Source organism: Dromiciops gliroides, chromosome 6, assembly GCF_019393635.1.
Source record: "Dromiciops gliroides isolate mDroGli1 chromosome 6, mDroGli1.pri, whole genome shotgun sequence".
NCBI classification, from domain to species: domain Eukaryota; kingdom Metazoa; phylum Chordata; class Mammalia; order Microbiotheria; family Microbiotheriidae; genus Dromiciops; species Dromiciops gliroides.
Genome location: NC_057866.1, coordinates 4,262,833 through 4,318,598, shown reverse-complemented (window position 1 = coordinate 4,318,598; position 55,766 = coordinate 4,262,833). Strand labels below are relative to the sequence as shown.

General features: G+C 42.0%; 1 pseudogene; it reads right to left on the bottom strand.

Annotated features, from left to right (window-relative positions):
- Nucleotides 1-22,841: 22,841 nt before the first annotated feature.
- Nucleotides 22,842-52,402, bottom strand: LOC122731771 (annotated as a pseudogene).
- Between the last annotated feature and the right edge of the window lie 3,364 nt (nucleotides 52,403-55,766).

Sequence of the window (55,766 nt, the reverse complement as noted above, 5' to 3'; positions counted from 1 at the left end):
ACCTAGTAGTAACTAGGTCTATACCCCAAAAAAGATCAAAGAAAGAGGGAAAGGACTCATAAGTACATAAATTTTTTTTTTTGGTGAGGCAAATGGGGTTAAGTGACTTGCCCAGGGTCACACAGCTAGTAAGTGTCAAGTGGTCAAGTGTCTGAGGCCAGATTTGAACTCAGGTCCTCCTGAATCCAGGGCCGGTGCTTTATCCACTGTGCCACCTAGCTGCCCCAAGTACATAAATATTTAAAGCAGCTCTGTTTGGTGCATGGCGAAGACTTAGAAATTGAAGGGTGCTCATCACTAGAGGGAATGGCTAACCAAGTGTGGCATTTGAAGGTGATAATATACTATTATATTGTAAGAAATGATAAAAGGGGATGGTTCCAGAGAAACTTGGGAAGATTTGTATGAAGTGATGTAGAGGGAAGTGAGTAGAACCTGTAGGACAATTTATATGCTAACAAGGATATTCTGAAGCCAGTCGACTCTGAAATACTTAAGCATTCTGATCAGCACAATTACTAACCACAGTTCCAGAGGACTTGTGATGAAATAGGTTACCCATCTCTTGACAGAAAGATGGTGTACTCAGTAAACATTGAAATCTAAATATAATTATAGGTATTTATTCCCTATGAGAATTTACTTTGATTGACTATACATGTTTATAATAGGTTCTCATTTTTCCTTCTTAACTCAGAGTGTTTGGGAGGGAGAGGAGATGGATATTCACTTAAAAATAAAATTTAATAGAAAAAATCAGAAGTGGGTTTTCAGATAGGGGCAATTCTGAAGTGGCAGGAGAAAAACCATGATTTTCAGATGCCTGGAGAGTGGATGAATGTCCCACAGAGGAGCAAAGAAATGACAAGTGTATATATCGAACAGAAGATGAACACAAGCATCTTTCCGAAGAGGAAGGTGTTGGATGCCCTGTGGAAGAAGCAACTGTGTAATATTCAAAGAATAACAGACTCTAAACTCAGTAGCAAGAAGAAGAGCAGAAGACGAGAAGAGCAAGAGTGTTTCCTGGATCCCTGATCTGGCTTATTGAAGCAGCTCTGTGTGGATTTAGCCACAAAAGTAAGGTGTACTATTTTCTCTGGGGTCTACATCCAAGATGTGACAGAGAACCTTCCAAGACTTACCCTGCTAGATGACAACAGTCCAATTCTGGTAGTCAATATGGTCACAAATGGCAGTGTCAGCAGGAACCTAGAGAAGATAGCCAAAGATGACAAAATCTTGGGCAAGAATTTAAGGCCACGAGAGCTCAAAATGTTTTTCCTCACTGCTGCCCATTGAAGGCAAAGGAAGCAGGGGAGGGAAAAGTGGTTTGGGAAGTGAACAGCAAGCCAAGAAGGCTGTATCTCTCTGTGTGTCTATGTCTGTTTCTTTGTAGCTGCATCTCTTTGTATGTCTCTGTTTTTTTCTGTCACATTTTCTGTTTCTCTCTTTGGCTCACCTTCTCTCCCCCAAAGCAAAGCAGTGAATAACTTCTTAATGTGTCATCATCATAATGTTATCCTTTAAAAGGTGAGGGAACCAACAGGAGGGGCCGGGATGGGGGTTGGTAATTCTATTCTCTTCTAAAGAAAAATTCTGATTTATCTGATCCTTATTAACATGGAGGAACTAGCTGCTGGGGTGGAAATGATGGGAACCAAAAGGGAATGTGACTGTGCCACCCTAGAGATTGTGATTAATGGAAGGAAGGCTTGGTATAGGCTATACCCTAGATCTTAAAGGAATAATTTCAGAGGGTTTAGAGGATTTCTTTTTTTTTTTTGGTGAGGCAATTGGGGTTAAGTGACTTGCTCGGGGTCACACAGCTAGTAAGTGTTAAGTGTCTGAGGCCGGATTTGAACTCAGGTACTCCTGACTCCAGGGCCAGTGCTCTATCCACTGCACCACCTAGCTGCCCCTAGAGGAAATTTTCTAAAGAGGCTTTGGCAATGATCCAGAATGACATTAAAGAAAATAATTCTGATAAGGAAGAAGATGGGAGTATGTTATAAAGATCTCTGTGTGTGTATAGTGAATTCAATAATCAGATTTAAAATTTTAAATGTATGTAGAGAGAAGTTAAAGCAAGGACAGATAACAGACAATGAAGGCAAGAACATAGGAAAATACTAGAAGAATAGTGTCAGACAATATGAAGCTCTGGGTAGAAGAAACTGAGGCTGGTGAAGTCAGCTAAGAAAGTCAAAAGGGGTTCTTTATTGAGTTTTTGGGCTATATTTGGGGAAAAGAGGACTATTACATATATGGGCCCTTTCCTGGTATGGAAGCCATGGCTTCTCAATGATTAATTTACTTTAAGTAGAGAAAGAGTAGCTCAATGAATTGGGTATGCAATTAAAAAAAAACTGGAAAAAACAAATTAAAAATCTTCAATTAAACATTAGATTGGAAATCCTAATAATAAAGGTAAGAGCAAGAAAATTGAGTGGAAAAACACTATTGAATTAATAAGTAAAACCAGGAGTTGATTTCTCTCTCTCTCTCTCTCTCTCTCTCTCTCTCTCTCTCTCTCTCTCTCTCTCTCTCTCTGCCTGGCAATGAGGGTTAGGTGACTTGCCCTGAGTTACACAGCTAGTAAGTGTCAAGTGTCTAAGTTCAGATTTGAACTCAGGTCCTCCTGAATCCAGGGCCAGTACTTTACCCACTGCACCACCTACCTGCCCTCCAGAAGTTGATTTTATGAAATTAAAAAACAACAACACCCAAACAATGAAATATATAAAGCATTGGGTAATTTGATTTTTTTTGGGGGGGGAGTTTGTTTGTTTGTTTGCAGGGCTATGGGGGTTAAGTCACTTGCCCAGGGTCACACAGCTAGTAAGTGTCAAGTGTCTGAGGCCGGATTTAAACTCAGGTCCTCTTAAATACAGGGCTGGTGCTTTATCCACTGCGCCACCTAGCTGCCCCTGGGTAATTTGATTTTAAAAGAGAGAAGAAAACCAATCACTAGTATTAGAAATGAGAAAGGGTAAATATACCACTATGAAGATGAAATCAAACAAATTATAAGGAGTTAGTTTGCCAAATCATATGTTAAATTATAAATTTAACAATTTAAGTGAACTGGAAAAATGTTTACAAAAATATAAATTGCTTAGATTAACAGAAGAGGAAATAAAATATATAAATTGACCTATTTTAGAAAAAGAAATTGAACAGGCCATAAATGAGCTTCCTAAGAAAAAAGCATCAGGACAAGGCAGATTTACAAATGAATTCTTTCAAACATGTAAAGAGAATCCAGTTCTAATATTAAATAAATTATTTGGAATATTAAGCAAAGAGGGGATCCTACCAAACTCCTGTTATGAAACAAATATGATACTGATACCTAAACCAGGAAGAGTAAAAATAGAGAAAAAAATTATAGACCAGATTCATTAATGAATATGGATGCAAAATCCTAAATAAAATACTAGCTAAAAGATTATAGCAACATATTATAAGTATTACACATTATGACCAAGTGAGATTTATCCCAGGAATTCAGGAATCGTTTAACATAAGGAAAACTACTAACATAATGGATTATACCAACAATGAAAGAAAAAAATGATATAATTATTTCAATAGATGTAGAAAAAGCTTTGATAAAGTACAACATTTTTTTCTATTTCAAGAAAAACACTTGTGAGTATAGGCATGAATGGATTTTTCCTTAAGTTGATAAAAAATAATCTAAACTCATCAGCAAGCATAATTTTAATGGAGATGAGCTAGAAGCATTGCCAGTAGGATCAGGTGTGAAACAAGAATGCTCATGTATTATTGGAAAGTCTAGTAATAGCAATAGGAGAAGAAAAAGAAATAGGAGGAATCAGAATAGGGAAAAAGGGAAAAACAACTATCTCTTTGCAGATGATGATGATATACTTGGAAAATCCCAAAGACTCAACTAAAAAATTAGTTGAAACAATAATGTTAGCACAATAGCAAGATATAAAGTAAATTCACATAAATCATTATATATATGTACATGTATATATATATTCCTATATATCACAAACAAAACTCTGCAAGAATAGAGGGTAAGAACCGCTGGAAAAAGTGGAAAACATTATGGCAGAAACTAGGCATAGACCAACATTTCACACCATATACCAAAATAAGGTCAAAATGATTTAGATATAAAGGATGATACCATAGTCAAATTAGGATAGGAAGGAATAGATAACCTGTCAGGTCTATGTCCCAATTGAGAAATGATCAAAGGATATGAGTAGTCAGTTTTCAGATGAAGAAATTAAAGTTATCTATATTCATATGAACAAATGTTCTCAAACACTATTGAATAAAGAAATGCAAATTAAGACAACTCTGAGATACCACATCAAATCTATCAGATTGACTAATATGACCAAAAAAAAAAAAAAAGGAAAATTATAAATGTTGGAGAAGATATGGGAAAATTGGAACACTAATGCATTGTTGGTGGAGTTGTGAACTGATCCAACCATTCTGGAGAGTAATTTAAAACTATGCTCCAAAGACTATAAAACTGTGCATACCCTTTGGCCCAGCAATACTACTAGGTCTGTATCCCAAAGAGATCATAAAAAAAGAGAAAGTTCCCACATGTCCCTGTTTTGTTTTTGTTTTTGGCAGGGGAATGAGGGTTAAGTAATTTGCCCAGGGTCACACAGCTAGTAAGTGTCAAGTGTCTGAGGCCAGATTTGAACTCAGGTCCCTCTGAATTCAGGGCTGGTGCTTTATCCACTGAGCCACCTAGCTCCCCGAAAGGACCCACATATACAAAAATATTTATAGCTGCTCTTTTAATTTTTTTGTGGTGGCAAAGAAATGTAAATTGAAGGGATGCCCATCAATTGGGGATTGGCTGAACAAGTTGTGATATACAAATTCAATATGATACTATTGTGGCATAAGAAATGATGAGTAGGCAGATTTTACAAAGTATAAAACATAATCTTAAAAGCATGAAAATCTCTCTGAAGATAAACCCATACTGTTAATTTCAAAATGTAGATGTGGGGCAGCTAGGTGGCTCAGCAGATAGAGCACCGGCCCTGGAGTCAGGAGGACCTGAGTTCAAATCTGGCCTCAGACACTTAACACTCACTAGCTGTGTGACCCTAGGCAAGTCACTTACCCCAATTGCCTCACCAAAAAAAAAAACAAAACCAAAAACAAACAAACAAAAAAAATGTAGATGTAATAGCATAGAAATCTTTATGTAACCTCTGAACTGACATTATTTCTCTGAGTGAATTTAGAACACTTTTGATTCCGATATCTAAAATCCCCAATACTCATTTAATACCTCGCTGTTTACTTCTACATTTCTGCAAAATATATCTTCTTGAAATACAATGATGATTGTCATTTTTATTCAGCTTAAGTTTGTCTTCTTTAACCCCTCTATTTTCTGTCAGTCCTTTCATAATGTAAATTCTTTATTTTTATTTATTTTGGGGGGGTGGGGCAATGGGGGTTAAGTGACTTGCCCAAGGTCACACAGCTAGTAAGTGTCAAGTGTCTGAAATTGTATTTGAACTCAGGTCCTCCTGAATCCAGGGCTGGTGCTTTATACACTGCACCACCTAGCTGCCTCACAATATAAATGCTTCATAAGGTTACTAATTAAAGACAAGAACAGGTTAACAAAATTATGAACATAACAAGCATATCTGGGATTTAAAGGGTTTTCCAAGGTTGGTTTGGGAGAACCACAGCAGGTCAAGTCAGAATTACAGCCAGGCTGAGGAAGGGCTGAGCCTGACTACTCCAGTAACTAAGTAGAAGCTGCACTATTAACTCTCCATTAACCATTTTTGTTCTTTTAAAAAATTTTTTTTGAGGCAATTGGGGTTAAGTGACTTGCCAAGGGTCACAGAGCTAGTAAGTGTCAAGTGTCTGAGGCCGGATTTGAATTCAGGTCCTCCTGAATCCAGGGCCAGTGCTCTATCCACTGTGCCACCTAGCTGCCCCAACCATTTTTGTTCTAATCCAATGTAAGGTCAATTCTTGGGAAAATAATAAAATTGGTCATTACCAATGTGTAATTTAAGATTCTAAATGTGGATTCTAATGTGTTCCCCCAGTTTGGGGGAAACTGACTAAAAATCACTGATAAAACGAGTTTAGGTTTTTAAGGGTTTATTGGAAAATAGAAAGAAAAAGATTGAGAACAGAATTCTAACAGCCTGGCATTCCTATCTTTCCTCAAATCTCCTGTGAAGTCCTCTGCCACCACCACCATCAAGTCCGGAAGCCAAAAAAAGGCCAGCGCTCCCTGCGCAGGCTCCCTTTCCTCCTTCCTGTCTCCTCCCAGACCATAGGAGGCTCCTCTAGTTGATTGGCTGGTAGACTTGATAGACAGCACCCATGAGCAAACGTCATTTCCTGACACCAAGGAAAAGCCACAATGCCTCTGAGGCATTTTCCTCATGGTGGAGCTCTCCACAGCAAGTCTCCAGTAGGTGGCATCATTCCAATCATTACACCAAGAAGATTAAGATTGAATGGGAAATGTCTAAATAAATTGTAGTAAATGAAGGTAATTGAATATTGCTATGTTGTAAAAAACTATAACTATGATGAATACAGAGAAGCATGGGTAAATTTGTATGAACTGAAATAAAGTATGCAGAACCAGTAAAAATACACAATAACAATGTAAAGAATAACCCAAACCCTTAAATCAGAACTATATGTGATTATAATACTCAAGCTTAACTGTTTTTTTTTTTTTTTTTTTGCAGGGCAATGAAGGTTGTGACTTGCTCAGGGTCACACAGCTAGTAAGTGTCAATTGTCTGAGGCTGGATTTGACCTCAGATCCTCCTGAATCCAGGGCTGGTGCTTTATCCACCATGCCACCTAGCTGCCCAAGCTTGACTTTAGAGAACGGTTGGGAAAATATGCCTCCCCCTCTTTTTTCAGAGGTGAGAGACTATAGGGATAAAATTTTGCATATTCTGTCAAACTTTAGATGCATTGGTTTTACTGAACTACTATAATTCCTATTTTTCTCTTTCTCCCCTTTGTTACAAGGAATGACTGAATAGGAAAGGGGAATAGGAGAGAGTTCTTTAGAATAGAGTTGATATAAACACAAAAGATTACAATACAATTTGTTTTTAATAAAAACACGGTTAGTGAACATCTTGAAAAGGAAAAGGTGATTATCAAGATTAAGCATGGCATCATCAGGAACAGGTCATGCCAGATACCTAGAAAAAACATTTGACAGGGTTACTAAACTAGTGAATTAGAGAATGGTGCATATATAGTTCATCTAGCTTTCAGAAGAGTATTTGTGAAAATATTTACTATCATTCTTGTGGTTAAATGGAGCAATGTAGACATAGAAATCTTGGGGGGTTTTGTTGTTTGTTTTATTTTTGTTTTTATTTATTTATTTATGTGTTTATGTGTTTATTTATTTGTTTGTTTGTTTGTTTGTTTGTTTATTTATTTATTTATTTAGTGAGGCAACTGGGGTTAAGTGACTTTCCCAGCGTCACACAGCTACTAAGTGTTAAGTGTCTGAGGCCGGATTTGAACTCAGGTACTCCTGACTCCAGGGCCAGTGCTCTATCCACTGTGCCACCTAGCTGCCCCATTGTTGTTTGTTTTAATAAATGATCATTTTGAATTAGTTGCCTGGCCAGATTCTAAGAGTAATTTATCATGACTCAATATCAACTTGGCAGGAGGTCTCCAATGGAGTGTTTCAGCTAGGTGGCATGGTGGATAGAGCACAGGGTCCAGGGTCCAGAAAGACCTGAGTTCAAATCCAGTCTCAGACACTTAATAGCCATGTGGCCAAGTTATTTTACCTCTGTTTGTCTCAGTTCCCTTATCTGTAAAATGGGGATAATATTAGCACCTATCTTTCAGGATTGCTATGAAGATCAAATGAGAGAAAAATTGCAAAGTACTTACCACAGTGCCTGGCACATAGTAATCACTATATAAGTGGTTGTTGTTTGTTGTTGTCACCTGCAATTGGCTTAGGGCTCTTTAAACTTTTAAAATTTTACTAAAGCTCCAGATGGCTATGCTTTTACAGTGGCATATGACACCAAGCAAGAAAGAACAGCAAATGAATTGACAGCTTGTAAAATTATCTTTATAGGCTGGAGCATTGGTCTGAACCTAATAAGATATAATCCATTGGGAGATAAGTGTCAAGCCTTTACAAATGGGTTCAAAAAAATCAATTATATAAGTACAAGATGAAGAAGGTACACGATTGGACAACAATTGGACAACAATTAATCTGAGAAATTAACTAGAAGTCTTAGTAGACTTCAAGGTCAGTAGGGAGCAGTAGAGTGATGTAACAATCACAAAAAACAATGTAATCCTGAATAGCATGAAGACAGGCATACTTTTCCAGGAATAAGAAGGTGATGTTCTCACTGGATAGGAGACCAGACCAGGGCATACTAATGCCTTCTTCACCTCATCCAAAGCTTCATATGTGATATTTGTTTTAGGTTTCTATGAGATCCTGCCTCCTTTTCATCATTAGCTGGTTTGTGTGTGAAGGGATTGTTTTCCCTCTAGGGTGTAAGCTCCTGATGGGCAGAGACTTCCTCTTAGACTCCTTTTGTATTGCTTACAGGAATGAGCTACCACTATGCCATTGTGTCACTGGAGCTGCTCAGTAAAGCTTTGCTAAATTGGATTGGCTTCCATTTAATATGAACTGTGCATTAAATTCGAAGGAACCAGAACTTTAAAATATTTTAGTTAGTCTGCAAGGCTTCTTTCCTGGCAGGGTGGACAGCCTTCTGAATGGGAGTCAGGAATTGTTCTCTAGCCCCAGATCTGAGGTTGACCTTCAAATTAAAAATGCTGGGGGACAGCTAGGTGGCACAGTGGATAAAGCACTGGCCTTGGATTCAGGAGGACCTGAGTTCAAATCCAGCCTCGGACACTTGACACTTAAATAGTTGTGTGACCCTGGGCAAGTCACTTAATCCTCATTGCCCTGCAAAAACAAAAAACAAAAAAAGAAACAAAAAAATTAATTAAAAATTACTTCTGGGATCTCTGTTTCATTTCTCTGGAGCTGAGAAAATAACAAGAGCCATGTACTAGAGGCCTAGAGTTTATAGAGCCCTGGGGTAGGTTCCAGGTAGATACAAAGAAGAGATACAAGGTCCCTATCCTAAAAGAAATTCCAGTTTTCTAAGAGGCTAGGACATCAACACAGGTCATTTAATCCACCTGGTGTCACCTGCTGAGTATATAGTTGGGACTGGGGGAGGTGTAACAAGAAAGGGTTAGATGAATTCCAAGGGGAAACATTCTTACCAAATGAAAGAATAGGGAAGGCCTCCTTCAGAAGGCGGCTTTGGATTGACTTTCATGAGTGTGTGAAATTTTGCCACTCCAAAAAGGGGAAGTATTATGAGAAAAGGCTGGCAAGACTGTGGAGGACCTCAATGCCGAAAAAGGAGTTGAACATTTGGTTGGCAAGTTGTGGGGAGTCACTGAATATTTTGGAGCAGAGGAGTAACATGGCCAGATCGATGCATGCATATTGCTTGTGGAAGTGACGGGAAGGATAGAGCAGTGGAAAGAAGCCCTGCAGGCTAGTCCAGTCATCAGGATCAGCCGTCATCCAAGGGGTGGTAGAGGAAATAGGCAGGGGATACAATGAAAGGACTTGATTACTGGTTGGATATGAGAGGTGAGGAAAAGGGAGGCGTCCAAAATAAACAGCTCACGTTTGAAGACTACACTAAAATTTAGAAACATGTTCCTCTCAACAATATGGGATAGTAGGACTACTGAATTGAGAGGAAAATGTGGGACGCAACTTAGTCCCTGCTAGTTGCTATGTATGTGACCTTGGGCAAATCCCTTCAGTTCTATGGGTCGTGGCTTCCATATTTTAAAAGAAGTTGTTGGATCATGTACCTTAAAGATTCAGACATTTCAGGGCATCTCGACCTCTATGTGCTACCCCAGGTTTCCTATTCTCTTTACGCTCTGTCACTTGGTGATCTTATATGTTCCTATGGGTTTACTCATCTACCAAATCTCTATAATCAGCCAAATCTCTCTGATGTGCTCACCAGTTGCCCATTGGACATTAAGAACTGTATGTGCCTCTAGTATATCAAACCTAACATATACAAAGTTGAACTCATTATCTCTCTGTGCCGCCTGCCCTCCCCACCTCTATCACAGACTAACTCCTCTCAAAAGCTGCCTTTTTCTGTCAAGATGCCGCCAGAGGTCTTGTCATCTAGATATGAAACCCCGGGCTGATAGTAGACTTGTCATTCTCTTTCCTTCCATATGCCCAATGTCTCCACAACGCCTTTCACTTTTCCCCTATCCCTTCACTCACGTGGCTGCCACTCTAGTCCAGTGATTCATCAGCTCTCACTTTAACAACACAAGAGATTTTCTTGTCTTCCTTCCTTCAATCTTTCCCTACTTTACTGCACCCTCCACTGGGTCATCCTCACTTCCTCAATCTCCATTACTAACTTCCCCTCCTACTCCACTATAGATTTCTTCCATAACCCTTTCTCTCCACTCACACAGTCACTATATTAGTTTAGATCCTGCTCATCTATTACAGAAACTATTTCGGTAGCCTCCTAATTGATTTCTTTGACTCAAATTTCTGCTCTCTAATCCATCCTCTACACATCTGTCAAAAGAATTTTCCTAAAATCCAACTCTAACCTTATATCCCCTGCACTTACAGAATCTCAGTGGGTTTCCCATTGATTCCAGGATAAAATGCAAACTCCTTTGTTTCACACTGTCATGCTGACCTGGTCCTAGCCTATACATTGGGACTATTTGTCCAGCATGTTACAGTAGGGATTATTTGGGGGTATGAGGTGGACCAGATGCCTATTTAGTAGCATTGCAACTCCAAAATCCATTTAACTTTTCTAGATAAGTATTCTCTTTACTCACCCTCAATCATTCCACAGTCTCTTTATATATTGGCCTCCTTGCAATTCTTCACATATGCTATTCCATGCCTTTGCAGAAGCTGCCCCTCATGACTAAAATATACTCCCTCCTTTCCTCCACTTTGTAGAATCTTCCTTCAAAGTTCGACTCAAGCCCTATCTTTGTTGGAGCCTCTATGATGACATGGACATTCCAAGTTAGAATCAGGTCTCCTCAGGGACCTCATTGTATGCACAAGTATGCCTCTGTTTGGGGAGAATGCTTCTATTCCAGCAATCCTTGCCGTTCCTATTTAGTAAATGCCCTTTATAAAATTGGGGATGTCTGACAATCATTTAAGAAGTACATACCAGGGGAAGCTAGGTGGCGCAGTGGATAGAGCACCGGCCTTGGAGTCAAGAGTACCTGAGTTCAAATCCAGCCTCAGACACTTAACACTAGCTGTGTGACCCTGAGCAAGTCACTTAACCCCAATTGCCTCACTAAAAAAAAAGTACATGCCAGAGGGGATTAAGAAAAACAGTAGTGGAAACCTCAAACCATCAGGGATACCCCTAGCGCCAAGAAGAGAGTGTCATTGTCTTCTGGGAACCTAGCCTATCAGTGAGAATAGGAATTAGGAGAGTGAGGCCATAGGGAGAGTAGTACTTATATCCTGTCAATAAAATACAAGTGTCTTGAGTACAAGGACTGTTTCATTTTTGTCTCTTTGCATCTTGAATAATTAGCCCTGTGCCTGGCACATAGTAGGCATGTTATAAATATTTGACTGAAGGTCATTTCCAGCTCTAAATTGTCTCATACAAAGCACTTTCAAATTCTACCAGGCAGTCACATGATGCTTTCCTCCCCCCACCCCCTGCATAGAAGCCACAGAGTCAAGGAGAAGGGATTTATTTGTACACAAATATTGATAGCAACAGCTCTTTCTGGGGTGGCTAAGAATTGGAAATCAAAGGAATGTCCATCAGTTGGGGAATGGCTAAATAAGTTGTTGTATATGATGGTGATGAAATATTATTCTGCTATAGGAAATGACAAGCAAGATGATTTCAGAAAAAAATCTGGAAAAGTTTACCTGACCTGATGCAAAGTGAAGTGAGTAGAACCAGGAGACTGTTGTACACTGTAGCAGCAATACTATATGATGATTAACGTGGATGATTTAGCTATTCTCAGCAATACAATGATCTGAGACAATACCTAAGGACTCACAATAAGAAATGTGATTTGCCTCCAGAGAAAGAACTAATACTGTCTGAATATAGACTGAAGCATACTATTTTAACTTCTTTCTTAATTTCTTTTTCCTTTCCCTCTTTCTCCCTATCTCCTTTCTGTCTTCCTTTCTTTTTTCCTTTCTTTTTTTGGTCTTATTGTATAAAATGACTAATATGGAAATGTTTTACATGACTGCACATGTATAATCTAAATAAGATTGCTTTCTACTTCAGGGAGTGGGGGAGGGGATGGAGGGATAGAATTGGGAACTCAAAACTTTTAAAACATATTTTTAAAACATTTTAATATGTAATTGGGGGAAATAAAATATTAACTAAAAAAATCTACAGTCCATCTCTTCCATAGCTGCTATGGCATATCATTGCAAAACAGCGATGACTTGAGTCTCTGTTACAATATTTCTTTATCCTATGTGAAGTTAACTTTAAGGTTAACTAGTGAACCATGACCATGTACACAGATCACATAAGGATATATAGATGTGGGACCACTAGGCATTGATTTGTGAACCAATTAACAGCAAGGGTCATCTTTTTCTTTAAAATGCAAGTGTCTGATCTTTTTTACACAATAACCATTTATTCCAACTCTATTTGAAGGAATGTGAGTATTTCTTAAACAATTTATATATTTTTATATATGGAAGGGGAATTTTTATGTTATGTACAAAAGAACCCATTGAGTCAATATAACAAGGGAGTAACTGAACATATTGACATTCTTGCTATTAATGATATGAGAAAGCACAAGGAAGTCACAGCTGAATGGATGGCTAGCTCAAAGATTTGCCTTGGTGAGACTCAAAGTTGTTGGCAGTTGGCTTTGTTTTGTGCCTAAATGCAAAAACGAAATACCATTGTATGGTAAATGTGGTCATCTTGCATTGCAATGTGTAAGGAAAAGACCTTGAATAAGACTCTTCAAATTAAATCAACATATACTTTCATATTCAATGAGTGTAATGTAGAGTCAGGAAAAGAGAAAGATGATGAAAAATATATTGGAAACTATGGGTCAGAATTAAGAAATCAAAGAGGTCAAAAGCCTATAGACACCAAAGAAGCATCCTGCCCCTATATCATGGATGATCTTTTTTTTTTTTTTTTTTTTTGCAGGGCAATGGGGTTAAGTGACTTGCCCAGGGTCACGCAGCTGGTAAGTGTCAAGTGTCTGACGCCAGATTTGAACTCAGGTACTCCTGAATCCAGGACCGGTGCTTTATCCACTGCGCCACCTAGCCGCCCCAGATGCTCTTTTTAATAGAGTCCAAAGGCACAGGTTTCCAATGAAGGAAACATTGGAAACATTCGGAAACATTTCTAAAACATCTGTCATAGGCAGTTAGAGTATTGATTTATCAGAGAAAAAATAAAACTCAACACCAAATTAGAAGATGAATCATGCAATTGCAACAGTTCTTCCCGGGCAGCCTATTTAAACAAATGACCAAATCAAACTATTTTTTTTTTGTTTTTGTTGTTTAATTGGTGCAAACATTTTCTCTGAATAAAGTTTTTAATTTCTTCACTTGCTGAGTCCCTTTCAATCTGTACTTACATACAGTTTGTTCGTCATCAGCTTCAGTCCAACCTTCACTCAGCAGGATAGCTTTAACCCTTCTCCCCACATCCCCCTTCAGAGGGAGTGGGGTGAATAATAACCAATTCTCTGACCTCCCCCAGTCCTTATCCCTCCAAAGAAGCTGAAAGGCCAGAGTAGGCTGCTGGTTCAAATAATCCACCTATCAGAGAATAAGCTTTGTCCTCTCTTCTGTCCAATTTGGAAAATTTCCAACATCTCCCCTAATAGAGAAGACCTTATTTGGTGCTATGGACTGGGGATTTCTACTCCCAGTCAAAACACAGCCTCAAAACGAGCAGTTTCCTTGATGAAGACACGACCCTGCTGGCATGACAACTGGACCAGGAACTGAACCTCACTCATAGTCACAGGGGGACCCAAACAGAGGAAGAGTGTCAACACCCAGTCACAGGCATTCCAAAAATACAGCCATGTTAAAGAGCTCCAGTACGAGATAGCCCAGGAGACACTGCCACACACCAGTCATCACTTTGTACACCAAGGGATTAGAGGGGAAGTGGATCCACAGCCGGCCTCTTCACAAAAGGATTTCGGTTTGAAACAACAACTTTAAGCTGCCAATTGGAGTCTAAAGAAGAAAGGGGAAAAACAAAGGAAAAAACCCTATCAGGCCCAACCCTAATCAATCTCAATTGTAATCAGGTTCTCTCTGAATCTCTGTCTCTGTCTCTGTCTGTCTCTGGTTCTCCCTAGCTCTCTCTATCTCTGTCTCTGTCTCTCTGTCTGTCTCTGTCTCTATCTTTCTGTGTGTCTCTCTCTGTCTGTCTCTGTCTCTGTCTCTCTCTCTCTGTCTCTGGTTCTCCCTAGCTCTCTCTATCTCTGTCTCTGTCTCTGTCTCTCTGTCTGTCTCTGTCTCTGTCTTTCTGTCTCTCTCTGTCTCCATCTCTCTCTGTCTGTCTGTCTGTCTGTCTGTCTCTCCACATATACATCCTCCCAAAGTGTGGCAAAGTGAATAGAGATCTGGTGGCTGAGCCACTAAGACCTAAAATTCAAATCTTGCTTCTGCCGTATCTTGGCTGTGTGACTGAGCAAATCTCTTAACTTCTCAGTACTGCTAAGCAGCTCACTAACAGGATACTTTGAGAGAAGATGCTAATTTGCCTTGGTAGAGTATTTTTCCCCATTTCCCCATATGGGAGTTCTCTGTATCACTGAAAGCATAGGTCGAGTCCAGGTCCATCTCTTTGAATTGTCCTAAATAAGTCCTATATGTAAAAGGAATTCTTTAGTGTCCATTTAACTTTCTTCATTGTTTACTTCAAGTCTCCCCTCCAATGGGGAGCCTCCAATTCATTTTTCTTTCCCATTTGCCTGTTGTATTCCTGTGGTAAATACAAGCTTTTTAGGGGCAGAGAATGTCCATCTTTTGGCTTGTCTTTGCATTCTCAGTGCCTTGCACACAATAGGTATCTAATAATAGGTGGTGTTACAGTAGATAGAGTGAGGGACCTGGATTCAGGAAGACTCATCTTCCTGAGTTCAAATTTGTCCTCAGACACTTCCTAGGTGTGCAACCCTGGGCCAGTCACTTCAGCCTGGTTGCCTCAGTTTCCTCATTTGTTGAATAAGCTGAAGAAGGAAATTTCAAACAACTCCAGGATCTTTGCCCAAAAAAGCCCAAATGGGGTCATTGAAGCGGGGGACATGACTGAAAAACAACTGAACAACAACAACAACAAATATGTGTTGAATGGATGTGAAGTTAGAATTGAGTCAGGCTTTCTAGATGGTTTACCTCTCTTGACCTACAGTGGCTAGTGAGGGTTACAAAAGCCCATCACTTTCACAAGCCCCAGAAGGCTGAGCCCTACCTATAAGGGGGCTTTCCTTCCTTCCCCCCTTTCCTCTTCCCTCACCAAATAGCAGGCATCCCCCAAATGGCCAGGTGGCATAGCCCAGCCACCCTATTTTGGTTGGCCTTAGCACTGGGTGTGGGTTGCTGGATGTACAATTTTGTTGGGGGGGGGGGTGCGGCATGTGTCCTTTTCCAAGCCTTTCCATTTGGCAAACTATGTGGGGAACACTGCTTCCATCATATGCCTATTAGTCCTGGCACCCTCCTGATGAAGGCATTCTTTAAGGTGATGTTTCAGCCCCCAGGAGGCTAAGCAGGAGGGCTGATGGACACACATTCTTAACCCATTTGTTGCCCATCTTTCTCAACTGCCCCACTTCAGCTCCCTAAAAGGGGCACTTAAAAACACCACTACCTGATTTCATCTTCACAACAGTCCTGGGAAGAAGGGTGCTATTAAAACCTTCATTTTACAGATGAGAAAACCAAGACTGACAGTGGTTAAGTGACTTCCCCAGGGTCACACAGCTAAATTACTGAGGCCTCATTCAAACTCATTCAGATCTTCCTGACTACAGGTCCAGAGTTCTGTGCACATTTTTCTTTTCTTTTTTAAATTTTAATGGAGACCGATTGAAAATAATTTCTCTTTCAGAATTCTTGGTTTTCAGCTTCAGTCCAGACCCCACAAGAATGCCAAAAAACTTGAGTTTGAGATCATTATTTGTGAAACTTTAGGTTGCTAAAATGCAGTTGTTTTTTGCTTTACTTTTTGACATCTTGGTCTCAGTTGTCTCCTATGTAAAGGAGGGGACTGGCCAGCCTGGCTTTGGCTGCTCTTTCCATCTCTGAAGCTAAGACCCCATCATTATGAATGTATAGACCCCATCATTATGAATGTGTTTCCGGCCACTCCCTGCTCCAAGTCTGCATAGGAGAAGCTCTTGTGGAATGACAAGAGGTGGGCCCACCTCAATCAACCCCTTCATTGGACAATCCAACAGAAAGAAACCCCTGGGATCTCGGGAGCAGCCTTGCAAGGAGGAAGCCCTCCTTCTACTACTGCTGGGCCTCCCTTCGCTGTGTGAGTCATGGAACCTCCCATCCCTGGCTGCCAGGGCTGTCAAGCTCTCCTGCCAAAAGTAGCCCAAACTGGGAAGATGATTTCAAAGGTTGACCCCGAGTCTCCATTTGAATATCATGTGAGTGACTAGCCGCTGCTGATTCGGGGCTTTAAGGTTTGCAGAGAGTTTACAGTCAGTGTTTCCTTATCATAATCATCCCTGGACTGCTGATGACCAAACACACTTAGAGCTTACCTGAACAGGTCAGGGTCACAGAGCTGTGTCTTAGGCAGGATTTGAACCCAGGTCTTTCGTGCCCCATACATTCATAGAGCTAGATCTGAGGCTATTGAGCCTAAACCCTTCATTTTGTAGGTGAGGAAGAAAAAGGCTGAATAACTCTCCTAAGCAAGTTCCTGAGGCAGAATTTGAACCCAGGTCTTCCTAATTCCAAGTCCAGAACTCTATTCATCATAGCACACTGCCTCTCTGACTTCTTTGATAAGCGGGTGAAGGTGGTTGGCATGGGAACAGGCTTTGGGAGATCTGGGCTACCCAGCTGCCCAGTGATTCTGATCATCAACACAACTAAGTAGTGAAAAAGAGTGATGGCCCTGTGTAGACTTCTCTTCTGCCCTCCTCCTTCCTCTTCTCCTCTTCCCCTCCGCCTCTCTCCTCATCCATCCCCCTCCTCCTTCCTCCTATGGCAACGTGGCCAGCCCCTCAGTTCCACTGGATAATCTGGGGCTCCTCCCTTCCCCTGGATTTCTCTACTGTGCATTTCAACTCAATTCAGGGCTGTGCCCATCTGATCCATTTGGGGGTAAATAGTCTCAGTTAAAATTTAGGCCCCATTGCTAATTCGAGGGCCTCCACTGGGCTCTGCTCTGATCTAATCCATACAAGACTGTTTCCCCTGACTCTGCACAGCCTGCCCCCATCCCTCATCTTGATGCCTCCGGTCTGCTTTCTAGCCCAGAAACACTTGGCCATCAGGGCAAGCAAAAGGCTTTTTTTCTCCTTTGTTTTGCTTTAGTTTTCCATTTGGGTGAAAGCAGCTGTGGCAAATTGCCACGCTTGGAAAGAAATTACATTTCTAATATGCAAATACATTTTGGATGGAGAAATTGTCTGAAGAGCTGCCACATCAGCCCCATAGTTATTAGGACTGTAATCAGCTGTTACTAGGGATTTGCACCCTCTCGAGGTCATGAAGATTAGGCCTGTCCATCAGACACCCGTGATAGCCACTGAATTGCATTTTGACACGCTTGATTAGAGAAGGATGCATTTGAGTTCAGTCTGAAGCTTCCCTCTATCACAGCGTAGCTGGAAACTGCTTCAATAAGCACCCTAGCACTGATGGTCCGGGGTCAATCACCTCCAGAACATTCCAATGTTCATTCTGTGGCCCTCAGCACTTCCCATCTTTCTGTAGGGTGGAGAGGTTAATATGGTGACTGTCAAGCTTTTTCTTTACTTTGTCTCTTGTCTCATACCTTATGAAGTGTTAAAGCTAAAATTCTAGCTAGTCTGTCTAAAATACCTAATGAGTGGTTGCCAATAAATTATAAGCTTTAGCAAGAGTTAGGCTTTTAAGCATTTATTAAGGAGAATAAGAATTTGGTAAAAAGAGAGAGAAAGGCCTGAATTCATCTATCTATTAAAGGGAAAGCGCATTTCTAGCTCCGCTCTCCGCCAGAGTCCCCAGGAAAAAGAGGGAGTCAGAGCGCCTTGCTCCCCCTTCTTCCTCCCACCAGCAAACGTCACTTCCTGATGCCAAAGAAAAGATGCATGGTCTTGCCCTCAAAGACCTTCACCTCATGGTCGGAGCTGTTCTACAGTAAGTCTCCAGCAGGTGGCATCATTCCAATCGTTACAGAAGTCAAGTAGGACATGCTGAGTCCCCATGATCCTGGCTCCTTGGAGCCTCCCCAAGCCATGTTACTTCCCAGTCTGGCATTCTCTCTTCTAAGATCCCTTTTAGCTCAGATGGTCTCGATTCCATGGTCTTTTCCAGTTCCAAATTTCTTTCTATGTGGTGTGTGTTTTAAAGTTTGTTTTATTTTCTCCCTTGACAGTTAAAGTGTCCCTCAAGCCCTACTGATGGTGAAGAGAGTGGGAAAGAGTGAGCTGCAAGCTGAAGAAGCTGATGCTCTCTTCCAGGTTAAGAGCCCTACCTGGTAACCTATAAATGCACAGGACATCCTCAAAGTCTTAGCTCAGTTTAAACTTATTTAAGATGAAACTGCACAAAGACATCCCACTGAAGAACAAGATCCATTGCTTGGTGGGTAAGCAGTCACCAAATACAAATAAACAGTTCTTAGAAGTGCCATCTCCTAATGACTATATAAAAGATTGTTCCAAATAACTAATAAGAAGAGAAACTTCTCTCTCCTTCCTTCCCCTTCCCTCTTCCTCCCTCTCTGCTCCCCCCCTTCTCTGTTTCTCTGTCTCTAGGTCTTTCCCTCCTTTCCCCCTCCCTCCCCTGCCCCTCCCTCCTCCTCCCCTCCCCCCTCTCTCTTCCTCCCTTCCTCTCCCCCCTCTCTTTCTGACTATCTCTCTCCCCCTCTTCCCCCCTCTGTCTCTCTTACTCTCCCTTCCTCCCTCCTCCTCCTTCTTCCTCTTCTTCTTCTTCTTCCTCTTCTTCTTCTTCTTCTTCCTCTTCTTCTTCTTCTTCTTCCTCTTCTTCTTCTTCTTCTTCCTCTTCTTCTTCTTCTTCTTCCTCTTCTTCTTCTTCTTCTTCTTCTTCCTCTTCTTCTTCCTCTTCTTCTTCTTCCTCTTCTTCTTCCTCTTCTTCTTCTTCTTCTTCTTCTTCTTCTTCCTCTTCTTCTTCTTCTTCTTCTTCTTCTTCTTCTTCTTCTTCTTCTTCTTCTTCTTCTTCTTCTCTCTCTCTCTCTCTCTCTCAATATTCTGAGGTTTTACCTCCTATCCAGCAAACTGTCCAATGTGACAAAAGAGTCAATGCTGGAGAGGCTGTGCATAGATAGGTACTTTAAGGCATTGTGGTGGGGGCGAGGGGGAGATATGAATTTGGCTGACCTTTCTGGAAAATTATTTGCAATTATGCTCAGGAATGATTACAATCCATTCTCTTTGCCTCAGAAGTCCCATTCCTATGCAATGAAGATGGAAAGAAAGGTCTCACATGTGCTCAAAGTGTTTATAGCAGAATTTTTGCCAGAGTGAAGAACTGCAACCAAGCAAATCACCCTGCTTCCATCATGCTGAGGTCCCTGGCTCTCATCTGCCCTCCCCCCTCCAGGGGACTTTGGAGTTAGGTGGCCAGTGGTGCAGCCTCATGATTAAAGCCCCAAGCAGAGCCAAGAACAACAGAAAAAGCAATATCTTATTTCTCAAGCATTTCACAAGACAACCACAGCAACCCTGTGATGGGAGGTTTGTATATTAGGGCCCCTTTTACAAAAACGAAGCATTGAGGCCCAAAGAAGCTTCTTCCTAGCTGGCAAATGGCCAAACTGGGCTCTAGACCCTGGCCTTTTGATTCCAGATCTGAACCCCTTCCTACTAGACCACCACTGTCTCCCAGGATGCTGCTAGAGTTTGGGACACTGCAGGGATGAAGGGAAGGCAAAGACAGCTAAATGACTCCATGGGGAATTTTCCTCCCCATCTTCAGCCAGTCCAGGGGTGTCTGTATGGAGCACAACGTAGCTAAAATAGTCACTTTGAGGGCTGCTTAGTTGTGTCCAAAAGTAGCCAGGGTACCAGAGTATGTGGTGAATTAGGCCAGCCTGGCTGCTGTGAGAATAGATACATGGAAAGAGAATTGTCTCCTGGAGAAAGGCAGCCAGGAAACAAATAGAGTACTCAACTTGGAGTCAGAAATATCTGGGTTCAAATTCTTCCTTAGGTACTTACTAGCTATATTATCCTGGGCAAGTCACTTAACCTCTCTCAACCTCAGTTTACTGTTCTGTAAAATGGGGGTGATAATAATAATACCGATCTCACAGGCATGGTATTAGAAGGAATTTGGATACAATATTGAAAGTGCTTTGCTTGAGCGCTATTTACAGTAACACCAACAAGGACAAGAGGAGGAGGGGGGAGGAGGTAGTGGTAGTAGTAATTATTGAGTGAGTTGGTATCTAGGGCCCCTAGGATGTTCAGAGTGGGTAGAACAGCAAGAAGTAAAGAGATAAACCCAACACTTTGATTGGATGTGATGCCTTGGGCTTATGGTACAAGGCAGAGAGTAGAGTGAGCACAGAGCCTGCATAAGGGGAGGTGGGAGAGGGGCATGATCTCCTTACTGAGATGACCCACGTGGACATATACCACTGTGGAGTGAGACATGATGAAACAGTTGCCATCATTTTGAAGATAAAGTTTTAGCGGGTGCTGCTGATCTCAGTCCTAAGTGCTGAGCTCACCTATGGGATGCTATTTCAGTAACAGTTGCTGGATGGAGAGGGACTGAGCTATCAAGGACATGAGGACTGAAAGACTGGAGAGACAGGGAAGAGAAAACTAGGCCTGAGAAAGGAGAGCTTCAAGAAGACAAAGGAACTCCTTTCGTTGGGTCCCAGAGCACAAAACTGTGTGGGGAGATGGGGGAAGGAAGGCATCATTGCAGAGAGTTAGGCTTAGGCTTGACAAAGCAGCAGGAAATTTATAGCACTAACAATTGCCCAATGGAAGCATGGGCTGTCTTAGGGGTTGGGGAGTCTTCATGTATAGGCTGGGTGGACACTTGCCAGGAGTCTTGTTATGAGGGTTCCTGTCCAGGCCAGGGTTTTGAGGAGTTGACCTCTGAGATCATTTTCAAGTTAGTGATTTTGTGGCTCCTGAGGAATGGGGTGACCAAGCCCTCGGGGGACTGGGGCTAAGGTGCAGAGTTGGGGTTGGAGGGGATGGACTGCTTTGCTTGGAGTTCACTGGCCTGGAAATCATGTCAGAGATGTTCACAGAGAGATCACCAGGAGAACTTTTGTGTCCACACAAAATAATGAGTGACCAGCAATTCCTAGGAAGCAGGAAGGAATTCCACACAGTCTTCAGCCAGTTGATTGCTTTGGGTTTTGGGGGTGCCCCCAGGACCAGCACCTTCTGGTCACTGGGAAATTACCTGTGGTCAGTCTTATTTGCACTCTCCATGCCTGGGGCCAGCAGCTGCCCGGATGTCCGTGGGCTGGAAAGCCTGCTCTGTGCCAGCCCCCAGCAACTTCAGACCGGGTGTCTACTGCAGGGGCTGCAGCACAGCAAGCCTTGTCTTCAAGTCAGCTTTGAAAACTTTCCTTCACATGCCAAGATTCTGGTGCTCTGGCTCCTGAGACTGCAGGCAGAGTGAGGCTCCTGGTCCCTTTCCCCAGCCTGCCTTGCCAGACTTGCTAATACACATCTTCACACCCTTTGCTGCATCCTTTCTGGCCCACTTTAAGTCAAGGCAATAATAAGTGCTTTGATTATTTGTTGGATGCACACTGGCCCCTCCATCTCCCATCTCTGCATTGTGGTGCTGGATAACTCCTGGGCCAGGAATGTCCTCCCTCCTTAACCTCCACCTCTCGAAATTGCTCGTTTTCTTGAAAACTCAATTAAAAAACCACTGTGGATGTGAAGTCATTTTTTTTTAAGCTGGGGTAGATAGATTTATTTGTTGGTAGCATACATTAAGTGGCACGGATTGCATGGTAACTCTAAGGTAACTAACATGAAACCACAGAACTGTAGCTTTGCCACAGTTGCATGGGGACTTTCCGTCTCTGGCTGGGTCTCATAATAGCCCAGAGCTATACCCATAAAAGCCTTATACGAGATCCTGATCTGAAGTGACTCCATATTTATTCCCCATAGGGCCCTGTAGCTGACTGAAACAGGACCCGTTAGCTTTAAAAGTAATTAAAGCCCAATTCATACCTTTTTTCTCTTTCTAAAAAGATGCAAGAAGTTAAGAATTCCCTTGAATTAGTGCCAGATGTGATGGTTGGGAGAATGAAGGTTATTAAAAGAAATGTCAGAGGGACCCTGGTGTGCACAGATGTGTTGGACACAGACTGTCATCAAACAATCACAGTTGTCTTCTAAATACTGGTAGCAAGATGATTTCTGATTTATAAACCTCTTAAAGTCAATTATAGATAAATGAATAAGGCCAGTCATCATCTACTAAGATGAATAAACAACACTTCAAAAATGAACCGAGTGAGGGCTTGGGCTTTCCACTGTGTTTACAAGAGGAGACACCCAGATTTTTTTCTTTCTGCGTCTGACTTAGCAAAGCAGCCCTTGTAGCCATTTCAAAGACCTCCCTCACACCGTCTTTGGTGAACACTCCGTATGACCAAATGCACCCATCCGATTCGTCGTATCTCTGCCTTCTGCAGGTTTCACTGGCTCCTGTTTCATCTTGGCCAGCTCCTACCTAGTGAGCTCATTGCCCCCTTCATGTTGGGGGCAGCTAGATGGCGAAGTGGTAAAGCACCAGCCCTGGATTCAGGAGTACCTGAGTTCAAATCCAGCCTCAGACACTTGACACTTACTAGCTGTGTGACCCTGGGCAAGTCACTTAACCCTCATTGCCCTGCAAGAACAAGAACAACAACAACAACAACAACAACAAAAGATCCTTCATGTTCCCAACCAGGACAATGGACACGTTGGGACAGCAATGCTGCACCTCTGGGGGCCATTTCTCTGGGATATTTTCTAAACTATCAGGGTTCTCAATGGAAAAACATATCAGGACATTATCAGTATCTGGGTAGGAAAGAGGTCTAAGGCATGCATCCTAAGAGACTGGACTAAATTAGAACTTACAAATTTGATAAAGAAATGCATGATCTATTATCGTAACACTGTTTGGCCAAAATATCAGTTGAAATCCCAAGAAAATTGGCCTTTACATGGAACTTTTAACTATAATACCATTCTGCAATTGGATAAGTTTAGCAGGCATGAAGGGAAATGGACAGAGATTCCATACATGCTGGCCTTTATGGCTTTAAGCCAGAACTCAAAAGGAAAGGAATGGGCCAGAATGAGCTCAGCAAAACGAATTGAATCTAAGGAGGCTCTTGTAACCCTAAAAGGCCTCCTTCTGATGTAGGAAGCAAAAAAGGAGTTAACAGAAAAACCTAAGGTCCAACCTCTAATTGAGATTTGAGCTCTAAAAGGGATTCAGACCCCAATTAATGGATAAATTGTTGGGTTGGTTTTTTTGTTTTGTTTTGTTTTTTGATGAGGCAATGGGGGTTAAGTGACTTGTCAAGGGTCACACAGCTAGTAAGTGTCAAGTGTCTGAGGCCAGGTTTGAACTCAGGTCCTACTGACTCCAGGGCCGGTACTCTATCCACTGTGCCACCTGGCTGCCCCTAATGAATAACTTACAAGTCAGGATGCTAGGTTCTCTTACCTACATAAAACAGTACTCATAACGGGAACATAGAGAAGTAGGCCATGAAGACCTTAGACTATAACAACGATAAAATGACAGAATATAGAAAATCAAACTAGAAAAAAAATGAAAAATGAAGATATTTTGAAACTAAGCATGGGAACCAGAAAGAGACATGTGTAGAAAGGCCAGATTTGTCTCCAGATTCACCTTATGATGCGTAAACCTCCAAAACACACCTCCACATTGCGCATTGGTTTAGGACCCCAGGAACTCCAAATTAGGATGGGCCCTCCCCCTGTACCTCCCTAAGGTAGAGATTATTATAATGGGGCTGATAATCAATTTATCCATACTATAAATATAACTGGCTTTCTTTCCCTATTTGAGAGATACCTTTCCACTTTTCTGGTTCTCTTCCTGTGGTCACAGTACTGCAATAAAACTTGGGAAACTGAGTCACTGAGTCTTGTAATTCTTTTGGGATGACTCATGATCAATTTGACCCTAATTCCATCCCACATCACTTCCTCACAGGAATTCATTGATTTCTTAGATGACTTCCTCTTACTGGTAGAAAATCACCACAAGTCCCAGAGATTAGCTAACCTTTCTGGCACACCCTCCTTCTCTGGGACCTACCCCATCCCCTGCTGTCATATTACTCTATGACTGGGATTTCTCTTTGCCCACCAGCTGATCTCAGAACCAATATTCTGTGCCCTCCATAGTCGAGCTCCTGCCACACTTGGAGTGGACGTCACCAAACAACTGTCTCCACAATCCATTCAGCTCTACTCCTCACAGCTGTACCCTATCACAATCTGGGGGGGGGGCCTCCAATAAATTACCTATTCCCCTATTTTTTTCCATCAAGCAGCCTCTCCCATCTGCTTTACCTAATTTGCAGTTGCCTACACCCATTCTCCAGTCCCCTTTACTCCTCCGCTACTCACTCCAAAGATTGCTACCCCTCCCCCACCCAATTTACTGACTATCCTGGCTCCTCCACCCAATCCTCTGGCTCCGCCTCTACCTGACCCTCTGGGTGTGACTATACCTATTCCATCAGTCCCCTCATCCCCTCCCCAACCCATTTCACCCAAGTCCCTACCAGTGTCTTCCACTGCTCTCCTGCATCCATTAAGGGAATTTCCCATTGGGAAGAGTACAACCCTAATACGTGTTCCTTTTTCCATGACTGGTTTGTCTCAGAATAAATAGAAATTGGGGTATTACTCAGAGAACCCCACAAAGTTCATAAATGGTTTTAAGTCTGTGACAATTCAGTTTGATCTTGCCTGGACTGACTTGCAATTTATTCTTTTCAGATGTATCCCCAATGAGAAAAAAAAAAAACAGATTTGGGACCTGGCTGTACAAGTGGGTGATGAATACTCACAGGTTGGAAATTGGGCTGGAGTTCCTGTTCCAACTGTAGGCACAAGATGGGACTATCATGATAGAGAGGATAGGGCCCATAGAAACCACATGACTCCTTGCCTTATTGGGAGAATGAAAAGGGGGATTAAGAAACAAGTCAATTGGGGCAGCTAGGTGGCTCAGTGGATAGAGCTCTGGCCCTGGAGTCAGGAGTACCTGCGTTCAAATTCAGCCTCAGACACTTAACACTTACTAGCTGTGTGACCCTGGGCAAGTCACTTAACACCAATTGCCTCACTAAAAAAAAAAAAAAGAAAAAGAAAAAGAAACAAATCAATTATAAGAAAGTGAAGGAGATCACACAGGGGCCTGAGGAAAAACCAGCTCTTTTCATGAGTCGCCTCGTGGACTCTCTGAAAAAAAATATACTAATCTAGATCCAGAAAGGGATGTAGGAATAACAGTCCTCAATATACATTTTATTAGCCAATTTGCTACTGACATTAGGAGAAAACTCCAGAAATTAGACTGGGGTCCTCAAACCCCACCCTCACAACTCCTTGATAGTGTTTTTAAATATTTTTTATAACAGGGACCTTGCAGTAGCCAAAAAGAGAGAAAAGAAGGATTGTGCCCCACGTTGGGCATGAATTATGTTATGGGGAAATAAATGGGGATTTAGGATAGGGGTTCTTAGGAATCCCTCTTTAAAGAATGACACCCTCTTGCACACAAATCCAATAGAATAAGATAATAGTTTATTTAGAGGCTAGAGAAAGGAAACCAAAAGAGAAATCCTTGGAATTCTCATAGGGAGAAGGCATAACACAGAGGCGTAGCTCTGAGATACCTATCTCCTCGAGCAGGAGACAGGCAGATACTTTTATAGAGGACTGATGGAGGTGATCATCTGACTCTGGAAAGTTTCCTTATTGGAGGAGGACCATCCCCCACTGGTGATGGCTGGGGGAAGTTGGGTGAGGGGTGGCTCTGGATCTCCAAAGCCATCTCTGTCCTCCTCATGCCACAAAGGCAGCAGCCACACCTAATATTATGTCCCCAAGGAGTGGGGGAGGCTGGAATGAAGGGTGGTGGTCCTGGAGCTAGCTCAGTCCTGATATGGTGCCACTTATCTCTTTAGGTGTGTCTGCCCTTTGGTTTAGTTTCTCAAGGAGAAGTTTCTTTTGATTTACCCCACAAAACTTCTGGGGTACCTAGGGCCATTCAAATGAGATACCCAGGCCCATAACATCTGGAAAAAGAGGACCTATATGAGAGATGTTACAAAGTTAGAATTGACAGGGCTTGGTGATAGCTTAAATATGGGAGTGTGAAGAGTGGAGGGTAATACCTAATCACTGTAACGATAACGACATGCATTTCTCTGGTGCTTTAAGGTCTGAAAAGCGCTTTACATGTTACCTCATTTGATCATCACAACCACTATTATCAGGTGCTGTTATTTTCCTCATTTTATAAAATGAGTATATCTCCATCTATAAATGGGTACATGTCCATCTTTAGATGGAAAAAAAACTAAGGCAGAGAAAGTTTAAGTGATTTGCCTGGGATCACTCAGATAGGAGGTATACGAGGCAGGATTCAAATGAAAATCTTCTTGGCTCCTAGTCTGTAACCTATTCACTGCCTCTCCTAGTTGGAGAGCTTAGATGACAAGGAAGATGGTGGCACCCTTCATTGTAATGGGGAAGTTTGGAAGCGGGGAGGGCATAGATAATGAATTCAGCTTTGGTCATGGTGAGTTTTGGATGTTTACTGGACATGCAGCTTGAGTTGTCCTATAGACAGCTAGAGATTCCCGACTGGACCTCAGGAGAGAGTTTAAGACACTAGGGATCTGGGTGAAGGTTCAGCACAGGAGACAGAGAAGGTTTGGTCAGACAGGTAGGAAGAGAACCAGGAGAGGGAAGTATTCCAAAAACCCAGAGAGAAGGCAACACCGAGGAGAAGAGGATGACTGACAGTGTCACAGGAGAGGTCAGGAAGATGGCAATGGGAGAAAGGGCAGGACATTTTCATTGTGGTCATAGCCCAGGGTTTGCTCATGGAAAGCATTTAATAGATATGTATTGATTGATTAATCAGATTACTCCTTCTGATAAAAAGGACTCTAGTTCCCAATGCAGGAACAATGAATAAATAAGGTTGAAAATGTGCTACCAAAGCAAAACCCTGACATTAGCATATGACTTTATGACTACCAAATACTTCCATATCTGCATAATAATTACAGATGGCATTGCTAGAATGCTAGAAGGTTTATCCAGGTTCTCCTCACAACAACCCCGTGGGCTAAGTAGTCAATGTATTTTTTTGTATTATTTTTTCTATTTTTTTTTACAGCTGGGGAAACTGAGGCTCAAAGAGGTGAAACAATTTGGCCCAGGATCACACAACTGATCAGTAACAGAATGGAATCTAGAACTCAAACCTAGCTTTGGTCTCATTTGTCTATCTGCCACAGACACCTCAGAGGCAGCCTCTGAAGTATTACCCCACTTGTCTGTCAGAGATAAGCAAGCAATAGGTTTGTATCATGTCTACAGATCAGTTTTCTGATCTGTAGTTTTTATGTTAAGAATTTTATTAAAAAATCAGATGTATATGGATGACTTCACAAGAAGAGCCATTTAGATCTATCTAGTGAGGGAAATTGATATTATACTATTATATTATGTTATGGAGTTCAGACATATCAAGGGATTTGGGACTATTAAATTTTAAACTGACCAGCTAAACTAAAGGATGAACGTAGCTTGAGAAGTAAGGGGGACAAGCCCATTAGGTGTGGCTGCTGCCTGATGGTGCCAAGAGACAGAGATAATTCCAAAAGTCCTAACCACCACCTCTCACTCAAACTTTCCCCACCCCAAAATAGAACTTTCCATTGTCAGGTGGTTACCCAATCCAGTCATCCCCATCTACCATCTATAAAAGCTTTTGCCTTTTTCCTGTTCAAGAAGATAGGTATCTCAGAGAATCATGTCTCTGAAACTATTTCCCCTTGAGAGACGTCTCTTGGTGTCCTTTCTCTAGAGCCTAAATAAAAGATTATTTTTTGCTAATTGGATTTCTGTATGAGAGGGTTTAATTCTTTAAAAAGGAATACCTAAGGACCCCCACCACAACCAATTTCCCTGTGACATATTAGTAACTTTAGTAACTAATTATGAATTTTTGATTCACCCTTTTCTTTCTTTCTTTCTTTCTTTCTTTCTTTCTTTCTTTCTTTCTTTCTTTCTTTCTTTCTTTCTTTCTTTCCTTCTTTCTTTCTCTTTCTTTTCTTTTCTTTTCTTTTTTTTTTGTGGGGCAATGAGGGCTAAGTGACTTGCCCAGGGTCATACAGATAGTAAGTGTAAAGTGTCTGAGGCTGGATTTGAACTCAGGTCCTCCTGAATCCAGGGCCAGTGCTTTATGTACCACCTAGCTGCCCCCTCATCCTTTTCTTTCTAATTCTATTAAAATCTAACTTCTTAAAAGGTCAGTCAATCTCTGAAGGGCATGGCTGAGTGATGTGATTGTTCCTAGCCCCCAAGGCACATGGTCAGATGGGACCCCACCCAACTAAGAAATCTAATTTGTTTAGAATATAAACAGAATCCAGTCACAGTGAGCCTTTGCATGGAAGAGGACCCACCCCCCACCCCCCCCATGGAAATGGTTTCCCCTGCCTAGATGCCTTGAGGCTACTGAATTTCATGATCAAACCATGTTCTCAGCAGAAGGAGCTGAAGATTTTTTAGCCTGCCTCACCATTAAATGTCCACCAATCAGGGCTGAATTTCACTTGTCAGGGGAGTTCCCTTTCAGAAAGGATTTAAGGTGATTCAGAGGATCCCTTTGTATCTTTGGTTACCAAGAGAAACCACTGACCATCAATTTATTGATTACAAGTTAGCCTAATTAATAAATTGATTATTAATTACCCAGAAACTGTCTCTTGGGATTTTCTTTCATCCATCACACTAGGATCGCTTAGAGTTCTGAGCCCTCAAATATGGCAGATGAAGGGCTATTAATTTTTGTCTTTTTACCCTCACAGTGCTTGGCATATACTAGGTGTTTAATAAATGTTTGTCAAGTGAATAAACATGTGAATGAAAGGCTTGACCAAAGCCATTTGGTGATTGAATCCCTAGAAGATGGATCTTACTCATTCCCTTCACCTGCTTAATACCCTCAGTCCAAGATGGCAGGTAATGGGGTATAACTAAAACACATTAGGGATATCTGGGATGCCTGATTATATGAGCACAGACTATCCACCAAGGGTCACTTGTTCTCTTCCTGAAGATTTAGCTTTAAGGGGCAACTGGAGCAGGAGAATTGCTTTTTCACAGGACTTCAGATGAGCACTTTTATCTCCCTGTGGAATTGGAAGAAATAGCTAAGTCATACACTGGTGCAAGGTTATATCCTGGGTTCTTGTAGGCCAAATGTTTTTCGGGAACCCCTGCCAGTCCTTGGATGAGTGCCAAGAAACAAATATTCAGGAAAAAGTGGTCCCTAACTTTTCAGGGTTTCCAAGTTCACAGGTCAACTGCTCAGGCAGGATTCCACCCATGTAACACAGCACTGCCATTTCTGCAGCCTCATAAAACTCTAACTGGGTCTTCATTGGGGATAATTTAAAGAAATGCAGTTTTATTTCAAACAGAGAATACAAAATATCAGGAGAGAGGAAGGAAAGTCAAGTCAAATTTTTCCTTTCCTCTAAGTTCTCTAGTCAAGCTCAATTTAGGGTCCAAACATCTCCATCTTTATTGTAATGCTCTAAACACTGTATTTTGCCAGAGATTTAGCAAAACAAGGTATTAGATTATGTAATTTCACAGGGGGAGGCATCTGCATATATCTGCATACATCTGCATATCATATGCATCTATTACAATGGATCATAAATTGCATAATCCACTTAGAATAATCAGGGTCTTTGTCCTGCTGCATTTCCATTAACTTCCTGCAAATGAGACTAATCACATTCCTCACTAACTCCGTAATGGAATTAAGCTGATTCCTACGCTAAGAGTTTACCCAAGGTTTCCTTAGGGGAGGGAAGACTCCATGGTGGAAATGGAAATTATAACAATACCAGCTCCTATTTCTATAATGCTTTAAGGTTAAAAAAAAAAATCTGTGTTTTCAACAACCCAGTAATCTAATCTAGGCAGTATAACCCATTTTCTAGATGAGACAACTGGTATTCAGAGAAGGGAAGTGATCTTTTAAGATGTTGAACTTTAACTGAGGTCTCCCTTTTCCAAGCTCAATGCCCTTGGCCCTGTGAAAAAGATGAGCACCTTTACCACACATAAATGCCAAAGTCCGGAATGTGGGGGAGGCTGACTGGTGGTACTCTGGCCTTGGTATAAACAATTTCTTGGAGGATTTGGTGTATATTATGGAGTCTCTCTGTGCCCCAGAAGAAACAACTGCAAGACAGGCATGGTAAAAGCATCATAGATAAAATTTGCTTCCCAGCTTTCCTGCTTTTCAGGGACTTTGTGACTATGGCTTGGTTTGGCACCCAGAAGGTAAAGGTCGCATTTGTATTTGGTTGTTAATCACTGGTTTCACCCCAGCACCATGGACAGAGCCAAGATCACAGGCTCACAAGACCATTGATTTAGGGATCAAAGGAATATTTAAGGTCATCTACCTCAATCCTCTCATTTTAAAGCTGGGGAAATTGAGGCCCAGAGAGGTTAGATTACTTTCCCAAGGTCACAATGAGGGCCACACAAGTGTTTTAGATCTAGCACTCTCCCCATTGCACCAAATGATCCCTGGTATTTGTCAAGGACTTTCTAGTTTATAAAGCCCATTCACATTCACTGGCCCATTTTATTCTCATAAGAAACCTGTGAGATAGGCAAGGCAGTGATAATGAGCATGAAAGAAGTGTTAACTGCTGTGTCTATAGAGCTTTAAGATTTTCCAAGCACTTTACCTATGTTGTTTTTACTGATTCTTACAACAACTCCATGGAGCAAGTGCTACAGGCATTGTCATTCAAATTTTACAGAGAAGGAATATGAGGCACAAAGAGTGATTTCCATCTTGCTTTTAAATCTTATTCAAGGACCCTCTATTAGGGACCACTATTCTCTCCATTTTACAGAGGAGAATACTGAGGCTCAGAATTAAATGAATTGTCCAAAGTTACAACCAATTAATGGCTGCAACTATACCCTGCTCCTGCCTCCAGTTCCTGATTTCCTTACTCCAGTTTTCTTTCCTTTACACCATGGCATTTTTTTTCTCACTGCCTTAAAATAATTGTGGACTCAACAGCTTTTACTTTTCTAATAGTTGAATGAATTTAAGGAAGAAACATTGGTTTTGACTTCCCTTTCCCTCCAAGCCAGCCTGGAAGAGTCTGGGTTAGAGGAGAAGAAAGTGGTCAGCTGTGGCTCTCCTCAGCTGCTAAGAAAGCTATTTATCACCTACACCTCCTTCTCAACACTTACTCCATTGAGCTGGCCTAGTGAGAACATTCGCAAATCACGATATCACTTCTCTGACTCCAGCTGGGCTGAAAAGCAAATTATCTTCTGCCAGCCAGACTGTGACCACAGTCCCCAGGAACCCTTTCTGGCCAGCTTCCCTGTGGTCTCATTAAAGCTCAAAGAACTTCCCTGGGATCTGAGTTGCCCGATCTTAACAGCTGCTCATCAGTGTGCTGTGGACGCCTCTAGAACTCTACCTAGGCCTCCCTAACTCCTGATATGTGACACCCTCTTTTCAAAGGCTAGAAATAAAAAGAACTACTGTGGGCTGGGAGGGGAGGATCCAGATAGGACATTGCTCAGGTTGTATCACTGACCTGTGGTATAAATCTACATGGAGAGGTAATTTTCCAATTTATTCGTAGATGCTCCCAAGAGGTGATAGTTCCCTGAGACAGCTATGCTATGTGAAGAGAAAGGACTTTAAACAGCTTTTAGTAAAACTCTCAGGAGTAATAAGAGGCATTTACAGTTTACAAGACACTTTCCCATACATGGTTTCATCTGAGATTCAGGGGAGCAGATTTCATTTCAAGTTAAGGAATGTCTTATTAACAATTGGAGCTATCCATAAATAGAATGACTGCTTTGGAAAGGTTGTGGGATTATAGCATCTTAAATCCGGGAAAAACCTCAGAGGTCAGCTAATTCATCCCTTGCACTCATTTTAGCAAGTGAAACTGAGGGTCTGAGAAATTAAGTGACTTTCCCAAAGTCATGTGGTTAGTGGAAATCAGAGGCAAGATTCTAGCCCAGGTCTCAGACTCCAGAGATAGTATTCTCTTGACTGTATCCTACTCATTCCTCTCTTGCTGATTTGAGAGTCTGCCACTATCATCATGGCATATACAGGAGAGGGTAAGACTTCATTGCAATCAGTTAAAGATTGCTTTATCCTTTACTATGGGTCAGCCATCATGTTAGGTGGTGAGATGACAAAGGCAAAAATGAAGGAAAAAAAGAAAGGAAGAACCCTTTCTTATAAAGAGCTGGCATCCTACCGAAGAGATACAACACAGAAAAATAAGAACTATGGCAGAGAGTGAAGGAGTTCAAGGAGGGGAGAGATCAGACCAAATACTCCAAAGAAAGATTCAAGGTGGGATAATCAGACATGATTCCAGAGGACTGAAAATGACTAATGTTCCTCACCTCATGATAGAGAGCTGATGGATTAGTATGTGGAATTAGATGCACTTTTGGGCATGGGTGATGTGGAAATTTCTCTTGCTTGATGACATGGATTTGCTAAAAGGGTTTTTTTCCCTTGTGGGAGAATGAGAGATAGAAAAGCTGAATGCCTGATCATTGAAAAAAATACATTTAAAATCAAGAGGGAGAAAATGAGGTGGCAAATGAGACACACCTCAAAGGAAGAGAAGGATTCTGAAGGTTGAAGGTAAGCAGGGCTGGTTATATTCCTGCTACAGACAAGTAAACTGAGGCTTAAAGAGGGGAGATAATTTGCCCAAGGTCTTACAGTCAGGGAGCATCTGTAGATTTGGGGCTTGCACCTTCCTCAGATTCCAAGTTAAGTACTCTTTCCATTGGGAGAAAGGCAAGGTGTTAAGGTGGTGAGCTTAGGTGGGTGGACCTGGGGCAAGAATGACCCAGGATCTATTCTAATAACTTCCTATTTATGTGACCTGGGGCAGCAAGTCTCTTGAACTGCTCTAAACCTCAGGTTCCACATCTTTTAAATGAGGATGATCATAAGTTGTGCTGCTTCCCTCCCTTACAACTTTGTGTAAGTGTGAGCCCTCACTCTTCCTGAAAGTTCTCAGATATTCCAATACGGGGCTGGGGTGGGGGAAAGAGACCTTAGAGATTGTCCCAATCCAACCCACTTACTTTGCAGATGCAGAAACTGGGATGTAGAGAAGTGAAGAGACTTGTTCAAGGTTACACAGGTAGTAGGTGTTAGAGCTGAAATTGGAACCCAGGTCTGAGATCCAAGGGTCTCTCTGGGAATCCAACCCACTACCCATCTACTGTTGCTCACAGACACTGTTCATGGGAATCAGGCAGAAGCCCAGTTGGGGCAGATGCTTTTTGAAGAAGGAATGGGGACAGTTTTTCCCCCTCATTGTACCACAAGAACATGGGTGACTCTCAAAGGAGCAGATTGCAGAGAATGGGACTACTTGTCTTTTAAGTTGCTAATAGAGATGACAACTTTTCCCCACCCCGCTGAGCTCCATTCCTGGTCTGATGGCATCATCCATTCAGATCATCCTCTTAAGCCTCACTGACAGCCTCACTCCCTAGTGCATTAGACCCCAGATAATGTCACCTTTTCAAACACTCCTGCTGACCGGTGACCTAGTTGTGAAAACTGTCCTCAGAATCCAGACAAAAGTAAGTGTCATGAATCCTAATGAGGGATGTCTTGGGGGCCCAGGAGATGTCTGAGGGCTACCTGGTTCGGTGATCCCCATCAGTCACCGGAAGACAGCCATGGAGACATGTTGTCATCCAGCAGGCCGGGGTGGGGGTGGGGGTTCACTGCTATGTGGTGAGTGGTGGGCTGGAAAGCATCACTTGATGAATCATTAATTACTTACCTTTTCTGCTGAAGAACAGGAACAGGACTAATGAGTTCATGAAGGCATTTGGCTGCAGACTAAGCTTCTTACTGATTACAAGTAATACTTCACAATTTTTTCCCCCTGGGAATAAAGAAAATGGCATGAGTGTGTCCTAGTGGAAAGAACACAACAACTAAAGGTCTAATGACCAGAGTGTGAGTCCTGGCCCTGACCTGGGGAAGACAGCTTTGCCCCTGGACCTCAGTGCCCTGTCTGTAAAATGGATTTACTAACCTCTTCCCTGTTGTGATAAGACTCAGATGATAGGATGAGTGGTAGGTGCTGTGAAAATTGAAAAGTGCTGGGTAAAGGAGGGTGGAGAGCAGGGCAGGAGAGTGGGCAGGACCCTGAACCTGGACTTGGGTCCACCCAAGTAGAATCCCACTGCAGGTGTTTATTAGCTGAGTGACCCTGAGCAAGTCATTAGCCTCCCTGTGGCTCAATTCCCTCATCTATACAATTAGGCAGTCAGACTCAGGGGCTGCTAGGGTCCCTTCCAGCTCTAAAAGTATGATCCTCTGGCCTTTTGAATGGGTAAAACTGGAGAAGTAACAGTAATCAGAGAACAGAGTTCTACTCAGAGCCTGGTCAGCTGCTCGGAACCATAGGCCAGCTCCTTTGGGCCTAATCCATGCCTGCTTCCAATCTCTGGGAGCAAGGCCTTAGTTCATCCATCTATGGGGGAGCCAGATAAAACAGCTGGGTTGGCTTGTCCTCTTGGGCTCCCAGCTGTCGTCCATCTAGGACGGAGGCTCCAGCAGTCTTCCTTTGAGTCTGCCCTTGAATCAAGGAGCAAAGAGAGGGGCCCAGAGGGCAAGTGGGCTAGAGGCAGTAGTGTCCCTGTCAGGGGGAGGCCATGAGAAAGCCAGGAGATATTGAGAAGAGGTCATTCTCTCTGATGGCCTCTTTTTTTTTTTTAAGTGAGGCAATTGGGATTAGGTGACTTGCCCAGGGTCACACAGCTAGTAAGTGTTAAGTGTCTGAGGCTAGATTTGAACTCAGGTACTCCTGACTCCAGGGTCGGTGCTCTATCCACTGCGCCACCTAGCCGCCCCCTGATGGCCTCTTAAGACAGAGGAAGAACAGGAGGAGCAGGGAGAGGGTGGGCCTTGTCCACCCAAAGTCCCACAGCCAAGAAGGAAGTGGCAGAGATGGAGTTCACCCCAAGTCTGCTGGATTCACAGTTCTAAGAACACAGTAGGGGCTTACTGATCGATGCTGGGGTTGACTTCAGCCTCTCAGTGGCTCTCTTCCCACTCCCCCATACTGTCATGGTCTCCCCAAACAACGTGGAATCAGAGAATGGAAAGAGTGCGTGAATGGTTGCAGGAGGCCCCAGACAAACCGCCCCCCTCACCCCCCACCCCCCACCCCCTAGCCCTTCAGCTAGGGCAGGGGCAGGGGACCCCAAACTTCCGCTTTCCAGACATAAAACCCTACTTGCTTTTCATCGCTTCCTTCCTGTCAAGACATTAAGATAAAAAAAGATGCTTCTAGAATAATTCATCAGGCCCGTTTCAGTTACTGCACACAAGGCTCAGCTGCCTGGAGCTCCTTTGAGAAATAATCTCTTCTATCTACAAGTCTCCCCTTGACTTCACCTTTGATCCTTATACATTCTGTGGGGATTCTCCTGCCAGATGGAGACAGTATTCAGAGTTGCCCAATGCCACCCCTTTGTGCTTCAGAGCTTATGCAGACATGGTGGGGGGCAGGGCTGCTCTCTGGCCAAACTGGCTTGCCAGCTCCACCCATCTCCCAACTGTGTGCCTTGACCCAAGGGACCCCAAAGTTGCAGGAGATTCCCTCTTCATCTCCACTTCATGGGACCCCTCGTTTCCTTCAAAGTGCAGTTCCGGGGCTCTCTCCTGCAGAAGCCTTTCCCCCCCCTCCCCCCCAGCTCTTGTTCCTGATCTTTTCCTCTTGGACTTCCTGTGTATATCATTTGTATTTATTTATATGTGTCCCTACCTCTGACCCATTCCCACCTCAAGTAGAGAGGTAGTTCTTTAAGAGCAGGGACAATTTCCCTGTCGTCCTTAAGTGTAGTAAAAGCTTAATGCTATTTGCTGACTCATCAGTTAATGAACTGCCATTTAATGAATGAATTAATGATGCCACTATTGTTTCAACAGCAACAGAAAGATTTTCACAGAACCATTTGTATAGATTATGGCAGTAACCATTAGAAATCATATATATATAGCAATACCACTACTAGGTCTGTATCACCTCTCCTCTCACTCCCTTCCTCTTTCATTTCCCTCTCTTTCTCTGGCTGAAAACACAGGGTCTACTCACAGGCTCAGTATGACTCTGATCAGTAAGGGAGCTGTGACTTTTTCTACTTCTGACCTGTGGAGTCTCAGCTCTTCCTTAGACAACCTGGTGACATCCCCACCTCCACTCTGGGGAAGGACGTCCATATTTATTTTTAAAATATTAATTGTATTTCATTTTTTCCAGTTACATGTAAAGATACTTTTCAATTTTGTTTTTAAAAGATTTTGAGTTTCAAATTTTTCTCCCTCTGTTCCCTCCCCTCTCCACAATACAATAACCAATCTGATATAGATTATATATATACAATCATGTTCAACATATTTCAACATTAGTCATGTTGTGTCAGAAGAAGCAGAAAAAAAGGGAAAACCATTAAGAAAGAAAATAAAAACAACAAAAAAAGTGAAAATAGTATGGTTCAATTTGCATTCAGATTCCACAGTTCTTTTTCTACATGTGGAGAGCATTTTCCATTATGAGTACTTTGGAATTATCTTGGATCATTGTATTGCTGAGAAGAGTCAAGTCTATAACACCTGATTATCTGGGTGTCCATATTAATGCCAAACAGTGATGACACCTAATTGGCATAGAACCAATGCAGTTCAGGACTCCTGAATGCAAACAATCCACCCATCTCATGCTCCCCAGTGGCTGAATTACAAATATATACTACAATACCTGGATCTCATGACCACTTTCAAAAAAGTACTTAAAAAACAAACAGAAGCAATGCAGCCAAAATTAGAAGGGAAGCAGAAAGCTGAGAAACAATTATTACAGCCAGTGTTTCTGATAAAGGCCTCGTTTCTAAACTATGTAGAGAACTAAATCAAATTTATAAGAATGTAAATCATGGGGCAGCTAGATGGCGCAGTGGATAGAGCACCAGCCCTGGAGTCAGGAGTACCTGAGTTCAAATCCGGTCTCAGACATTTAACACTTACTAGCTGTGTGACCCTGGGCAAGTCACTTAACCCCAATTGCCTCACTAAAAAAAAAAAAAAAAGAATGTAAGTTATTCCCCAATTGAGAAATGGTAAAAGTATATGAACAGGCAATTAGTTTTCAGATGAAAAAAATCAAAGCTATCTATTGCCATATGAAAAAATGCTCTAAATAACTACTGACTAAAGAAATGCAGATTAAAACAACTCTGAGGTACCACCTCACACCTCTCAGTTTGGCTAACATGACAAAAAAGGAAATAATAAATGTTGGAGGAGCTGTGGAAAAATTGGAACACTAATGCATTGTTGGTGGAGTTGTGAACTGATCCAACCATTCTGGAGAGCAATTTGGAACCATGCCCAAAGGGCTATAAAGCTTTGCATACCCTTTGACCCAGCAATACCACTACTAGGTCTGTATCCCAAAGAGATCATAAAAAAGGGGAAAGGACCCACATGCACAAAAATATTTATAGCAGCTCTCTTTGTGGTGGAAAAGAACTGGAAATTGAGGGAATGCCCATCAATTGGGGAATGGCTGAACAAGTTTGTGGTATATGAATGTAATGGAATACTATTGTGATGTAAGAAATGATGAGCATGCAGATTTCAGAAAAACCTGGAAAGACTTAAGTGGACTGATGCTGAGTGAAGTGAGTAGAACCAGGAGAACATTGTACACAGGAACAGTAACATTGTGTGATGACCTACTGTGATAGACTTGACTCTTCTCAGCAGTGCAATGATTCAAGACAATTTCAAAGAAGTCATGATGCAAAATGTTGTCCACATCCAGAAATAAGAACTGTTGATTCTGAATGCAGATTGAACCATACTGTTTCTACTTTTGCTTTTTGCTTTTTTGAGGTTTCCTCCTTTTTTTCTGATTCTTCTTTCACAACATGACTAATGCAGAAATATGTTTGATGTGATTGTACATATATATCCTGTATCAGATTGTTTTCTGTCTTGGGGAGGGGGGAGGGAAAGGAGGGAGGAGAAAAGTTTTGAACTAAAAATCTTATGAAAACAAATGTTGAAAACTATCTCTGCATGTAACTGGAAAATAATAAAATACTTTTATGATTTTAAAAGATAAAAAGTACATTAAAAAAAGAATTCCTTCAATTCTGCTTTCACCCTTCACCCTTGTCATCCCTCTTATTTCTTGAACTAGCCAATTGGCCAAGTTTCCATGTTGTATTCTGTTTCTAGCTTAGAAACATCTCATAGGATAGTGGTTTTTCCATTTCTGGAATCTATAATTTTCAGATTTGGTTGATGATTTATAACAAAGCTGAACAGTTATTTCACTCAGCATTAACTAAGTAACTTTGTTGTCCAGTTGTTATTCAATTGTGTTCCATTCTTCATGATCCCATTTGGGGTTTTCTTGGCGAAGATACTGTAGTGGTTTGCCATTGCCTTCTCCATCTCATTTTATAGACAAGGAAACTGAGGCAAATAGGGTGAAGTGACTTGCCTAGAGTCATGCAGCTTGGAAATGTCTGAGGCTAGATTTGAACTCACAAAGAGGAATCTTCCTGACTTCGGTCCCTGTGCTCTATCCACTATACTGCCTAGCTGCCCCAACTAATTAATTAACTCCACCTCCATCTCTAACCCTAACTTGGGACTTTCCCTACAATATTCCCTCATCTCTACACCTACCATCATCTCCATCCCCACTTCAGCTCTTCTTGGTGTGTGGCCTTTTCCCATTACAATGCAAGCTCCTTGAGGTCAGGGACTGTCTTTCTGCTTTTATTGATATAGTCAGCATTTAGCAAATACCTACATATCACTATGTGATGTGGATGCTTGTTGACTGACTGATTGACTGACATTAGATCTATTATTACATTATAACACAAAGAGAAAGTTGCTTTTTATTTTATTTTATTTTTTGGTAAATGTTCATGCTCCCAACAGGCTCGCCACTTGAGGACTTTGTCTACTTTTAGTCTTCATAACTTTGAAACCATATGAGTGACAGGGTTAAATAACCCCATATAGACGTCCCAGAGTCAGATGGGACATCAGATACTTGCTTCCCCAGCCCATCCTTGAACTAGAATCCTCTCTAATTCATGTTGACTTCTCGAGGCTCTCTAGCACAGGGAAACCACTGCCTTCTTTTGGAAAGCTCTGCTTATTGAGAAGATGCCCCCCCCCACGATGAGCCTATTGGTCCCCTAGTAAGCCCTTCTCTTCCCTGCATTATCCCAGTACCCAGCTCTGAGACCAAGCAGAGGGAGTTTTCCAATTTCTTTTCCATGTAATAGTTCTTTCCACACATGAATGTCCCATTGTCATCTGTACCATTCTTCTTGAGATGAATCATTCCCCACTTCCTTCACCCAGAGCTTTATGGATGGCATGGTCTTCAGTGACATGTGAGCATCTTCACCCTATTCTGTATGATGTCCTTGTTCCTCCTCAAATATGACACACTGAGCTAAACAGATTGCTAATATGGTCTGACCCAGGCGGAGCCCACCAGAACCATTCCTCTCTCCCCTCTGCCCCAGTCTTAGAAGAGAATCCTGGGATTTGGCAGTTGGGACCTCAGCAGCCTCTGGCCAAATCCAGACCCAAACAAGAATTTCCCAATAGCATATTCCCAAAAGGGTCAGCCAGCCTCCACTTGAAGTCCTCTAAGGAGGGGGAACCCACCAGATCCTGACTCAGGTCACTCCATTTGGGGACATCTCTAATGGGTAGGAGGTGTTTCCTGACATCAAGCCTAAACTCACGTCTTTGCCACATCCAACCATGGCTCCAACCTGAGCTCTCTGAGCTCAAGCAGGGCGAGGCTAAACGCTCTTCCCCATAACAACTCTTTAGCTACTCAAAGGCAGCTCTTGTCTCTCTAGTCTTCTCTAAGATAAACACACTCAGTTCTTTCAACTAGTTCTCATATAACATATGCAAAGCCTTTCACTGTCCTGGTAGGTTTTTTTCCTGGCAACTGTCCAACATGAATGTTCTTCTTAAATTGTGGTATCCAGAAATGGTTACAATCCTCTAGATGAGGTACAGTATGGGCAGAATATAGTGGGACTATCACTTCCTTATTTCTGGGACTGATCACCTTCTTAATGAAGCCTAAAATGGCATTGGTTTGGGGGCTGCCACCTCACACTTTCTATACATATTGAATTTGCAAGTTGCTAAACCCCCCTAGATCTTTCTTAGAGGTGTTGTCTATCCATGCCTCCCCATACCTATGCTGTGAAGTTTATTTTTCTTTTTCTTTATCCAAGTAAAAGACTTCCATCTTTTCCATCTTCCATCCTCCCAACTCAGGACAGGATTCCTCTCTCTTTTCAGATACTTTTTTCTGCCTTGTTGTCACTGAAACTTGTCCATCTTTGTTGTTATTTTTTAATTTTAATTTTATTTTTTAAAGTAATAAATATTTTTATTTATAGTTTGGGGTTCCGATTTTCACCCCTCCTTCCCTCCCCACCCCTTCCCTGAGTCAGTAAGCAATCAGATATAGGTTATGCATGTACAATTATGTAAAACATGACCACATTAATCATTTTGTATATGAAAATTTGAATAAAAGAAAAAAATGAAGGAAAGTGAAAATAGCCTGCTTCAGTCTGGGTTCCATCATTATCAGTTCTTTCTTTGAGGGTGGATCGTCTGCTTCATCGATAATCCTTGGGGATTGTCTTGGAGATGATGTTATTTTTAAGAAGTACTTTGTTCTCCTTGGCAACCTGATGGATAGAGAGCCATGTCTGAGCCCCTCTCGTTGTCCTCAGCTTCCCTCTCTACCCAGATGCTGCAGCTCAGTAAATGTCAGAATTCTAGAATCATCAAATGTCTGAACTGGAAGGGGACTCAGAGATCATCTTGTCTGAGGGCCTACAGGTAGCAAGTGTCAGTGCTGGGATTTAAACCCATGTCCTGTGATCCCAGATCCCATTCTTTTCTCCTCACTCTATCATGCTGTTTCTCACTGCTTGAATGTCCCATTGCTTTCAGAGACTTCATAGAAACCAGAATTCCTCCCCTGTGTGAAAAAGAAATTGGTTTGTCATCCCTGTCAGTTCTAAGCAGGAAGAACTGAAGATTGATTAACCAGAAGAAAGCCCTCAATCAATCCAGCCCATAATTTGGCCCAGCAAACACCCTGCTAGGGAAGCTTATTTTTTTAATCAAGAGATCCATAAAGTTTTGAGTGCAAGAATGAGCTGTGATTTGAGAGGAGGGGATGAGTGCCTGCTGCTATTTATTCTGAGAAATAAATCAGAACAATTGCTGTGAATTACCCTTGTTATTTTGGGGCCATGGGTCTGGCGGGAAAGATACTTCAGGCATTAGAGTTTAGGGCTGCCTAAGGGCAGCTAGGAGAACAACTTGTGGTTCAGTAATCCAGGCTGGGCTTCTAGCTTCCATGCTGGCCCATGTTGCTTCTCCGGTGCCTGACTTAGCATCCTCTGAACCTGGATGGGCAAGAGCACCCATGGCAAATAACATGGGTAGAGACTCTCAGGATTTCCAAATCTCATGCACAAGAAATGTCATCATCTATCTGCAAGCAAGCCATGAGTATTGCCAGTCCCTGCTACTCCAGTCACCGTTCTATGCACTGGAGATAGGAAGACAAAAATAAAAGTGTCTCAAGGAACTTACATGGAGTGGGTCATTATCTCTTTGTGAAACCCCATCCCTGGTGAAAGATAGGAATCCCTAGCTGTGGAATGGGGGGCGGGGTCATTGGCCTGTATAGTGGATCTGGAGAATTCAATTCCATGCCAGAAAATTACTTCAGAATAAAATAGAGGGACAGCTAGGTGGTACAGTGCATAAAGCACTGACCCTGGAGTCAGAAGGACCTGAGTTCAAATCCAACCTCAGACACTAGCTGTGTGACCCTGAGCATGTCACTTAACCCCAATTGCCTCACACAAAAAAAGAAAAAAAAGAATAGAATAGAGGAAACAAATGTAAAAGTTGGAGCATTAAGCCTGAGATACTGGAGGAAAGTGGTTTGGATCTATCCCTCCAAACCCAAGGCAGATTTGCAGTAGAAGAATTATGAGAGGCCATAACCGAAGAGGAAACAGGAAAAAATATATTTTAAATAAAAAAGGCATTGACTCTGTAATGGATTTCACTGTAACTCTCTAGCCACTGAATAAAAATCTACTGAGTCACAGGGAACTCACTCTCTGATTTTATGTGTAGACCATATGCTATCCGAAGTGCCTGGAATTCTTCTTTCTTGGGTCAGAGAAAAAAACTGCTGGAAGAAGGGTGGCAATGGATCTCTGTGCCCTCTGTCCTCAGCGAGCACACATTCAGGGATGCCCTATTGGCTAAGTGACTCTGAAAAGCAAAGAGCCAAGACTGCACAATGGAGCCTGGAAAAACGGCTGCTGAGCATGAAGGCCAGACTTCTTTCCCACACTTGAATGGAGATAGCAAAGGGCAGATAGGAAGACAAAGCCAGTTACTGGAAAGGCCAAGGCTCTGGTGTCCCTGGCAGGCCCAGTCTGAAAGGTCAATTGGACATGAACGTGCTTAGAAAGGAAAGGATTCACGGGTACTGAAGCCATTTCATGAGCTAATAGATAAGAAGTCCAGAGGTCTTCCTCTCTCCCTCCCTCCCTCCCTCCCTCCCTCTCTCCCTCTCTCTCTCTCTCTCTCTCTCTCTCTCTCTCTCACACACACACACACACACACACACACACACACACACACACACACACACACTGCAGCGGCAATGTAGTGTAAACTGAGGCACACTTTATGTGCTTGCTCACTCTTCTCCCCAGGTGTTGACATTCTAGCTTTAAACTAGCATAGCTAATTTGTTCAGTAACATTCAAATTGTGTGAAGAAATTCAATTGTAAAAACACCTTTGGTGCAGTTTGTCCAAAGTCCAGTGTTTCTTAGCTTGTTACTGAGGTCTAGAGATGAAGGTTCCTGGCAGGAGAACTGGGGCTTTTCTATTTTTGATGGCCCCATTTTCAGACTAGGCCATCAGTGAGGGAAGGGGGAGCTGACTTGTTGGCCCAGATCAGTAGCATAAACTCTTGGGCTTCACTGGTCTCCCTCTCTTCCCCGTCCAGCTACCTTTCGACATGCCACCAAAAACCCCCAGGGAGCAAACCAAAGATAAGAGCCTTGGCAGGGAAGCCTGGCAAAACCAGGCCTTTTGCGATGACCTATTGGATAAGTACATAGTCCTGCCTTTTTCTTCAGAACAATACTGACTGATATGATTTCTTTTTCAGTTTGTGGGAACATTTTTTTTTACCATGGTGCCATATGATGTAAAGGTTACTGAAAGAAATTAACCAAAAGAATTTATAAGACAAAGCTTAAATAGAACATTGTGGTTTCCAAAGGTAGCCAATTGGTGCAGTGGATGGAGCTCCATGCCTGAAGCCAGGAACATTATCTTCCTGAGTTCAAATTCAACCTCAAACACCAGCTGTGTGACCCTGGACAATTCACTTAACCCTGTTGCCTCATTTTCCTCATCTGTAAAATGAGCTGGAGAAGGAAGTAGCAAATCACTCCAGTATCTTTGCCAAGAAAACTCCAAGTGGGGCCATGAAAAGTCAGATATAACTGGAAAACGACTGAACAAATGGTTTACAAAGAACCCAAGTGACATTCAGCCAAAGGACAATGGGAAGAACACACACACCAGATGTCACAAACTGCAGTCTCACCCACAGTAATCCATATGTGAGACAAATCATAAAAGATAATATCAAGGGCGCATGGGATTAGAAAGGGAAGTGAACAGGTGAGATAGAACAAGGGATAATCAAGTGTCAGTACTTTCCAGGCATGCTAAGGGATCCAGCCAAAGCTGTTTAGTGTTCTGGAGACCTTCTCTATGAAGGATTTGTGGGGAGACGTGGGTCAGAGTCTCACAGGAGGAGGAGATGCAATTGGGCTGCATTGGGCATTAATGGAAAGCTTACTAATGCCCAAAAGATCACAGATCCATTGAAGTATTGAACATGAAATAGGAAGACTGACCAATGAGCACTTAGTCTTAATACATGCACAATATTTCCTGTGGAATAATATCATGGAGGCTTGGTGAGCCTTCTTTGGGCCATAAGTGACTGAGGAGCTAGTGCTTTGTGGCAAAAACAGAGTCTGATAATGGACTTCAGAGCTGAATGTACTTATGACAAAAGCAGCATTGAAAGCATTGATATTTACCTGCATCTAGCCCCTTTTCATACTTTTCTCTACCCTTGTGTATTCTGGGTGAAGGAGAAGCCTTGTGTGTCTCTAGGTGGTGGAAGGTGAAGTGATGGTGGCTGCCTTACCTCTCCTTCCACAGCCATGTGTCTCTGAGAACATAGAGCAGTTTGGGCATTTGGGGCATTTTTGGCATTTCTTGCATTTCTTCTCTCTTGATCCTAAATGGATGAGAATATTTGGAAACAAAATGGAGAAATTGATAATCTTCCCCCCTTCTTAATAGTATTTTATTTTTCCCAATTACACATAAAGATGGTTTTCAACATTCATTTTTGTAAGATTTGAGTTCTAATTTTTCTCCCTTCCTCCCCTCCCTCCCCCCTCCCCAAGCCAGCAAGCAAATATGATATAGGTTATATATGGAGAATTATGTTAAACCTATTTCCACATTAGTCTTATAGTGAAAGAAGAATAAGAACAAAAGGGAAAAACCACAAGAAAGAAAAATTAAAAAAACCAAACAAAACAACAAAAGTGAAAATAGTTTGCTTCGATTTGCATTCAGACTCCAAAGTTCTTTCTCTGGATGTGGAGAGCATTTTCTATCATGAGTCTTTTGGAATTGTCTTGGATCATCATATTGCTGAAAAGAGCCAATTCTATCAAAGTTGATCATCATACGATGTTGCTGTTACTATGTACAATGTTCTCTTGGTTCTGCTCACTTCACTTAGAATCATTTCATGTAAGTCTTTCCAGGTTTTTCTGAAATCTGCCTGCTTATTATTCTTACAGCACAATAGTATTTCATTACATTCACATACCACATGTAAGGGTCAAATTTAGTATGGGGAGAGTAATTCCTTACACACAGCTTGTTTAATTGTTCCCTAATTGATGAGCATCCCCCTCACTTTCCAATTCTTTGCCATCACAAAAAGAGCTACTACAAATATTTTTATACATGTGGATCCTTTTCTTTTTTTAAAAATCTTAATATTATTTTAATTTTTCCAGTTAGATGTAAAGAGAATTCTCAACATTCATTTTTTTTCTTTTTTTTTCAGGGCAGTGAGGGTTAAGTGACTTGCCCAGGGTCACACAGCTAGTGTCAAGTGTCTGAGGCTGGATTTGAACTCAGGTTGTCCTGAATCCAGGGCTGGTGCTTTATCCACTGTGCCACCTAGCTGCCCTCAACATTCATTTTTATAAGAATTTGAGTTTCAAATTTTTCTTCCTCCCTTCCTTCCCTCCCTCCTCTCCAAGACAGAAAGGAATCCAATATAGTTTATATATGGACAATCACATTAAACATATTTCCAAATTGGTCATGTTGTGAAAGAAGAATCAGAACAAAAGGGAAAAACCTCAGGAAAGAAAAAAACCAAAAAACTAAAAAATAGTATTGTTCAATATGCATTCAGATTCCACAATTCTTTTTCTGGGTGTGGAGAACATTTTTCATCATGAGTCCTTTGGAATTGCAATTTAGAACATTTTTCATATGATTATAGATAGCTTTAATTTCTTCATCTGAAAACTGCCTGTTCATATGCTTTTACCATTTCTCAGTTGGGGAATTATCTTTATTCTTATACATTTGATTAAGATCTCTATATATCTGAGAAGTGAGGTCTTTATCAGAAACACTGGCTGTAAAAAAACATTTCCCAACTTTCTGCTTTCCTTCTTTTTTTTTAAATTAATTAATTAATTAATTTATTTATTTTTTAGTTCTCAACTTTTGTTTATACATGCTTTACAATTTCAGATTTTTCTCCCTCCCACCCCTCCCTCCCCCCTCCCCTAGACAGCAGGTAATCTGATATAGGTTATATCTATATATCTCTATACATATACATATAGATATATATATACACACACATATATATACACATAATAACATTAATCCTATTTCTGCATTAATCCTGTTACAAGAGAAAGAATCAGAGCAGTGATGCAAAACCTCAAAATAGAAAGAAAAAAAAAACCAACAGCACCCAAAACAAAAGAAATAATATGGTTCAATCAGCATCTATACTCCACAGTTCTTTCTTTCTTTTTTTTTCCTTGGATTTGGAGATCCTCTTCCATCATGGGTTCCCTGGAACTCTTCTGTACCATTGCATTGGTGAGAAAAATATAGTCCATCACAGTAGGTCAACACTCAATGTTGATGATACTGTGTACAATGTTCTTCTGCTTCTGCTCATCTCACTCATCATCAGCTCACGTAAGACCCTCCAGGTTTCTCTGAACTCTTCCTGCTCATCATTTCTTACAGCACAATAGTATTCTGCTTTCCTTCTAATCTTGGTTGCCTTGGTTTTGTTTATGCAAAACCTTTTTAATTTAATGTAATCAAAATGATGCATTTTGGATTTCATGGTGTTTTCTATCTCTTGTTTGGTTATTTAATTAATTTATTTTTTGTGGTGCAATGAGGCTGTGGTAAGATTATTGGAATTTGACTTTGTCTCATTGGGAGGGGCCACATCTGGCCTGCCCTGAAGTGACATATGCTACTAATGTCAGAAGGAGAAAACCTCTCTCCATAGGCAGTTTTTGAAGGACCTCCCCTTTGGTGGGAGGAAGATTAAACACTGGCTGAGGGGAGTCGGGGTATCTTCTGGAGCTTCCTTCTTTCTGGTGGTGCTAGCAGCAGGAGCAAATGCCCCAGGTGGTGAGTTAACATAAAAGCCCTGCTTTCTTTTGAATTAGCTTAACTGGAAGTGAGTTGGGGATTGTATAGACTTAGGTTAGAGCTAGGAGGGTTATCCGTATTTCTTTTTCCCTATTCCCTTATCTTTGATTTTTATTAATTTCACCTGTGCTGCTTATTTTATTCTCAATTAATAAAATCTGATTCATCTGTGGAAAAGAGGCTGTAAGGCTCCTTTCTTAGTGGCCTGGGAGAAATATCTAAAAAGGCAGTTTGGACGGGAGGGAGCTTTGGAACTAGAAGTCCCTCATTATTTCCAGGACCCCAATATTACGGTGAGGCACTCAATTAACTCTCCAGATATTAAATTTGGCCCTCACAAGGGTTAAGTGACTTGCCAAGGGTCACACAGCTAGTAAGTGTCAAGTGTCTGAGGCTAGATTTGAACTGAGGTCCTCCTGAATCCAGGGCTGGTGCTTTGTGCTACCTAGCTGCCCCCCTTCCCACACGCACACCCATAACCTCCTTCTGACCAGTTGTCTGACTACCTTATTTTCTATGGGCTGAGAGATCCAGAAACTTCCACTGCTACCACTGTAGCCACAGATTCAGTTGCCCCCAAGGCCTGCTCTGGCTCTTCTGGGGCTTGAACTGCCTTGGACTGATCTCCATTCTTACCTCAGTGCAACAGACTCTTCCTGTTGACCTCTAAGTTTGTCTTGGGCTGGAAAATTGTTTCACCCCATCCTTTTGTGGCTTCTGCTGCTCCAGAATTTGTTTTGAAGCATTATTTAATGGGCTTTGGAGGGGTTTTTCTGAGAGCTCAAGTAGGTCCCCTGCCTTTTCTCTGCTATCTTGGCTCTTCCCCCATATAGACTCACTCTTTACATTATCTTTGGACCTTGATTTTCCATGGGAAGTGGGAAAGGGAGGTTGTGATTAGAGTCTGATTTATTCAAGGGTTAACTAAGCCTACCTTGGTTACTCTGTTGATATTGATGGGACCCTGCAAAGGGCATCATGAACAGGGCTTTGCCAGAGGTTTGGTCCTATAGTCAGTTTTGTACATAAAACTTTTGTTATTGCCAAGAACTAAAAACATTGTGTTTTTGTTTTGTTATGTTTTGAAATAGAGATTTACCTATAGCCTTCTCAGAGGTGGGTGCTATTAGTGCTTGGTTGGGCCAAGGTTGGAAGGCTAATGAAGACTTATCATTACCACAGTGAACTATGTGACCCTGGGCACATCACTCTGAATTATTTTCTTTTCTGTAATATGATGCTTGTTTCTTTTTATAATAGCTTCTTTCCCACAAGGTTGTTGTGAGAATCAAATGAGAATATGGGTAAAGTACTTTTCAAAATTTAAAGGACTATGTTAATGCTGACTACTAATATTGTACCAAATGTGAAGCCTTAAGCTTCATTTCTCATCTGTGAAATGACATTGGTGATAGCAATAATAATTATTTTTACTATAATAACAGTAATAAATTTTGTAGCTATGTGGCACAGTAGATTGGATTTAGAATCACAAAGACCTGGTTCCAAACCTTCCCTTTGTGTGGCAAGGCAAATTCTTTTTTTAATTAATAAAAGTATTTTATTATTTTCCAGTTACCTATAAGGATAGTTTTCAACATTTGTTTTCATAGGACTTTTAGTTCCAAATTTTTCTCCCACCCTCCCTTCCTTCCCTCCTCCCCAAGACAGAAAGCAATCTGATATAGGTTATATATGTGCCATCACATTAAACATATTTCTGCATTAGTCATATTGTGAAACAAGAGTCAGAACACAAGGGGAAAACCTCAAAATAGAAGGGAAAAGTAGAAACAGTATGGTTCAATATGCATTCATAAACCACAGTTCTTTTTTCTGGATGTTGAGAACATTTTCTATCATGAAGTTCTTTGAAATTGTTTGGGAGCATTGCACTGCTAAAAAGAGTCAACTCTATCACCATTGTTCATCATACAATGTTGCTGTTACTGTGTACAATGTTCTCCTGGTTCTGCTCCTCTCATCAGCATCAGTTCATGTAAGTCCTTCCAGGTTCCTCTGAACTCCTCCTGCTCATCATTTCTTTTCACATTGATTTTTTAAAATTTTGTGTTCTAAATTTTCTTCCTTCCTCCCTCTTTGACCCTCCCTATGAAATCCAGCAATTCAATATGTCATACATGTGCAGTTATGCAAAACATCTTCACATTAGTCAGGTTGTGAAAGAAAATAGATAAAATTACTTTAGAAAGAAGAGCTAACAAATACAATTATACTTCAATCTGTATTTAGATGCCATCAGTTCTTCCTCAGTTGATGGTTTGCATTTTTCATACGTCCTTCTGATATCCTGCTCATCATTTCTTTCACAGATACTATTGCTAACTGTATTACCCTCCATCTTATTCCTTCCCCTTGATATTGACTCTATTTTCTATCTTCCTTCACCCTATCCCTCCTCAAAAGTGTTTTGCTTTTTACCCCCCCTCCCCCAATCTGCCCTTCCTTCACCCCCATCTCCTTCCTTCCACTTTCCCTCAGGGCAAAATATATTACTATACCCACATGAGTGAAGGGAAATTCTTTAACCTCTTTCAGCTGCAGCTTCTTCAAAATGGGAATAATGATAGCACTTTCCTCAGAGGGTTGTTAGAAAGATCACATGAGATAATGTCTGCAAAGTGATTTGCAAATTTTAATTTTCAATTTAGAAATTTTAATTTTAGAATTAAATTTCAATTTAGAATTAAATTTAATTATAATTTAATTTAGCATTAAATTTTAATTTAGAAATGTGAGCAATTGATATTTTTTCCTGACATTAGTTCCAGAATCCTTGGATAGAGTTTACAGCTCTAATGCCTGTCCCTGATACCCCAGTCAGGTGTGGATTTGGGTTGCTTCCACCCCTCCTGCAGGCCCCACCTGCTACTGTCCCCATGAACAGGCACCCAGGCTTGCCAAGGGAATGGGTCCTGCTAGCAAAGTCCAGGGAGTGTGGTGAGGGTTGGGGAGGGAAGAACCACTGCAAGCTTCCTGCTAGTGACAAGAGCTGCTGGTTTGGCCACTGCTAATGTCATCTCCAAGTCAGGAAGCCCCAGCAACTTGCAAAGGAGAAGCTCTTAATCTGCCTCCCATTCCACTCACTCAAGCCCTGACCAAGGCGGGATCTCCCCAGAGAGATGGAAGTTATCTGAGGGAGGCCTCATTCTCAGGGATTCCAGATTGTCTGTTAGCTCTCAGGAGAGATACTGCGGAGGCTATGATGGAAGGCAATAGGCAGCGGGAAGCGTGTGGGACTCTGAGACAGAAGGGCTGGCTTCCAAGCCAGGCAAATGCCTTCACCACCCTGGGCCTCAGCTTCACAGGCCCCTCTGATCATTGGCGGAGAGCTAAGGGCCAGTCACTCACTGCAGGGATTGTCTCTCTTTCCTCCCCGTGGAGGAAGCCTGAGGTGCAGCAAGCTTTAGTCTTTTAGGCAGCATTATAAAGCTTCAGAGCCAGGACATGAACTCCATTCTTCTGACTCCAAACCAGGACACATTCCACTGCCTCATACTGCTCCCTTTTCTGCCTGGAAACCAAGCTTGGACTCTGATTTCTAACGTCCTTTCTAGCTCAGTGGCCTAGCATGTTCTTCGGTCATTTTTCAGTCACGTCCCACTCTTTATGACCCCATTTGGGATTTTCTTGGCAAAGATAGGGGACTGCTTTGCCATTTCCTTCTGCTCATTTGACAGATGGGGAAACTGAGGCAAACAGGGTGAAGTGACTTGCCTAGAGTCACACTACTAGTAAGTGTCTAAGGTCCGATTTGAACTCAGGAAGACAAGTCTTCCTAACTCTAGGTCTGGTACTCTATCCAATGAAGCGCCCTCTAGCTGCTATTTTACTACCCATTAAAGAATGTTTCCAGTGAATCCATGCTCTGGGTGAATGGTGGTCCCAGGTGTAGGACTCCCAGACCCAGTGGTGACCTGATCCTCTGTTATCTGGGGGCTCTTCCCCTCAGACCCCCAATAATTAAGCCTACTATCAATTCTGTCTTTTTTCTTTGTCTCTAAAGCAGTTTCTGATCTTCAAGTGTACTTTATATAGCACATGTACCCCCTGGAAGGGGATTTATGATTTAAATGAATACCTTGGGAGAGAAAATCAATCAAGAAATCCCATGAAGTAAGTGATCAATGGATGTTTGTTGAATTATTAGAAAGGGAGGAGAGTGTGTCTGTGCATGCTCCTGTATGTCCATCATCCTGGGTCTCTCCATGCTGCCCTCCCTGACAACAGCCCTGGCTGAGGCCAACACTTACACATATGCTCTTCATCCTATGCCTTTCCATCGTCTCCAACAGATTGCACCCTCAATCACTGGCACATTCTCTACTCTTCTCTCTCTCTCTATAATTTCCATGATATTCTCCCTAGGTTTTTGTGACCCTATTCTCCATTCCCCTCCTACCTATATGACCACTCCTTGTCTGTCTTCTTTGCTGGATCTTCATCCAGGTCATGGCTGCTAACTCTGGGTATCCCTCAAGTCCAAAGGAGGGACCTAAGGGTAAGGGTTTGGGGAGAAGTCTGCATCCATTCCTCTGTCTCCTGCAGAATGTCCTATGGCACAATCACCTTATCCCCTTCCAGTCATCCTCTTTTCTGCCTGTCATCCTAACCATACCCTCAGGCATTTTAGCTGTCCTTCCTCAGTACCTTGGTCTGTGGTGACCACACCTTTACAAGGCACCCAGGGGTAGAAGCTGTAGAGCTTCAGGGCAGTGAAGGTCCATATTTGGGTTGTTTCCATAGATTGGAGGCTACCTAGTTTTCCCCTGGCATTTTTGGCCTGAATGGCACATCCAGCTGTCAGAGCCCAGGGTCCATCATCCTCTCAATACAGTATGGGGTAGCCTTTCCTAAGGGCATCATCTAATAGTTCTCCATCTTGAAACTCACTTACCACTTCCCTGGGCCTTCCCATGGTTTGTTCCCCTTGGCCTTGCCCAGCATTTCAGCCAAGCGGAAGTGCTTCATGCCATTTGCATACTTGGCAAGCCCATTTTTAAGTGTCCTCATTTCCTGAGATGTCCTGGAACAGGTAGACTTCACCAATTAATCACCACCACTCACTTCAAGAGCTTCACCTTATCTGCCTCTGAGCAGAGAGATGCAAAGTGGGCCACGGCTCAGCCACATTGAGGACCCAACTTTACCTGCTTGTAACCAAAGTATTTACCTAGAAACTGGAGCAGAGGAGAATCCTGAGAATAGTCCCATAGAGCTATTTCCCAAACCAAAGGCTTGTTATTGAAGACAGATGGGAAGACGTGATCAGGAAATGGAGGCTTCATGTCCTAACTCACTTGGCTTCCTAACCCCCAAGCCACAAGGGCACTTCTGTTGAGAGTGAGGTCACCAGAGGCTTGTGGACAGACTGTGGAAGAAGATTAAATGATTCAATCCAGTCTAATAAACATTTATGGAGTCCCTGCTGTATATCAGGCACTGAGTTAAGCAGTCTGGATACAATTTTTTAAAATGTCTGTCCCTACCCTCAAGGAGGATATAATCTAATGAGAGAGATACACACAAAAGGCAGGAAAGCAGGGGCAAGGGAGAGACAATAGTGGGGCACCTGGAAGAGCAGCAGATGCAGATTGAAGTGAGTCCCAAAGTCCCATTTCTGTTCTCTATAAAGGAAGGCATTGGGAGGAGTTTCGTGGTCCACCTTTCAGCCCTCCAATCAGAAAGGAGAGAAGGCTGAAAGAGGTGGGGTCCATCAAGTCTTGAGTTATCAGTAGGTTGGTGAGATTAGAGGTGATGAGCTTAACTTGGAGGGGTTGGATTTTGTTTGGAGTTGAAACCAAGCAGAGCAGAAGATACAAAGTGGAGATACTAACCTGCACAACTACAATACACAATAGTGTGTGAAGTATGCCTTGGAGAGGGGAAGTTGTTTGTCCTTCATTCTCCAAAGGGACTGTGACATCAGTGATGTCATGACTTGCAGTGAATTTGGACGTGCAAGGTCACCAACCTCACTCTCTCCTCCAGAGTCATCTTGGTCCAGTGGCAAGATCTATATCAGGATGAGTGAAGATAACCCTGGATAGCAAATAAGCTACTTTCCCAGGGTCACACAGTGAGTAAGTACCTGAGGTGAGATTTGAACTCAGTTCCTCCCAACTTCAGGGCCAGTGCTCTATCCACTGTACCACCTAGCTGCCCCTGGAGAGGGGAGAACCTGGTGGAGAAGGCAGAGCACATATCAGAATTCAGCCCAGATCAAAAGAGCAACTGAAGGAAATATGAATACTTGGAATAGTAGGAGAAAGATGGTGAGGTCATTTTCTAGCATATATCTCTGGCTTTGTGCTCTTTATTCCAGTCAATCTCAGGAAAAAGTGTTTCATCTAAATAAATAATCCTGGATACATACTGGGATAGAACCACAGAATCTCAAGAGCAGAAGCAACCTCCAGGTAATTTAGATCAACTTGTTATGGAAGTACTACAGGGCTAGCCCTTCTGCCTGTCTGTTACTGGCTTGTCTATTAATTCTGTCTCCAGGTTCAGAAGCAGCTTGGTGGAAATGTTGTGGAATTCTATCAGAAATTATTTAAATAGTGGCAATTCTCTAATCACCTTGCTCCATCTCACTGTGAAGAAATCAGGTCAGTCTCTTACCAAGAGCCAGCTTCCATGTTCTTGATCTCAAATGATGAACTGGCTTAGATAAAAGTCCAGAAGGTAATAGCCATAGAGTTTATTGGTATCATTAGGTACCATGGAAATGCAGATAAATATTTGAAGAAGTTTATGAAAGGTTTCTTCCAACTACCATTTTCCTCCCAGGACTTTCTGGGGTCCTTCCACCTTGGAGTGTCAACTTGTGCTTTCCCTAGAAACACCTTGGGTGACTGGAGCTGAATTCAAGTACCCAGGGTCCCCCTGACAGCTCAGGGCTCTGCTGGAGTCCTAAGGTCCTTTATTTTGGGGAAAAGAACTCAAGACAGAGAATGATGCTATGGTAGAGACCAGGATGCTCCAAATAGACAGATGCTGCAGAGATTAGGAGCCAGGACAAAGTGGGTCATTTGGCTCTTGGCATTATGTTGGGAAGCCTGAATTTAACAAAACTCTATGAAACTCCTACTATGGGTCAGGTATTCTTTTATGTGCTGGGGATTGGAAGTTAAAAATGAAATGTTCTCTGCTCTTACATTGCTTACATACTACAACATATATTCAGATCTTCAAATATGTGCTAAATACAATGCAAACTTCAGAGAGCAGAAAATTAACAGCTGAGATGGGAGTGGGATGAAGAGAGGTCTTACATAGGAAATGATACCTGAGATATGCTTGTAAGGAAGCTAGGCATTCTGAGAGTCAAAGTTGGGAGGGAAGAGCAATCCAGGAAAGGTGGAATACCTGGGCAAAGACAGGAAGGAGATAGAATGACATGCACCAGGAATGATGAGTGAGCCTGCCCAACTGGAACAACATTCAGAAAGGGAATATATTTGGAAATGTAGGCTGGAGACAGATTGTCAAGGGTTTTAAGTTCCAAACAAAGGGGATTTGATTTTATTTTAGAAAAGTCCCTGGAGCTTCTAGAACAGGGTAATGACACTGGCAGTCATGTGGAAGGCATATTGGAGAAGGATGAGATTTGAGGAACACCAATTAGGGACTATTGCAATGGGTCAGGCAAAAGGCGATGAGGGACTGACATGAGTTGGTGACTATTTGAGAGTGGATAAAGGGGGATGTGAGGGCTTTAATACAGAATCAACAATACTCGGCCACCAATCAGATGGATCTGGGGTGAGGGAGACAGAAGGGTGGCACACATGTATCCCATCTTCCCAAGCTTTTTTTTTGTTCCAAGACAGTCAGGGAGGCTCCTGTCTGAGATGCCTCTCTGAAGTGACCTGTATGGTACTAGGACATTGTGCTCTGGAACCCAGGTTTCCTGAATCCCATTCAATTACATCTTTAAGGGCCAAATTTAGTAAGGGGGAGAGTTAATTGGGCGGCTTGCCATCATATTAGGGTAAGAAAGGAGATTAACAGCCTCTTTTCAACAAACAAACAGGGTTTATTAATGGGAACAAATTTAAAACACAAGTGAGGTTAATAAAGCTAGGGACAATAAAAAAAGAAAT